General features: G+C 45.0%; 2 long non-coding RNA genes across 2 annotated transcripts; both read right to left on the reverse strand.

Moving 5' to 3' along the window:
- Nucleotides 1-4,549: 4,549 nt before the first annotated feature.
- Nucleotides 4,550-47,642, reverse strand: LOC308581423. The gene is made up of 3 exons (XR_014005076.1): nucleotides 47,588-47,642; nucleotides 5,012-5,055; nucleotides 4,550-4,833 (listed from the first exon to the last, which is right to left on the reverse strand). It is a non-coding gene; the product is annotated as an uncharacterized lncRNA (long non-coding RNA).
- Nucleotides 14,236-16,541, reverse strand: LOC308581366. Its single transcript, XR_014005013.1, has 2 exons — nucleotides 16,146-16,541; nucleotides 14,236-14,403 (listed from the first exon to the last, which is right to left on the reverse strand). It is a non-coding gene; the product is annotated as an uncharacterized lncRNA (long non-coding RNA).
- Nucleotides 47,643-72,089: the final 24,447 nt, after the last annotated feature.

Genomic DNA, 72,089 nt, shown 5'->3' on the forward strand with positions numbered 1-72,089 from the left:
CCACTTTCCAGGGAACTCTGTGCATTGTAGCGTTGTAAACAAAAAATGCCCTTTTCCCTTATCCAAGAGCCCATATAGAGTCCTTACATAGGTTCCCTATTGGTAGGAGAAAATAACAGAGGCCAACCAGAGAATATTGAGAAGCAAAGCAGCTAGTAAGCTTGATCTTTATTGATCTGTTGCAACAGGGTACTCCCCTCACCCGCAGGAGAGGAGGAGGACCCACAAAAATGCCGTGCAAGGCCTTATAAAGACTTTTGAAATTGCCACCCTGTAGATCAAGACCACCCCCAGAAACATCATACATACATCACAGAAGGTGTGTAACCTAAGACAACCCCTCAGATACATCACACCTACATCACAGAAAAGGCGGTCTGAAACAGAAATTTGAATATTGTTTTTCTCCTGTTGTTGTTTATCTCCTGTCTGGCAGGTTACTTGATTGGATTTCCTGGGGAGCCTGGCCATTCTTTTGTAGTGATAAATACTTAGTTCCTGGGCCAGGTCACAGGCTCACACCCTATTCATATCTTAAATGTGTCCTTAAGGCAGGATTTGTGAGGAAAGAGACAATGGGGAGGTTTCCCACTTTGACCTTGCAGATAAAACATTTGGTCAGTTTAGGAATCAAAATGGTTCCCGGTTGGCCTTCCTGTGCTGATCTATGTATGTGCTTCGTTGGTACACTTATAAACATTACCATATATCTAAGACCATAAAAGTCCTATCACAGTAGCTGTGTGAGGAGAATAGCAGGAGTCTCTTCACAACCCTCCCCGCTTTTACCAAACTACAGCTCCCGAGTTCTTTGGGGGAAACCAGAACGGTTTAAAGTGGTATTGTACTGTTTTAAGATGGATGGTGGGAATGTGGCCAAACAGGAACCATTCTTTGCAAGCTAACATGATCCAGGACTTGCTCACACTACTTCTCCTATGTCTTCCACTTGTCTCATGCTTAAACGCTTGGGTCAGAGGAGTTTTTTGTTTCACTTTTCTTGGGGAAACCCATTAAGGTAAAGGTAAAGGGACCCCTGACCATTAGGTCCAGTCGTGACCGACTCTGGGGTTGCGGCACTCATCTCGCTTTATTGGCCAAGCGAGCCGCTTCTGGCGAACCAGAGCATCACACGGAAACGCCGTTTACCTTCCCGCCGGAACGGTACCTATTTATCAACTTGCACTTTGACGTGCTTTCGAACTGCTAGGTTGGCAGGTGAAGGGACCAAGCAACGGGAGCTCACCCCGTCACGGAGATTCAAACCGCCGACCTTCTGATCGGCAAGTCCTAGGCTCTGTGGTTTAACTCACAGCGCCACCCGCGTCTCTTATTTACCGCTGAATCAGAATGAATGGGGTTTGTTGCGATTCACTGTTAAACAGCCAGGTTTTCCCAGGAAAAGCAGCAGGGTAAATGAAAACCCTTCCACGCTGATGCCCAGAAAAGAAAGGTCCATCAGAAGTGTGTAAGAGCCCTTATTTGGAGCTGAAGTTTTGATGGACTAGAGAAGCCCCTTCATCATTTACAGGGACTGCAGGGATATGCAGACAGAGGGTGTATTGAACCTTTGGTCCTCTGGATGTTACTGAATTACAACTCCCATCAGCCCCAGCTAGGGGGCCCAAAAATTCCACCGCACCCAGCGTTAATTTCATTCGTTCATTTTAATAACTTATATACCACTTGTTGTTGTTGTTTATTCGTTTAGTCATGTCCGACTCTTCATGACCCCATGGACCAGAGCATGCCAGGCACTCCTGTCTTCCACTGCCTCCCGCAGTTTGTTCAGACTCATGCTGGTAGCTTCGAGAACACTGTCCCACCATCTCGTCCTCTATCGCCCCTTCTCCTTGTGCCCTCCATCTTTCCCAACATCAGGGTCTTTTCCAGGGGGTCTTCTCTTCTCATGAGGTGGCCAAAGTATTGGAGCCTCAGCTTCACAATCTGTCCTTCCAGTGAGCACTCAGGGCTGATTTCCTTAAGAATGGATAGGCTGGATCTTCTTGCAGTCCATGGGACTCTCAAGAGTCTCCTCCAGCACCATAATTCAAAAGCATCAATTCTTCGGTGATCAGCCTTCTTTATGGTCCAGCTCTCACTTCCATACATCAATACTGGGAAAACCATAGCTTTAACTATACGGACCTTTGTTGGCAAGGTGATGTCTCTGCTTTTTAAAATGCTGTCTAGGTTTGTCATTGTTTTCTCCCAAGAATCAGGCGTCTTTCATTTCGTGACTGCTGTCACCATCTGCAGTGATCATGGAGCCCAAGAAAGTAAAATCTCTCACTGCCTCCATTTCTTCTCCTTCTATTTGCCAGGAGGTGATGGGACCAGTGGCCATGTTGTTAGTTTTTTTGATGTTGAGCTTCAGACCATATTTTGCGCTCTCCTCTTTCACCCTCATTAAAAGGTTCTTTAATTCCTCCTCACTTTCTGCCATCAAGATTGTGTCATCTGCATATCTGAGGTCGTTGATATTTCTTCCAGCAATCTTAATTCCGGCTTGGGATTCATCCAGCCCAGCCTTTCTCATGATGAATTCTGCATATAAGTTAAATAAGCAGGGGGACAATATACAGCCTTGTCGTACTCCTTTCCCAATTTTGAACCAATCAATTGTTCCATATCCAGTTCTAACTTTAGCTTCTTGTCCCACATAGAGATTTCTCAGGAGACAGATGGGGTGATCAGGCACTCTCATTTCTTTAAGAACTTTCCAAAGTTTGCTGTGGTCAACACAGTCAAAGGCATTTGCACAGTCAACGAAGGAGAAGTAGATGTCTTTCTGGAACTCTCTAGTTTTCTCCATAATCCAGCACACTGCCTTGCCGTGGCAAAGGGGCTTGAATGACTCAGAGAAGCTAGGAGCTATGCCGTGCAGGGCCACCCAAGATGGACAGGTCATAGTGGAGAGTTTTGACCAAACGTGATCCACTCGGAGCAGGAACTGGCAAGCCACTCCAGTATCCCTGCCAAGAAAACTCCATGGACAAAGACAACAGGCATATACAGTGGTACCTCGGGTTACATACACTTCAGGTTACATACGCTTCAGGTTAGACTCCGCTAACCCAGAAATAGTACCGTGGGTTAAGAACTTTGCCTCAGGATGAGAACAGAAATCGCACAACGGCGCGGCAGCAGCAGGTGGCCCCATTAGCTAAAGTGGTGCTTCAGGTTAAGAACAGTTTCAGCTTAAAAACGGACCTCCGGAACGAATTAAGTACATAACCAGAGGTACAACAGTTCCACTTGGTACAAGAAAATATTGAAGTGGTTCACACAATGTACAATGATGGCATCACAAACAAAAAGGAACGACAGAGCATCAAAATGCAATTAGAATCCATTAAGCAAAACATTAATACATTCATAGGGAAATAGCGTATTTTTCACTCTATAGGGCGCACCGGACCATAGGGTGCACTTAGGGTTTTTTTTGGCGGGGGGAATAAAAAAAAATGTATTCCCCCCCACAGCCTCAAAGAGCAAAGAAGCGAAAGCCTACATTCACTCCATAGGACGCACACACATTTCCCCTTCATATACAGTAATGCCTATGGTCTATTACAATGCTTCTATAAAAAAGGGCATAGTGCCCATGTTTAAACCCTAAACTGTGGTTAATCTTAACTGCAGCTTGTTTCTTGCAAACAGTATAGGAAAAAATACAACCATATATAGATGGGGGTTATGTTGTAGTGTATGGAGGAAGCCTGTTTAACGTGAGGCCCTTCCTCATAGCGCTCTGGGTGTGGGAATCTTCCTAATATCTTGGGGTGTCTCTGCTACATATCCTGTATTCTCTTACAGAGTTGGGAAACCTGTATCTGTGAACCATGGGGAACCAATGCCACAAGACACCTGACTGGGAAGACCTGGAACTCGTTAATGAAGTGATAGAGGTGAAATAATCAAGAACTAAAGGCCAATGGCCCATCTAGTCCAGGGTCCTGGTCTCCCAGTGGCCAAACAGGGGTACAAGAGCCCTCTCCTCTTCTGTGGTCTCCCCACACTCGTATTAAGAAAAAATTACTACCTCTAAGTGTGGAAGCAGGAGATAGCCATCATGGCTAGTAGTCATTGATAGACTTCTCCTCCATGAATATGTCCAAGAATATTTTCAAGCCATCCAAGTTGGTGGCCATTTAGTTCCCATTTGCTAGTGTGCTGCCAGGGGGTGGGAGTGGGGCCAGGGGTTGAGTTCCCAGTCCCTCTAATGCTTGAGAAGGAGATGTGCAGGCCACAATAGATTAGATAAGGTTGCCTCTTCCATATGGTCTGTCTAGTCTTCAGTCTAGTCTTCAGCAAGGGACTCCACTTGTGATGCCTTCAGGGTCTGGAGGTCCTGGAGAGCGCTGGGGGTGCCAGTCTCAAAATAGCTGCTATGGCGGGTGGAAGGAGCAAGACCCTTTAGGAGGCATTAATGCTGCGAGCCCCTCCATCAGAGGCTCAGGTTGCATAGATGTGTAAATAAACTATTGATCATTAAGATACCACACTCTCAGATGTCCCTCATTTTGAGGAAACCGAACCCTCTGTAAGCTCCTGGAAACCTGGAATACCACACCATTTGGAGATTGGGTGTGTGTGCAATAAATGGGTATACTTTAAATGTGTGGTATGTAAACAAGCACATCCCGGATTTCTCACTTGTGGAATGTGAGTGAAAGATAGAGATGATGGGAGGTTGTTGCTCCAGCTTGAACAATAGGCTCCTATTGAAATTATTCCTTTCTTCTGTTTCTGGTGATATAGGAAGAGAAGGCGGCGGCTGCAAATTTCCTCACTGCAGGACAGGCTCAATCTTCAGTTGAGCAGAGGCAGCTGCAGAATGAAACCCAGGAGGAAGAGGATGATGGGGAGGGCAGGATTTGGGGTAAGTTCAGACTCCCCCTATCCTGCTATATGTGCCAAACCCACCCACCCCTTTGCCCTTCCCCCACACCTGACTAAAGGCCCTCCTTTTATTTCTCACCCCGTTGCATATGCTTCCCCAGCTCACCTGGGCTGGCCAGCTGTTCCACATGCTTCGGTTGGCATGGCCACCTACTGGTCACCACATGAGAATGAAGGAGAACGTTGTGCGATGTTCTCAATGGGGCCTGAGCACAAAGAGATGAACGGGAATGTTATGCAGAGAACTCAGGTGGAAGAGAGACCCTATCAATGCAGCCAATGTGGAAAAAGCTTCAAACACAAGCCGAATGTTTATGCACACCAAAGAGTTCACACAGGAGAGGCCCCCTATATATGTAGGTGGTGTGGGAAAAGCTATAAGACCAGCCAATCCCTTGTTCGGCATGAAAGAAGTCACACGGGAGAGAAGCCCTATAAATGTGAGGAATGTGGAAGAAGCTTCAGTCGTAGGTCAGTCCTTGCCATGCACCAAGTAACCCACACTAAAGAGAAGCCTTATCAATGCTCAGAATGCGGGAAGAGCTTCAGTCACAAGTTCAGCTTGAACGTACACCAGAGAACCCACACAGGGGAGAGGCCATACAAATGCTCAGAATGTGGCAAGAGTTACCTTACTCAATCCAACCTTACGGTGCATCAAAGAATCCACACCGAAGAGAAGCCTTATCAATGCTCAGAATGCGGAGAGAGCTTCAGGTGCAGCACCTCCCTTATGGCACATCAGAGAATTCATAGAGGAGAGGAGCCAGATTTTGGCCTGAGCCATGCTTCTGAACCAAGTCTTGTTGAACATAATGTAACCCGCCCTGAAAAGAAATGTTTTGTATGTTCCATTTGTTCCAGAACATTTGGGTGCAGCGGAAGCCTTGGGTTACATCAACTGACGCATAAATAGGAGACATCGCAGAGCTTCTCAGGCTGAAGCAAGACCCTTTTTAAAATATCTAATTAATAAGCACAAGACAATTCCCACGAAACAACCCACAAATGTGGGGAAAGCTTTTATGATAGCGCACTCATTTCACATCAGTTTAATCGGCACAAGACAGCAATGGAGAGGCAGAGAGATCTTGCAAATGCTTCTCTTTCTCCATTCTTCTACTTCAGCGATTACTCCAATCACTGGTACTTACTTTTTAAATGCATGTTTTACTTGACACTTGCTTCTGTAAGTATTTTAATGTGTTTCCTGTATTCACGAATAAAGTTTGTAGGTTTTTACCCCTTTTGCTTCTCTTTTTATTACTCTGGGCCCCTGTCAAGGTTGCAGTTTTAAACATACTGCTGTGATTATGAAATAATTTGTTTAATAAACAGTTTTCCTCATTGCTCATGGTTGTGGAACCTCTGGCTTGTAATGCAATCTGTCTTCCCCAAGCCAGTCCTTCTTTTCTTTTTTTAAAAAAAGTTCATATGTGGACAATATATAAAAATTAAATTTAAATGTTAAAAAACAACAGGTAAAGGTAAAGGGACCCCTGACCATTAGGTCCAGTTGTGACCGACTCTGGGGATGCGGCGCTCATCTTGCTTTATTGGCCGAGGGAGCAGGCGTACAGCTTCCGGTTCATGTGGCCAGCATGACGAAGCCGCTTCTGGCGAACCAGAGCAGCGCACGGAAACGCTGTTTACCTTCCCGCCGGAGCGGTACCTATTTATCTACTTGCACTTTGACGTGATTTCGAAGTGCTAGGTGGGCGGGAGCTGGGACCGAACAACGGGCGCTCACCCCATTGCGGGGATTCAAACCGCGACCTTCTGATCGGCAAGTCCTAGGCTCAGTGGTTTAGCCCACAGCGCCACCAGTGTCCCTTTAAAAACAAAACATAACAGGAAAGTGCAGGAGGGAAAAGAGGGAATCTTGGACTCTCAGCTGCCTGGTTGTTGGTCTTGGCTCAGTTTTCCTCCCTGTGAACTTCATTTCCCAGCAGCCTTTGCAAAACTTTCTGAAATTACCAGCAGCTGGCCCTATTTACCTGAGCATGTGCACAGCAGGGGGAGAATAAGTCTGGGAAGCAGGAAGCGAGTCATAATGCAGCACCACCTGTGTAAAACTCAAGAGAAAATGTCATGGGATCCTGTAGAACAAGCTTAACATATAGTTCCCATTTCTGCTCTGCTTCCTGGGCGCTGACATCCTAGCTTTTAATCTTCCACCCCCAGAGTGAGTGCTGCATTGGGGCTGGATAGTAGACCCATTTTCCTTTCTGCTTTCCTGGGTGAGTTAAAGGGATTCTTTCATTTCTTCAGAGGAGAATGGAAGCTGAATCTGGGAGGTGCCTAGTGGTGGGAGTGGAATTTGGTGAGGAAAGTGTTGTTGCAACAGGCAACAGAATTAAGTTTATGCCCACAATGTTAAGAAGAAAAGGGTGTTACTGTACAGGTTTCCAAACTTTGCATGTTGGTGACAACACCTTTTAGACATGCATCATTTTTCGATGCAGCAATTCAAGTTTTCTAGCAAACTGCAGGTTAAACTAACCCCTTTCCAGCCCCAGGAGGTGCATGGGAAGAATTCACACAATACACCTACATACTTCAGCCAACACACTATTGTGTGGCAACACACAGTTTAGAAAGCTCTGGGTTAATGTATCTGGGAGTGGGAGGCGGAAGGAGGGGCTTTCCCAAGTTTAGTTTCAGTTTCAGTTTCCCTTCTTTCTTCCTTGATCATCTTCCGTAAAGGAGCTTTGGCATTCAACGTTTCCTTATTTGGAGGTGTTCTTGAAGCAGAAATATTAGGTTTGAATACTGCACTGCTGGGGAGCTGGACCTCAAAGTCCCTGCCAGGAAGCAGCAGCATCCTTAGGAGTAGCTGTACTTTGCCAGTGTAAAAATAAATGACCACATTAATGCCATACTTTTAAAGGTACCTCTTTAAACAGTCCTGGCTTCCTCCAAGCATTCATTTCATTCATTCATTTTACTAACGTATATGCCGCTTGGTACAGCAAAATATTGAAGCAGTTCACACAATGTACAATGATCCCATCACAAGCCAAAAGCAAGTACAGAGTGTCAAAATACAGTAATAAGCAATCAATCAAAACATTAAGACTGGAACAAGGCCTGTGTTCTATTACAATGCTTCTTTAGATAAAGGCATAGGGCCCATATTTAAACCGATATTTGCGGTTGATCTTAACTACTGCTTGTTCCTTTCAAACTGTATAGAAAAGAATACAGTGGAACCTCGGGTTAAGTACTTATTTGGTTCCGGAGGTCCTTTCTTAACCTGAAACTGTTCTTAATCTGAAGCACCACTTTAGCTAATGGGGCCTCCCGCTGCCGCCGAGCCGCCAGAGCACGATTTCTATTCTCATCCTGAGGCATAGTTCTTAACCTGAGGTACTATTTCTGGGTTAGTGGAGTCCGTAACCTGAAGCATATGTAACCCGAGGTACCACTGTACATGCACAAATAGATGAGGGTCACGGTGTACTGTTTGGAGGAAATCTGCTTAACGCAGGCATCCCCAAACTCTGCCCTCCAGATGTTTTTGGGACTACAATTCCCATCATCCCTGACCACTGGTCCTGTTAGCTAGGGATGTTGGGAGTTGTAGTCTCAAAACATTTGGAGGGCCAAGTTTGGGGATGCCTGGCTTAACGCGAGGCCCTTCCTTGTAGCTCTCTGGGTGTGGGAATATCCCTAATATCTTGGGTGTCTCCGTTACATATCCCACATTCTCTTACAGAGTTGAGAGACCTGTATCTGTGACCCATGGAGGACCATGACTCTATGAATCCTCACTGGCAGTGCTTTTTTGCGGGGGACGCAGAGGTACGCAGAACCCTAAACATTTTGTGAATCCAAGTCTGGCCTCATTAAGGGGCAGTATTTCAATAAGAGTAGGGAAATGAGAGTACCCCTAAACATTTTTCAAGGAAAACAGCACTGCTTACTGGTATGAAGAACCGGGAGACGTCGAAGCCATGCTCTCCTTCCAGGTGAAATAATTAAGAAGCAGAGGCCAATGGCCCATCTAGTCCAGTATCCTGTTCTCTCAGTGGCCAAACAGATGCCTGTGGGGAAACATGCAAGCAGAAGAGCTCTCTCCTCTTCTTGGGTCCCCCAAAACTCGTATTCAGACGCATTACCTCCTCTGACTGGGGAGACAGAAAAGAGCCATCATGGCTAGTAGCTGTTGACAGCCTTCACTTCCGTGAAAATAATAATGATAATAATAATAATAATAATAATAATAATAATAATAATAATAATACTACAGTGGTGCCCCACAAGACGAATGCCTCGCAAGACGAAAAACTCGCTAGAGAAAAGCGTTTTCCATTTTTTGTCATTCCGCAAGACAAATTTCCCTATGGGTTTGCTTCGCAAGACGAAACGTCTTGCGAGTTCTTGCGAATTTGTTTCCTTGTCCTTAAAGCCGCTAAGCCGTTAATAGCAGCTAAGCCGCTAAGCCATTAACAGCCACTAAGCCGCTAATAGCCGTGCTTCGCAAGACAAAAAAACCGCAAGACAAAGAGACTCGCGGAACGGATTAATTTTGTCTTGCGAGGCACCACTGTAACAACAACAACAACAACAATAAAAACAACAAAACAACAACTATTATTATTATTATTATTATTATTATTATTATTATTATTTATTTGTACCCCACCCATCTGGTTGGGGTTCTCCAGCCACTCTGGGCGGCTTCCAACAAACATTAAAAATACATTAAAATGTCACACATTAAAAACTTCCCTGAACAGGGCTGCCTTCAGATGTCTTCTAAATGTCAGGTAGTTGTTTATCTCTTTGACATCTGATGGGAGGGCGTTCCACAGGGCGGGTGCCACTACCGAGAAGGCCCTCTGCCTGGTTCTCTGTAACTTGGCTTCTCGCAGTGAGGGAACCGCCAGAAGGCTCTCGGCGCTGGACCTCAGCGTCCGGGCAGAACGCAGGGGGTGGAGACGCTCCTTCAGGTATACTGGGCTGAGGCCAATCATATTTTAAAGGGATCTAAATTGGTGGGCATTTAGTTACCACTGGCTGTTAGAGGGTTGGTTGTGGGGCCAAGGGTTGAGCTCTGCGGCAGACCCACCCCCTTACTACCAATTAATAGTGCAGTGGACTCAACCCGCTAACTTAAGGCTACCAGACATCCCCGTTTCCCGTGGACAGTCCCCGGATTTACAAATCAGTCCCCTGACGAAATCCTATCATTATCCTATCATTCCTATTGAAATTGAAAAGTGTCCCTGGATTCATTGAAAAAAATCTGGCAATTTTACGCTAACTGCCCCCCATTAAATATAGCATACACACTTCACTGTACACCAATTGCACAAATTTCTATAATTAACCACAGTTTGTCCTGTGAGGGAAAACATAGTAGATTTGAGTCTCGGGCAGGACTCGCTCAAACACGTGTGAAAAGTTTTATTAAACTAAAAGAAGTTTGTGAAATAAGGCGGGTCAGGAAATGCATTCTTTCAAGTAAAAGTTAACTTTCATAAAGATGCCACAGGCTTAAACATAATGCTCTAGGCACGGCTCTTCTTAAACTTTGGTTGCTAAAATCAGTTGGTACACTTCAGTTAGATGTTTAGGTTCTAGAAGAGGTGGTAAAAGGCTAGGTTCATTTTCTGCTACTTAGTTATGACAGGTGGTTCAGTTAAATACATTTAATACAGCACAGCTTCCTTTGCAGATTATTACTTTGGTCCGTGAGTGAGGGGCACTTTTCTTCAGTTACATACTCTCTTAGTCATCTCATTCCTGAGGTATTCCAAATGGAATAATAGACCCAGAGGATTCCCTCACCCCTTGTGACTGGTTTAGGAGTCTTCTTTACCTAGGAGAATTCGAGACCCATGGAGTCTGTATTCCCACAGCTTCTCCCTCTCCTGGCTCAGTCTCAGCTCTTCCAGAACATTCCTGTCTGTTTACATTTCCCAAACCCTCAACACTTTCTCCATATATACAGAGCTGTGAGGCCCTGTCCTCTTGCTGACATCCTCAGTGTGGATGTTCAACTCAAATAGGAACCAGTTCCCCATCAAATCCTATCCTGAAGGCTATCCCTCAACCTGAACCCGCTCTAACATCTCCAATCAAATCCTGTCCATCTTCTATAATCCAGCCCTATCTAACTCTCTCCCTCAGAAATGGCTCCTTTTCTTTTCCCTCCAAAAGTGATGCTCCTCCCCCCTCGGAGTCTAGTTGACTCTGTAGCCAATCAGCAAAAGGCTCCAGCCCTCTGGTAGAATTTCTTGGGAACTGCACCACCAGACTCTAGTCTGGCTCTGCTGGCCATCACACGCCCTGACCCTCTAGTGGTTGAGAAGGCCATGTGCAGGCCACAGTAGACTAGATCAGTGTTTCCCAACCTTTTTTGGGCAAAGGCACACTTGTTTCATGAAAAAAATCTCGCGGCACACCACCATTAGAAAATGTTTAAAAAATTAACTCTGTGCCTATATTGACTATATATAAAGTAACTCTCTTTAATAGGAATCAAATAAACACAAAGAAAGTATTTTATAATTACTTTATTATGAAATAGTAAGTTGCAGAATTTATTCAGCACGCAGAAAATGGCCTTTTGGGGGGTGAATGTGGATGAAGCAGGAAGAGAACTTAAAAAAAAGGCATGCATGAAATCTAGCCCCAAACACACACACGCACACTTTCCCCAAAGTGGTTGATGACGCAGGATATTTCCACATGCTTCTAAAATGCACATTAAATAAAACGAGAGAGAGAAGTGCACGCATTCACCTGCCAGCCTTGGAGCTGTGGAATGCAGCGACATGAAGCAATCTGTGTCCTTCCAGGCGCCAGCTCAGACCTGCCGTGCTGTTTCGTTCCCCCGACGTCGCTGCCTTCATCCAGCCGGATGCCTCTCCTGCCCAAGGGACGTGTCAGCAGCCACCCGGCGTGGGGTAGAGGCAGGACGGCCCCACTTCCTGCTGCCCACAAGGCTTTGGGGTGAGAAAAGCGGAGGGGCAGGAGAGTGGAGGTTGCCTTAATTGGAAAAAGCAGGGAGGTAGGCTGGTGTGCCGTGGGAGGGAGGCGGGCGAGTCGGGCGGCGAGCACACGCGGGGCGGCGAGCGAGCTCCCTCCCACATCCCATCGCCGCTCGCTTCGGCCGGCCTACTGGGCTGTCGCAGGCGGAAGGCCTGCGCATGCGCGAGGTTTTCGCGCCTTCCTCCAGTAGGCCGGCCGAAGCGAGCGGCGATGGGATGTGGGAGGGAGCTCACTCGCCGCCCCGCGTGTGCTCGCCGCCGCCGCCCCGCCTCTCGCCGCCCGACTCGCCCGCCTCCCTCCCACAGAGGTAGGCTGGTGTGCCGTGGGAGGGAGGCGGGCGAGTCGGGCGGCGAGCACACGCGGGGCGGCGAGCGAGCTCCCTCCCACATCCCATCACCGCTCGCTTCGGCCGGCCTACTGGGCTGTCGCAGGCGGAAGGCCTGCGCATGCGCGAGGTTTTCGCGCCTTCCTCCAGTAGGCCAGCCGAAGCGAGCGGCGATGGGATGTGGGAGGGAGCTCGCTCGCCGCCCCGCGCGTGCTCGCCGCCGCCGCCCCGCCTCTCGCCGCCCGACTCGCCCGCCTCCCTCCCACGGCATACCAGTCAACATCTCGCAGCACACTAGTGTGCCGCGGAACACTGGTTGGGAAACACTGGACTAGATGATGATGAAGAAGAAGAGTTTGGATTTGATATCCCGCCTTTCACTCCCTTTAAGGAGTCTCAAAGCGGCTAACATTCTCCTTTCCCTTCCTCCCCCAAAACAAACACTCTGTGAGGTGAGTGGGGCTGAGAGACTTCAAAGAAGTGTGACTGGCCCAAGGTCACCCAGCAGCTGCATGTGGAGGAGCGGGGAAGCGAACCCAGATTACAGGACTACTGCTCTTAACTACTACACCACACTGGCCTCTTCCATATTGTTTTATCTAGCCCTCAACAAGGGATTCCACATGTCTTCAGGGTCCTGAAGAGCGCTGGAGGTGCCCACCTCAAAATAACTGCGATGGCGGGTTGGAGAAGCAAGACCCTTTGGGGGGCATTAATGCTGTGAGCCCCTCCATCGGAGCTCAGGTTGCTTAGATGTGTAAATAAACCATTTATTATCAAGATACCACAGTCTCAGCTGTCCCTCATTCTGAGGAAACCGAGCCCTCGGTAAGCGCATGGAACCCCTGGGAATACCGCACCACTTGGAGATTGGGTGTGTGTGCAATAAATGGGCACACCTTAAATTTGTGGTGTGAAGAAACGCAGCCCTAACTTCTCACTTGCAGAGGGTGAGTGAAAAAGATGGTGTGGACTGTTGCTCCAGCTTGAACAAAAGGTTGCTATTGAAAGGATTCCTTTCTGCTGTTTCAGTTGATACCGGAGGAGAAGGAAGAGGAGGCTGCAAATCTCCCTGATGCAGGCCAGGCTCCAGTTTTAGTTGAGCAGAGGCAGCTGCAGAAGGAAAACAAGGAGAACGAGGAGGGCAGGATTGTAGGCAAGTTCCATCTTTCCCTACCCCTTTGTCCTCCCCGCCCACTTGACTAAAGCTCCTCCCTTTTATATCTCACATCCTTGCATACCCCCCCCCCCGGCAGTTCACCTGGGTCAGCCACCTGTTCCTAATGCTGCAGTTGGCATGGCCACCTACTGGTCACCATATGAACTGCAGATAAATAAATTCTTATTTATCTTGGAAGACAAGAAAATCAGGAATTGTGCCAATGCATTAACAATAAGTGATTTTGTTTCATAAGAAAATAAAACCCTGTCCCGGGTTATACAAGCACTTGTATCCTAATTGTTCCGCCAGAGCATGCAAACCAACAAACACATCAAATTTCAGCAGTATACTGTTGTTTAATTCCAGTAAAGGGATGTGGGTGGCACTGTGGGTTAAACCACAGAGCCTATGACTTGCTGATCCGAAGGTTGTTTGGTCCCTGCTCCTGCCAACCTAGCAGTTCGAAAGCACGTCAAAGTGCAAGTAAATAAATAGGTACTGCTGCAGCGGGAAGGTAAACGGCGTTTCTATGTGCTGCTCTGGTTCGCCAGAAGCAGCTTAAGTCATGCTGGCCACATAACCCAGAAGCTGTACGTTGGCTCCCTCGGCCAATAAAGCCAAAGGAGCGCCACAACCCCAGAGTTGGTTAGGACTGGACATAATGGTCAGGGGTCCCTGTACCTTTACCTAATTCCATTAAGCTACCGGTAATTCTTAAACCATTAATATTCCCTTCAATCTCTTAAGCTCCTGCTTTAGAGAAAAGGAAAGATCTGCTGGGCAATGTGTCTTTCAGCAGCATATTCTAACAGACATAGGGGGAAATAAATAAGTTGCACTATGGGAGACAAACAATTTTAATGAATGAAATGACATATTTAGTAGAGAGCCAATGGAAGTTTTCGTTCTCCTCTGGGGTCCCATCAAGACTTTCTCCCCTTTATTTCAGCAGATGATATGCAGGTAACTGAGAATGAAGGAGAACGTTGTGCGATGTTGTCAGCAGAGCCTGAGCACAAAGAGATGAACGAGAATGTTATGCAGAGAACTCAGGTGGAAGAGAGACCCTATCAATGCAGCCGATGTGGAAAAAGCTTCAAACACAAGTGGAACGTTTATGAACACCAAAGATTTCACACAGGAGAGGCCCCCTATTTATGTATGTGGTGTGGGAAAAACTTTAAGTACAAGACGTCCCTTGTTCTGCATGAAAGAAGTCACACGGGAGAGAAGCCCTATAAATGTGAGGAATGTGGAAAAAGCTTCAGTCGTAAGTCAAGCCTTGCCTCACACCAAGTAACCCACACTAAAGAGAAGCCTTATAAATGCTCAGAATGCGGGCAGAGCTTCAGTCACAAGTCCAACTTGAACGTACACCAGAGAACCCACACAGGGGAGAGGCCATACAAATGCTCAGAATGTGGCAAGAGTTACCTTACTCAACCCAAACTTAGGGTGCATCAAAGAATCCACACGAAAGAGAAGCCTTATCAATGCTCAGAATGTGGGCAGAGCTTCAATCAAAAGAGCACCTTGAAAGTACACCAGAGAACCCACACAGGGGAGAGGCCATACAAATGCTCAGAATGTGGCAAGACTTACATTACCCGATCCAACCTTAGGCAGCATCAAAGAATCCACATGAAAGAGAAGCCTTATAAATGCTCAAAATGTGGGCAGAGCTTCGATCGTAGCATAGATCTCAACGCACACCAGAGAACCCATGAAGTGGAGAAAACATACAAATGTTCAAAATGCGACAAGGACTTTACTTCTCCATTTGATCTCATTAAACATAACAGGATCCACATTGACAAAGGACCTCACAAATGCTCAGAATGCGGAGAGAGCTTCAGGTGCAGCACATCCCTTATGGCACATCAGAGAATTCATAGAGGAGAGGAGCCAGATTTTGGCCTGAGCCATGCTTCTGAACCAAGTCTTGTTGAACAAAATGTAACGCGCCCTGAAAAGAAATGTTTTGTATGTTCCATTTGTTCTAGAACATTTGGGTGCAGCGGAAGCCTTGGGTTACATCAACTGAAGCATAAATAGGAGACATCACAGAGCTTCTCAGGCTGAAGCAAAACCCTTTTTAAAATATCTAATTAATAAGCACAAGACAATTCCCACGAAATAACCCACAAGTGTGGGGAAAGCTTTTATGATAGTGCACTCATTTCACGTCAGTTGAAGCGGCACAAGACAGCAATGGAGAGGCAGAGAGATCTTGCAAATGTTTCTGTTTCTCCATTCTTCTACTTCAGTGTTTTACTCCAATCACTGGTACTTCTTTTTAAATGCATGTTTTACTTGGCACTTGCTTCTATAAGTATTTTAATGTGTTTCCTGTATTCACGAATAAAGTTTGTAGGTTTTTACCCCTTTTGCTTCTCATTTTATTACTCTCACTCCCTGTCGAGGTTGCAGTTTTAAACATACTGTAACAACGTTTATTAAACAGCTTTTCTCATTGCACATGGTTGTAGAACCTCTGGCCTGTGGGCTAATCTGTCTTCCCTAAGTCATGCCTTCTTATTTTTAATGTGGAAAATATATATGAAAATAAATCTTGGATTTAAATTTTAAAAGAGAACTGGAAGGCTAGGAATCAAAATGCAAGAGGAGAGAGAGGGAATCTTTCTCAGCTGCCTAGTTGCTGGTCTTGGCTCAGTTTTCCTCCCTGTGAACTTCATTTCCCAGCAGCCTTTGCAAATCCCTCAGAAACAATCAGCAGCTGGCCCCGTTTACCTGAGCATGTGCACAGCTGGGGGAGAAGAAGTCTGGGATGCAAGAGGCGAGTCCTAAATTCAGCACCACCTGTCTAGAGCTCAAGAGAAAACATCATGAGATCCTGTAGGAGAAGCTTAACATAGAGTTCCCATTTCTGCTCTGCTTCCTGGGTGCTGACATCCTAGTTTTTAATCTTCCACCCCCAGAGTGAGTGCTGCATTGGGGCTGGATAGTAGACCCATTTTCCTTTCTACTTTCCTGGGTGAGTTAAAGGGATTCTTTCATTTCTTCAGAGGAGAATGGAAGCTGAATCTGGGAGGTGCCTAGTGGTGGGAGTGGAATTTGGTGAGGAAAGTGTTGTTGCAACAGGCAACAGAATTTAGTTTATGCCCACAATGTTAAGAAGAAAAGGGTGTTACTGTACAGGTTTCCAAACTTTGCATGTTGGTGACAACGCCTTTTAGACATGCATCATTTTTCGATGCAACAATTCAGTTTTTCTAGCAAACTGCAGGTTAAACTAACCCCTTTCCAACCCCACGAGGTGCATGTTAAGAATTCACACAATACACCTACATACTTCAGCCAACACACTATTGTGTGGCAACACACAGTTTAGAAAGCTCTGGTTTATGTATCTGTGAGTGGGAGGCGGAAGGAGGGGCTTTCCCAAGTTTAGTTTCAGTTTCAGTTTCCCTTCTTTCTTGCTTGATCATCTTCCGTAAAGGAGCTTTGGCATTCAACGTTTCCTTTTTTGGAGGTGTCCTTGAAGCAGGAATATTAGGTTTGGAGACTGCACTGCTGGGGAGATGGACCTCAAAGTCCCTGCCAGGAAGCCGCAGCATCCTTAGGAGTAGGTGCACTTTGCCAGTGTAAAAAAATGACCACATTAATGCCATACTTTTAAAGGTTTTAAACAGTCCTGGCTTCCTCCAAGCATTCATTTCATTCATTCATTTTACTAATGTATATACCGCTCGGTACAGCAAAATATTGAAGCAGTTCACACAATGTACAATGATCCCATCACAAGCCAAAAGCAAGTACAGAGTGTCAAAATACAGTAAGAACCAATCAATCAAAACATTAAGACTGGAACAATGCCTGTGTTCTATTACAATGCTTCTTTAGATAAAGGCCTAGGGCCCATATTTAAACCCGTATTTGTGGTTGATCTTAACTACTGCTTGTTCCTTGCAAACTGTATAGAAAAGAATACAGTGGTACCTCGGGTTACCTTTCATTCCGGAGGTCTCTTCTTTTTTTTTTTTTAATTAAATTTTTATTGAAGTTTTAACATATCAACACAACACAATAGCAAACAAAGAAAAAAGAAAAAAGACATAAGAAATACAAAAAATAAAACACATATAACTTCAATTTTTACTTTCTTTTAGCTTACTTTCCCGACTTCCTCATACCTTCCCTTTCTGTATTCTAATTTCTAATTGAATTGTCAGCAAATCCTTCCCTTACTTTTAAATTAATTTTAATATTATTTATTTTCTTTAAATTAACCCTTACCGCTTTTAACTCCTTAATTTTCAATCCCGCGTCCTTCTAACCTTCATTAATTTTACAATATTTCTTTAAATACTCTTTAAATTTTTCCCAATCTTCTTGCGCCGTATCTCTTCCCTGGTCCCGGATTCTGCTCGTCATTTCTGCCAGTCCCATGTAGTCTATCACCTTCATTTGCCATTCTTCCACGGTGGGTAGTTCTTGCATCTTCTAGTACTTTGCGATGAGTATTCTTGCTGCTGTTGTGGCATACATAAAAAAAATTCTATCCTTCTTTAACACCAATTGGCCAACTATGCCCAAGAGGAAGGCCTCTGGTTTCTTAGGGAAAGTGTACCTAAGTACCTTTTTCAGTTCATTATAGATCATTTCCCAGAAAGCCTTGATCTTTGGGCATGTCCACCAAAGGTGAAAGAATGTTCCTTCAATTTCTTTACATTTCCAACATTTATTATCGGGCAGATGATAGATTTTTGCCAGCTTGACTGGGGTCATGTACCACCTGTAAATCATTTTCATAATATTCTCTCTTAAGGCATTACACGCCGTAAATTTCATACCTGTGGTCCACAACCTTTCCCAGTCAGCAAACAAAATATTATGACCAATGTCCTGTGCCCACTTAATCATTGCAGACTTAACCACTTCATCTTGTGTGTTCCATTCCAACAGCAAGCTGTACATTCTTGACAGATTCTTAGTACTGGGTTCTAACAGTTCAGTCTCTAACTTTGATTTTTCCACCTGGAAGCCAATTTTCCTGTCTGTTTTAAACATTTCCATTATTTGGTGATAGTGAAGCCAATCTCTCACTTTCCCTTTTAATTTTTCAAAACTTTGCAATTTCAATCTGTCCCCTTCTTGTTCCAAAATTTCTCCATATCTCGGCCATTTGGCCTCCATGTTAATTTTTTTAATGGCCTTTGCCTCCATTGGTGACAACCACCTTGGAGTTTTACTTTCCAGCAAATCTTTGTATCTAATCCAGACATTATATAATGCTTTCCTGACAATATGATTTTTAAAACCTTTATGAGCTTTAACCTTGTCGTACCATAGGTATGCATGCCACCCAAACATATTGTTGAAACCTTCTAAATCTAAAATGTCAGTGTTCTCTTTCAACCAGCAAAAAGCTACTGATTCATAATAAAGTTTTAAGTCTGGCAGGGCAAATCCGCCCCTTTCTTTTACATCAGTTAATATCTTAAATTTTATTCTCGGCTTCTTGCCCTGCCAGACAAATTTAACAATATCTTTCTGCCACTTCTTGAAACAATCCATCTTGTCCAATATTTGCAATGTTTGGAACAAAAACAACATTCTAGGCAACACATTCATCTTTATAACTGCTATTCGACCCAACAAGGAAAGCTTCATATTTGACCAAACTTCTAAATCTTTTTTGACTTCACTCCAAGATTTCTCATAATTATCTTTAAATAGATTCAGATTTTTTGAAGTCATATTAACACCCAAATATTTCACTTTCTTAACCACAGTTAACCCTGTCTCATTCTGAAACCTTTCTTTTTCAAATGATGTTAAATTTTTTTCCAATACTTTCGTTTTTGATTTATTCAATTTAAATCCTGCTACCTGACCAAATTCTTGAATTAATTCTAAAACTCTTTTTGTACTAGATTCAGGCTCTTGCAATGTTAGTACGAGGTCATCTGCAAATGCCCTCAATTTATACTGTTTCGCTCCGACCTGTACTCCTTTGACCGACTGGTCCTTCCTAATCATATTTAGCAAAACCTCCAGGACCGATATAAAAAGTAATGGAGAGATTGGGCACCCCTGACGTGTCCCTTTTTCTATCTTAAGTTCTTCTGTAACCACATTATTTACAATAAGTTTTGCTTTTTGTTCAGAATATATCGCACCTATACCGTTTTCAAACCCTTGGCCTACCCCCATCCCCCGGAGATTCTTCATCATAAAATCCCAAGAAATGTTGTCAAAGGCTTTCTCGGCATCCACAAATATCAAAACTGCTTTAGTATTAATGTTCACTTCCAGCATTTCCAAAATATCTACTATGTTCCTTACATTATCTGATAAATGTCTTCTCGGTAGAAAGCCTGCCTGATCTCTGTGAATCTCCTCCATCAAAACTATTTTCAACCTTTTTGCTAAAATATCAGCAAAAATTTAGTAATCCACATTTAATAAGGAAATAGGGCGGTAGTTCTTAAGTTGAGCCTTTTCCGTCTCTGTCTTCAGTATAAGTGTGATGTATGCCTCTTTCCACGTGTCGGGTGCCTTTTTTCCCTCCATAATCTCATTGCAAACTTCCTTCAAAGGCTGTATTAACCACTCCTTCAAAACCTTATAATATCTGGAAGTAAGTCCCTCCGGTCCTGGAGATTTGCCCAATGCCATATTTTGGATGGCACCTTCTATTTCTTGTTCTGTTATTCTCTGATTCAGAATTCTTTTACTTTCCTGTGAAATCTTTCTCAGACCATTTTTTTCCAAAAACAGTTCTATATCTGTATCTTTCTGAGGACCTTGTGTATACAGTTGACTAAAATATCTCTGGAAACAATCCCTAATTTCTGTTGGTTTATAAATGTTCTTTCCTTCTACTTCTAAATGTGTAACCGTGTTCAGTTTTTGTCTCTTCTTTATTTGCCAAGCCAGCAATTTCCCACATTTATCTGCCGATTCAAAAGTCTTTTGTCTCATTTGCTTAATTTTCCATTCTATTTCTTGGTTCATCAACTCCATATATTGTGTCTGATACAATTTAATTTCTTTCAAAATGTCCTGTGATTTTGGTTTTGATCTTAATTTCCTTTCTCCATCTTTTTTTTTTTTCCCAAAAAAATTTCTTTCTTCTCATTCTGGCTTTTCTTTTTGATTACATTCTGTTGTATCAAGAATCCTCTCATAACTGCTTTACTTGCGTCTCAGATTATTCTTTTTTCTACATTGGTCCTCATATTGATTTCAAAATAGTCTTTTAAAGTTTTCTGAGCCTTCTTACAAAACTCCTCATCCCTAAACAAGGTGTCATTCATCCTCCATCTGAAGGTACCAGTTGTTGTTAAGTTCATCACCATCTTTACCGCATTATGGTCGGAGCAGGTTTTTGGGCAGATTTCCACTTTTTTTTATCCTTGGCGCCCTGGAGGTCTCTTCTTAACCTGAAACTGTTGTTAATCTGAAGCACCACTTTAGCTAATGGGGCCTCCCGCTGCCGCTGAGCCGCCGGAGCACGATTTCTATTCTCATCCTGAAGCATATGTAACCCGAGGTACTATTTCTGGGTTAGTGGAGTCCGTAACCTGAAGCATATGTAACCCGAGGTACCACTGTACATGCACAAAATAGATGAGGGTCACATTGTAGTGTTTGGAGGAAATCTGCTTAACGTAGGCATCCCGAAACTCGGCCCTCCAGATGTTTTGGAACTACAATTCCCATCATCCCTGACAAGTGGTCTTGTTAGCTAGGGATGGTGGGAGTTGTAGTCCCAAAACATCTGGAGGGCCAAGTTTGGGGATGCCTGGCTTAACGCGAGGCCCTTCCTCATAGCTCTCTGGGTGTGGGAATATCCCTAATATCTTGGGTGTCTCCATTACATATCCCGCATTCTCTTACAGAGTTGAGAGACCTGTATCTGTGACCCATGGAGGACCATGACTCTATGAATGATCACTGGCAGTGCTTTTTTGCAGGGGACGCAGAGGTACCCTTAAACATTTTTCAAGGAAAAAAGCACTGCTTACTGGTATGAAGAACCGGGAGACGTCGAAGTCATGCTCTCCTTCCAGGTGAAATAATTAAGAAGCAGAGGCCAATGGCCCATCTAGTCCAGTATCCTGTTCTCTCAGTGGCCAAACAGATGCCTGTGGGGAAACATGCAAGCAGAAGAGCTCTCTCCTCTTCTGCGGTCTCCCAAAACTCGTATTCAGACGCATTACCTCCTCTGACTGGGGAGACAGAACAGAGCCGCCATGGCTACCGGCTGTTGACAGCCTTCACTTCCATGAAAATAATAATAATAATAATAATAATAATAATAATAATAATAATAATAATAATAATAATAATAATTTATTATTTGTACCCCGCCCATCTGGCTGGGGTTCCCCAGCCACTCTGGGCAGCTTCCAACAAAAATTAAGAATACATTAAAATGTCACACATTAAAAACTTCCCTGAACAAGGCTGCCTTCAGATGTCTTGTAAATGCCACTACCGAGAAGACCCTCTGCCTGGTTCCCTGTAGCTTTGCTTCTCGCAATGAGGGAACTGCCAGAAGGCCCTCGGTGCTGGACCTCGGTGCAGAACAATGGGGGTGGAGACGCTCCTTCAGGTATACTGGGCTGAGGCCAATCATATTTTAAAGGGATCTAAATTGGTGAGCGTTTAGTTACCACTGGCTGTTATGCTGCCAGAGGGTTGGTTGTGGGGCCAAGGGTTGAGGTCTGCGGCAGACCCACCCGCTTACTACCAATTAATAGTGTGGTGGACTCACCCCACTAACCTCAGGCTACCAGACATCCCCGTTTCCCGGGGACAGTCCCCGGATTTACAAATCAGTCCCCTGACGAAATCCTATCATTCCTATTGAAATTGAAAAGTGTCCCCGGATTCATTGAAAAAAATCTGGCAATCTTACGCTAACTGCCCCCCATTAAATATAGCGCACACTCTTCACTGTACTCCAATTGCACAAATTTCTACAATTAACCACAGTTTGTCCTGTGATGGTCTTGTGTGAGGGAAAACGTAGTAGATTAGCGTCCCGGGCAGGACTTGCTCAAACATCCATGAAAAGTTTTATTAAACTAAAAGACTTTTGTGAAATAAAGTGGGTCAGAAAATACATTCTTTCAAGTAAAAGTTAACTTTTATAAAGATGCCACAGGCTTAAACATAATGCTCTGAGCACTGCTCTTCTTAAACTTTGGTTGCTAAAAATCAGTTGGTACACTTCAGTTAGATGTTTATGAAATTTTTATTGGTTTTTCAACATTTATAAAACACATACAATACAATACACAATACAAACAAACAAACAAACACATAAACACACAAGTATAATTTCAAATCTTTTCTTTTCATAAACCTTACTTCACCGACTTCCCCGTACCTCCCATTTCTGCATCCCTATTTCCAAATTCATTTCAGCAAATCCTCTCCCTTACATTAATCTAATTTTCCCTTGTTCTTTTCTTTTACTTGATCTTTTACGGCTGTAATCCCCCCCCCTTTTTTTTATAACCTCAACATTTTAACACTCATTAATTTTACAATATTTCTTGAGATAAATTTAAAATTTCTTCCAATCTTCTTCCGCCATCTCTTTTCCTTGGTCTCGGATTCTGCCAGTCATTTCAGCCAGTCCCATGTAGTCTATCTCCTTCATCTGCCATTCTTCCAGAATGGGTAGATCCTGTGTCTTCCAACACTTTGCGATAAGAATTCTTGCTGCTGTAGTAGCGTACATGAAAAAGTCCTATCTTTCTTTGACACCAATTGGCCGACCATGCCCAAGAGAAAGGCCTCTGGTTTCTTTGGGAAAGTACATTTAAGTACCTTTTTCATTTCATTATATATCATTTCCCAGAACGCCTTAATCTTTGGGCACGTCCACCAAAGGTGGTAAAAAGTACCTTCAGTTTCATTACATTTCCAACATTTATTATCGGGCAAATGATAGATTTTTGCAAGCTTGACTGGAGTCATGTACCACCTGTAAATCATTTTCATAATATTCTCTCAAGTCATTACATGCCGTGAATTTTATACCGGTGGTCCACAACTATTCCCAGTCAACAAACATAATGTTATGACCAATGTCTTGTGCCCACTTAATCATAGCTGATTTAACGGTTTCATCTTGTGTATTCCACTTCAGCAACAAGTTATACATTCTTGACAAATTCTTAGTATTGGGTCACTTCAGTTAGATGTTTAGGTTCTAGAAAAGGTGGTAAAATGCTCGGTTCAGTTTCTGCTACTTAGTTATGACAGGTGGTTCAGTTAAATACATTTAATACAGCACAGCTTCCTTTGCAGATTATTACTTTGGTCTGTGAGTGAGGGACACTTTTCTTCAGTTACATACTCTCTTAACCTTCTCATTCCTGAGGTATTCCAAATGGAATAATAGACCCAGGGGATTCCCTCACCCCTTGTGACTGGTTTAGGAGTCTTTTTTACCTAGAAGAACTCGAGACCCATGGAGTTCCCACAGCTTCTCCCTCCCCTGGCTCAGTCTCAGCCCTTCCAGAACATTCCTGTCTCTCTACCTTTCCCAGACACTCAACAATTTCTCCCTATATGTAAATCTGTGAGGCTCTGTCCTCTTGCTAATATCCTCAGTGTGGATGTTCAACTCAAATATGAACCAGGTCTCCATCAAATCCTATCCTGAACCCTATCCCTCAATCTGAACCCGCTCTAACATCTCCAGTCAAATCCTGTCTATCTTCTCAAATCCAGCCCTATCTAACTCTCTCCCTCAGAAATGGCTCCTTTTATTTTCCCTCCAAAAGTGATGCTCCTCCCCCCTCGGTGTCTAGTTGACTCTGTAGCCAATCAGCGACAGGCTCCAGGCCTCTGGTGGGATTTCTTGAGAACTGCACCACCAAACTCTAGTCTGGCTTCGCTGGCCATCACACGCCCTGTCCCTCTTGTGGTTGAGAAGGCCTTGTGCAGGCCACAGTAGACTAGATAGGGTTGCCTCTTCCGTATTGTTTTATCTAGCCCTCAACAAGGGATTCCACATGTCTTCAGGGTCTGAAGGTCCTGGAGAACACTGGGGGCACCCACCTCAAAATAGCTGCTATGGCGGGTTGGAGAAGCAAGACCCTTTGGGGGGCATCAATGCTGTGAGCCCCTCCATCGGAGGGTCAGGCTGCATAGATGTGTAAATAAACCATTTATTATCAAGATACCACAGTCTCAGCTATCCCTCATTCTGAGGAAACCGAGCCCTCGGTAGGCGCATGGAACCCCTGGGAATACCACACCACTTGGAGATTGAGTGTGTGTGTGCATTAAATGAGTACACCTTAAATGTGTGGTATGAACAAACGCAGCCCTAATTTCTCACTTGCAGAGGGTGAGTGATAAAGATGGTGTGGACTGAACAAAAGGTTGCTATTAAAAGGATTCCTTTCTGCTGTTTCAGTTGATACCGGAGGAGAAGGAAAAGGAGCCTGCAAATCTCCCTGATGCAGGCCAGGCTCCAGTTTTAGTTGAGCAGAGGCAGCTGCAGAAGGAGAACGAGGAGGGCAGGATTGTAGGCAAGTTCTGTCTTCCCCTACCCCTTTGCCCTCCCCCCCTCACTTGACCAAGGCCGCTCCCTTTTATATCTCACCTCCTTGCATATTCCCTCCCCCTGCAGTTCACCTGTATCAGAAAGCTGTTCCTCATGCTGCAGAGGAATGAACTGCAGAGCGTGATAATACCTTACATTCTTATTTATCTAGGAAGGCAAGAAAATCAGGAATTGTGCCAATGCATTCACAATAAGTGATTTTGTTTCATAAGAAAATAAATCCCTGTCCCAGGTTATACAAGCACTTGTATCCTAATTGTTCCGCCAGAGCATGCAAACCAACAAACACATCAAATTTCAGCAGTATACTGTTGTTTAATTCCAGTAAAGGGATGCGGGCAGCGCTGTGGGTTAAACCACGGAGCCTAGGACTTGCTGATCAGAAGGTCGGTGGTTCGAATCTCTGCGACAGGGTGAACTCCCATTGAAAGCACATCAGTTTGAAAGCACATCAAAGTGCAAGTAGATAAATAGGTACTGCTGCAGCAGGAAGGTAAACGGCGTTTCCGTGAACTGCTCTGGTTCGCCAGAAGCAGCTTAAGTCATGCTGGCCACATAACCCGGAAGCTGTACGTTGGCTCCCTCGGCCAATAAAGCGAGATGAGCGCCACAACCCCAGAGTTGGTTAGGACTGGACCTAATGGTCAGGGGTCCCTTTACCTTTACCTAATTCCAGTAAGCTACCGGTAATTCTTAAGCCATTAATATTCCCTTCAATCTCTTAGCTCCTGCTTTAGAGGAAAGGAAAGATCTGCTGGGCAAAGTGTCTTTCAGCAGTATATTCTAACAGACATAGTGGGAAATAAATAACTTGCACTATGAGAGATAGCCAATTTCAATGAATGAAATGACACATTTAGTGGAGAGCCAACAGAAGCTTTCCTTCTCCTCTGGGGTCCCATCAAGACTTTCTCCCCTTTATTTCAGCAGATGATATGCAGGTAACTGAGAATGAGGGAGAACTTTGTGCAATGTTGTCAACAGGGCCTGAGCACAAAGAGATGAACGAGAATGTTATGCAGAGAACTCAGGTGGAAGAGAGACCCTATCAATGTACCCAATGTGGGAAAAGCTTCAAACAGAAGTCAAACCTTTATCAACACCAAAGAGTTCACACAGGAGAGGCCCCCTATTTATGTATGTGGTGTGGGAAAAGCTATAAGTCCAAGACGTCCCTTGTTCTGCATGAAAGAAGTCACACGGGAGAGTAGCCCTATAAATATGAGGAATGTGGAAGAAGCTTCAGTCGTAAGTCAAGCCTTGCCTCACACCAAGTTAGCCACACTAAAGAGAAGCCTTATAAATGCTCAGAATGCGGGCAGAGCTTCAGTCATAAGTCCAACTTGAACGTACACCAGAGAACCCACACAGGGGAGAGGCCATACAAATGCTCAGAATGTGGCAAGAGTTACAGTACCCGATCCAACCTTAGGCAGCATCAAAGAATCCACACGAAAAAGAAGCCTTATAAATGCTCAAAATGTGGGCAGAGCTTCAATCGTAGCACACATCTGAAAAGACACCAGAGAACCCATGAAGTGGAGAAAACATACAAATGCTCAAAATGCGACAAGGACTTTACTTCTCCGTTTGATCTCATTAAACATAACAGGATGCACATTGAAGAAGGACCTCACCAATGCTCAGAATGCGGAGAGAGCTTCAGGTGCAGCACCTCCCTTATGGCACATCAGAGAATTCATAGAGGAGAGGAGCCAGATTTTGGCCTGAGCCATGCTTCTGAACCAAGTCTTGATGAACATAATGTGACCCGCCCTGAAAAGAAATGTTTCGTATGTTCCATTTGTTCCAGAACATTTGGGTGCAGCGGAAGCCTTGGGTTACACCAACTGAAGCATAAATAGGAGACATCGCAGAGTTTCTCAGGCTGAAGCAAGACCCTTTTTTAAATATCCAATTAATCAGCACAAGACAATTCCCACCAAATAGCCCACAAGTGTGGGGAAATCTTTTATGATAGCGCACTCATTTCACGTCAGTTGAATCGGCACAAGACAGCAATGGAGAGGCAGAGAAATGTTGCAAATGCTTCTGTTTCTCCATTCTTCTACTTCAGTGTATTACTCCAATCACTGGTACTTCTTTTTAAATGCATGTTTTACTTGGCACTTGCTTCTATAAGTATTTTAATATGTTTTCTGGATTCACGAATAAATTTTGTAGCTTTTTACCCCTTTTGCTTCCCTTTTTATTACTCTCCCTCCCTGTCAATGTTGCCGTTTTAAACATACTGGTAACAACGTTTATTAAACAGGTTTTCTCATTGCACATGGCTGTAGAACCTCTGGCCTGTGGGGCAATCTGTCTTCCCTATTTCCCTTCTTATTCCCTTCTTATTTTTAATGTTCCTATGTGGAAAATATATATGAAAATAAATTTTGGATTTAAATTTTAAAAGAGACCAGGAAGGCTAGGAATCAAAATGCAGGAGGAGAGAGAGGGAATCTTTCTCTCTCAGCTGCCTGGTTGCTGGTCTTGGCTCTGTTTTCCTCCCTGTGAACTTCATTTCCCAGCAGCCTTTGCAAATCCCTCAGAAACAATCAGCAGCTGTTCTCATTTACCTGAGCATGTGCACAGCTGGGGGAGAAGAAGTCTGGGATGCAAGAGGCGAGTCATAAATTCAGCACCACCTGTCTAGAGCTCAAGAGAAAACGTCATGGGATCTTGTAGGAGAAGCTTAACATAGAGTTCCCATTTCTGCTCTGCTTCCTGGGCGCTGACATCCTAGTTTTTAATCTTCCACCCCCAGAGTGAGTGCTGCATTGGGGCTGGATAGTAGACCCATTTTCCTTTCTACTTTCCTGGGTGAGTTAAAGGGATTCTTTCATTTCTTCAGAGGAGGATGGAAGCTCAACTGGGAGGTTCCTAGTGGTGGGAGTGGAATTTGGTGAGGAAAGTTGTTGCAATAGGCAACAGACTTTGGTTCAAACCCACAATATGAAGAAGAAAAGGGCGTTGCTGTACAGGTTTCCAAACTTTTCATGTTGGTGACAACGCCTTTTAGACATGTATCATTTTTCAACACAGCAATTCAGTTTTTCTAGCAAACTGCAGTTTAAACTAACCCCTTTCCAGCCCCATGAGGAGCATGGGAAGAATTTGCACAATATACCTACATACTTCAGCCAACACACTATTGTGTGGCAACACACAGTTTAGAAAGCTCTCGGTTAATGTATCTGGGAGTGGGAGGCGGAAGGAGGGCCTTTCCCAAGTTTAGTTTCAGTTTCAGTTTCCCTTCTTTCTTCCTTGATCATCTTCCGTAAAGGAGCTTTGGCATTCAATGTTTCCTTATTTGGAGGTGTCCTTGAAGCAGAAATATTAGGTTTGGGGACCACACTGCTGGGGAGCTGGACCTCAAAGTCCCTGCCAGGAAGCAGCAGCATCCTTAGGAGGAGCTGTACTTTGCCGGTGTAAAAAAAAATGACCACATTAATGCCATACTTTCAAAGGTACCTCTTTAAACAGTCATGGCTTCCTCCAAGCATTCATTTCATTCATTCATTTTTACTAACGTATATGCCGCTTAGTACAGCAAAATATTGAAGCAGTTCACACAATGTACAATGATCCCATCTCAAGCCAAAAGCAAGTACAGAGTGTCAAAATACAGTAAGAACCAATCAATCAAAACATTAAGACTGGAATAATGCCTGTAGTCTATTACAATGCTTCTTCAGATAAAGGCATAGGGCCCATATTTAAACCCATATTTGTGGTTGATCCTAACTACTGCTTGTTCCTTGCAAACTGTATAGAAAAGAATACAGTGGTACCTCGGGTTAAGTACTTAATTTGTTCCGGAGGTCTATTCTTAACCTGAAACTGTTCTTAACCTGAAGCACTACTTTAGCTAATGGGGCCTCCCGCTGCCGCCAGAGCACGATTTCTATTCTCATCCTGAAGCAAAGTTCTTAACCCAAGCTACTATTTCTGGGTTAGCGGAGTCTGTAACCTGAAGCATATGTAAACCGAGGTACCACTGTACATGTACAAATAGATGAGGGTCATGGTGTAGTGTTTGGAGGAAATCTGCTTAACACAGGCATCCCCAAACTCAGCCCTCTAGATGTTTTTTGGGACTACAATTCCCATCATCCCTGACCACTGGTTCTGTTAGCTGGGGATGGTAGGAGTTGTAGAGTCCCAAAACATCTGGAGGGCCAAGTTTGGGGATGCCTGGCTTAACGCGAGGCCCTTCGTCATAGCTCTCTGGTTGTGGGAATACCCCTAATATCTTGGCTGTCTCCGTTACATATCCCGCATTCTCTTACAGAGTTGAAAGACCTGTATCTGTGACCCATGGAGGACCATGACTCTATGAATCCTCACTGGCAGTGCTTTTTTGTGGGGGACGCAGAGGTACGCAGAACCCTAAACATTTTGTGAATCCAAGTCTGGCCTTGTTAAGGGGCAGTATTTCAATATGAGTAGGAAAATAAGAGTACCCCTAAACATTTTTCAAGGAAAAAAGCACTGCTTACTGGTATGAAGAACCGGGAGATGTCGAAGCCATGCTCTCCTTCCAGGTGAAATAATTAAGAAGCAGAGGCCAATGACCCATCTAGTCCAGTATCCTGTTCTCTCAGTGGCCAAACAGATGCCTGTGGGGAAACCTGCAAGCAGAAGAGCTCTTTCCTCTTCTGTGGTCTCCCAAAACTCGTATTGAGACGCATTACCTCCTCTGACTGGGGAGACAGAACAGAGCCGCCATGGCTACCGGCTGTTGACAGCCTTCACTTCCATGAAAATAATAATAATAATAATAATAATAATAATAATAATAATAATAATAATAATAATAATAATAATAATAATAATTTATTATTTGTACCCCGCCCATCTGGTTGGGGTTCTCCAGCCACTCTGGGCAGCTTCCAACAAAAATTAAGACTACATTAAAATGTCACACATTAAAAACTTCCCTGAACAAGGCTGCCTTCAGATGTCTTCTAAATGCCACTACCGAGAAGACCCTCTGCCTGGTTCCCTGCAGCTTTGCTTCTCGCAATGAGGGAACTGCCAGAAGGCCCTCGGTGCTGGACCTCAGCGTCCGGGCAGAACGATGGGGGTGGAGACGCTCCTTCAGGTATACTGGGCTGAGGCCAATCATATTTTAAAGGGATCTAAATTGGTGAGCATTTAGTTACCACTGGCTGTTATGCTGCCAGAGGGTTGGTTGTGGGGCCAAGGGTTGAGCTCTGCGGCAGACCCACCCGCTTACTACCAATTAATAGTGCGGTGGACTCACCCCACTAACTTCAGGCTACCAGACATCCCCGTTTCCCGGGGACAGTCCCCGGATTTACAAATCAGTCCCCTGACGAAATCCTATCATTCCTATTGAAATTGAAAAGTATCCCTGGATTCATTGAAAAGAATCTGGCAATCTTACGCTAACTGCCCCCCATTAAATATAGCACACGCTCTTCGATGTATGCCAATTGCACAAATTTCTGCAATTAATCACAGTTTGTCCTGTGAGGGAAAACATAGTAGATTAGAGTCTCGGGCAGGACTTGCTCAAACACGTGTGAAAAGTTTTATTAAACTAAAATAAGTTTGTGAAAAAAAGCAGGTCTGGAAATGCATTCTTTCAAGTAAAAGTTAACTTTTATAAAGATGCCACAGGCTTAAACATAATGCTCTAGACACGGCTCTTCTTAAACTTTGGTTGTTAAAATCAGTTGGTCCACTTCAGTTAGATGTTTAGGTTCTAGAAAAGGTGGTAAAAGGCTCGGTTCAGCTTAGTTAGTTATGACAGGTGGTTCGGTTAAATACATTTAATACAGCACAGCTTCCTTTGCAGATTAATACTTTGGTCCGTGAGTGAGGGGCACTTTTCTTCAGTTACATACTCTCTTAATCATCCCATTCCTGAGGTATTCCAAATGGAATAATAGACCCAGGGGACTGGTTTAGGAGTCTTCTTTACCTAGAAGAACTCGAGACCCATGGAGTCTGTATTACCACAGCTTCTCCCTCTCCTGGCTCAATCTCAGCCCTTCCAGAACATTCCTGTCTGTATATATTTCCCAAACCCTCAACAATTTCTCCTTATATGTAAAGCTATGAGGCTCTGTCCTCTTGCTAACATCCTCAGTGTGGATGTTCAACTCAAATATGAACTAGTTCTCCATCAAATCCTATCCTGAACCCTATCCCTCAACCTGAACCCGCTCTAACATCTCCAATCAAATCCTGTCCGTCTTCTCAAATCCGGCCCTATCTAACTCTCTCCCTCAGAAATGGCTCCATTCATTTTGCCTCCAAAAGTGCTGCTCCTCCCCCCTCGGAGTCTAGTTGACTCTGTAGCCAATCAGCGAAAGGCTCCAGCCCTCTGGTGGAATTTCTTGGGAACTGCACCACCAGACTCTGGTCTGGCTCTGCTGGCCATAACACGCACTGTCCCTCTGGTGGTTGAGAAGGCCATGTGCAGGCCACAGTAGACTAGATAGGGTTGCCTCTTCCATATTGTTTTATCTAGCCCTCAACAAAGGATTCCACATGTCTTCAGTGTCTGAAGGTCCTGGAGAGCGCTGGGGGTGCCCACCTCAAAATAGCTGCTATGGCGGGTTGGAGAAGCAAGACTCTTTGGGGGGCATTAATGCTGTGAGCCCCTCCATCGGAGCTCAGGTGGCTTAGATGTGTAAATAAACCATTTATTATCAAGATACCACAGTCTCAGCTGTCCCTCATTCTGAGGAAACCGAGCCCTCGGTGGGCGCATGGAACCCCTGGGAATACCGCATCACTTGGATATTGGGTGTGTGTGCAATAAATGGGCACACCTTCAATGTGGTGTGTCAACAAACACAGCCCTAACTTCTCACTTGCACAGGGTGACGTGAAAAAGATGGTGTGGGCTGTTGCTCCAGCTTGAACAAAAGGTTGCTATTGAAAGGATTCCTTTCTGCTGTTTCAGTTGATACCGGAGGAGAAGGAAGAGGAGGCTGCAAATCTCCCTGATGCAGCCCAGACTCCAGTTTTAGTTGAGCAGAGGCAGCTGCAGAAGGAAAACGAGGAGAGCGAGGAGGGCAGGATTGTAGGCAAGTTCCATCTTCCCCTACCCCTTTGTCCTCCCCGCCCACTTGACTAAAGCTCCTCCCTTTTATATCTCACATCCTTGCATATCCCCCCCCCCGGCAGTTCACCTGGGTCAGCCACCTGTTCCTAATGCTGCAGTTGGCATGGCCACCTACTGGTCACCATATGAACTGCAGATAAATAAATTCTTATTTATCTTGGAAGACAATAAAATCAGGAATTGTGCCAATGCATTAACAATAAGTGATTTTGTTTCATAAGAAAATAAAGCCCTGTCCCAGGTTATACAAGCACTTGTATCCTAATTGTTCCGCCAGAGCATACAAACCAACAAACACATCAAATTTCAGCAGTATACTGTTGTTTAATTCCAGTAAAGGGATGTGGGTGGCACTGTGGGTTAAACCACAGAGCCTAGGAGTTGCTGATCCGAAGGTTGTTTGGTCCCTGCTCCTGCCAACCTAGCAGTTCGAAAGCACGTCAAAGTGCAAGTAAATAAATAGGTACTGCTGCAGCGGGAAGGTAAACGGCGTTTCTATGTGCTGCTCTGGTTCGCCAGAAGCAGCTTAAGTCATGCTGGCCACATAACCCAGAAGCTGTACGTTGGCTCCCTCGGCCAATAAAGCCAAATGAGCGCCACAACCCCAGAGTTGGTTAGGACTGGACCTAATGGTGAGGGGTCCCTGTACCTTTACCTAATTCCATTAAGCTACGGGTAATTCTTAAACCATTAATATTCCCTTCAATCTCTTAAGCTCCTGCTTTAGAGAAAAGGAAAGATCTGCTGGGCAAGGTGTCTTTCAGCAGCATATTCTAACAGACATAGGGGGAAATAAATAACTTGCACTATGGGAAATAGCCAAGTTCAATGAATGAAACCACACATTTAGTAGAGAGCCAACGGAAGTTTTCCTTCTCCTCTGGGGTCCCATCAAGACTTTCTCCCCTTTATTTCAACAGATGATATGCAGGTAACTGAGAATGAAGGAGAACGTTGTGCGATGTTGTCAACGGAGCCTGAGCACAAAGAGATGAACGAGAATGTTATACAGGGAACTCAGGTGGAAGAGAGACCCTATCAATGTAGCCAATGTGGGAAAAGCTTCAAAAACAAGTCGAACCTTTATCAACACCAAAGAGTTCACACAGGAGAGGCCCCCTATTTATGTAAGCAGTGTGGGAAAAGCTATAAGCACAAGACATCCCTTGTCCTGCATGAAAGAAGTCACACGGGAGAGAAGCCCTATAAATGTGAGGAATGTGGAAGAAGCTTCAGTCGTAAGTCAAACCTTGCCTCGCACCAAGTTAGCCACACTAAAGAGAAGCCTTATAAATGCTCAGAATGCGGGCAGAGCTTCAGTCATAAGTCCAACTTGAACGTACACCAGAGACCCCACACAGGGGAGAGGCCATACAAATGCTCAGAATGTGGCAGGAGTTACCTTACTCAACCCAATCTTACAGTGCATCAAAGAATCCACACGAAAGAGAAGCCTTATCAATGTGAAAAATGTGGAAGTAGCTTCAATCAAAAGAGCACTCTGAATGTACACCAGAGAACCCACACAGGAGAGAGGCCATACAAATGCTCAGAATGCGGGCAGAGCTTCAGTCATAAGTCCAACTTGAACGTACACCAGAGAACCCACACAGGGGAGAGGCCACACAAATGCTCAGAATGTGGCAAGAGTTACCTTACTCAACCCAACCTTAGGGTTCATCAAAGAATCCATATGAAAGAGAAGCCTTATAAATGTGAGAAATGTGGAAGTAGCTTCAATCAAAAGAGCACTCTGAATGTACACCAGAGAACCCACACAGGAGAGAGGCCATACAAATGCTCAGAATGCGGGCAGAGCTTCAGTCATAAGTCCAACTTGAACGTACACCAGAGAACCCACACAGGGGAGAGGCCACACAAATGCTCAGAATGTGGCAAGAGTTACCTTACTCAACCCAACCTTAGGGTTCATCAAAGAATCCATATGAAAGAGAAGCCTTATAAATGTGAGAAATGTGGAAGTAGCTTCAATCAAAAGAGCACTCTGAATGTACACCAGAGAACCCACACAGGAGAGAGGCCATACAAATGCTCAGAATGCGGGCAGAGCTTCAGTCATAAGTCCAACTTGAAAGTACACCAGAGAACTCACACAGGGGAGAGGCCATACAAATGCTCAGAATGTGGCAAGAGTTACATTACCCGATCCAAGCTTAGGCTGCATCAAAGAATCCACATGAAAAAGAAGCCTTAAAAATGCTCAAAATGTGGGCAGAGCTTCGATCATAGCACACATCTCAACACACACCAGAGAACCCATGAAGTGGAGAAAACATACAAATGCTCAAAATGCAACAAGGACTTCTCCGTTTGATCTCATTAAACATAACAGGATGCACGTTGACAAAGGACCTTACAAATGCTCAGAATGCGGAGAGAGCTTCAGGTGCAGCACCTCCCTTATGGCACATCAGAAAATTCATGGAGGAGAGGAGCCAGATTTTGGCCTGAGCCATGCTTCTGAACCAAGTCTTGTTGAACATAATGTAATGCGCCCTGAAAAGAAATGTTTTGTATGTTCCATTTGTTCCAGAACATTTGGGTGCAGCGGAAGCCTTGGGTTACACCAACTGAAGCATAAATAGGAGACATCGCAGAGCTTCTCAGGCTGAAGCAAGACCCTTTTTAAAATATCCAATTAATCAGCACAAGACAATTCCCACGAAATAACCCACAAGTGTGGGAAAAGCTTTTATGATAGCGCACTCATTTCACGTCAGTTGAATCGGCACAAGACAGCAATGGAGAGGCAGAGAAATGTTGCAAATGCTTCTGTTTCTCCATTCTTCTACTTCAGTGTATTACTCCAATCACTGGTACTTCTTTTTAAATGCATGTTTTACTTGGCACTTGCTTCTAGAAGTATTTTAATGTGTTCTCTGGATTCACGAATAAATTTTGTAGGTTTTTACCCCTTTTGCTTCTCATTTTATTACTCTCGCTCCCTGTCAAGGTTGCAGTTTTAAACATACTGTAACAACGTTTATTAAACAGGTTTTCTCATTGCACATGGTTGTAGAATCTCTGCCAATCTGTCTTCCCTATTTCCCTTCTTATTTTTAATGTTCCTATGTGGAAAATATATGAAAATAAATTTTGGATTTCAATTTTAAAAGAGACCAGGAAGGCTAGGAATCAAAATGCAGGAGGAGAGAGAGGGAATCTTTCTCTCTCATCTGCCTTGTTGCTGGCCTTGGCTCAGTTTTCCTCCCTGTGAACTTCATTTCCCAGCAGCCTTTGCAAATCCCTCAGAAACAATCAGCAGCTGTTCTCATTTACCTGAGCATGTGCACAGCTGGGGGAGAAGAAGTCTGGGATGCAAGAGGCAAGTGATAAATTCAACAGCACCTGTCTAGAGCTCAAGAGAAAACGTCATGGGATCTTGTAGGACAAGCTTAACATAGAGTTCCCATTTCTGCTCTGCTTCCTGGGCGCTGACATCCTAGCCTTTAATCGTCCACCCCCCAGAGTGAGTGCTGCATTGGGGCTGGATAGTAGACCCATTTTCCTTTCTACTTTCCTGGGTGAGTTGAAGGGATTCTTTCATTTCTTCAGAGGAGAATGGAAGCTGAATCTGGGAGGTGCCTAGTGGTGGGAGTGGAATTTGGTGAGGAAAGTGTTGTTGCAACAGACTCTGGTTCAAACCCACAATGTTAAGTAGAAAAGGGTGTTACTGTACAGGTTTCCAAACTTTTCATGTTGGTGACAACACCTTTTAGACATGCATCATTTTCCGACGCAGCTATTCAGTTTTTCTAGCAAACTGCAGATTAAACTAACCCCTTTCCAGCCCCAGGAGGAGCATGGGAAGAATTCACACAATATACCTACATACTTCAGCCAACACACTATTGTGTGGCAACACACAGTTTAGAAAGTTCTGGGTTAATGTATCTGGAAGTGGGAGGCAGAAGGAGGGCGTTTCCCAAGTTTAGTTTCAGTTTCAGTTTCCCTTCTTTCTTGCTTGATCATCTTCCGTAAAGGAGCTTTGGCATTCAACGTTTCCTTATTTGGAGGTGTCCTTGAAGCAGAAATATTAGGTTTGAAGACTGCACTGCTGGGGAGCTGGACCTCAAAGTCCCTGCCAGGAAGCAGCAGTATCCTTAGGAGTAGGTGTACTTTGCTGGTGTAAAAAATAAATGACCACATTAATGCCATACTTTTAAAGGTACCTCTTTAAACAGTCATGGCTTCCTCCAAGCATTCATTTCATTCATTCATTTTACTAACATATATACCGCTTGGTACAGCAAAATATTGAAGCAGTTCACACAATGTACAATGATCCCATCACAAGCCAAAAGCAAGTACAGAGTGTCAAGATACAGTAAGAACCAATCAATCAAAACATTAAGACTGGAATAATGCCTGTGGTCTATTACAATGCTTCTTTAGATAAAGGCATGGGGCCCATATTTAAACCCGTATTTGCAGTTGATCTTAACTACTGCTTGTTGCTTGCAAACTCTATAGAAAAGAATACAGTGGAACCTCGGGTTAAGTACTTATTTCGTTCCGGAGGTCTATTCTTAACCTGAAACTGTTCTTAACCTGAAACACCACTTTAGCTAATGGGGCCTCCCGCTGCCGCCAGAGCACGATTTCTATTCTCATCCTGAAGCAAAGTTCTTAACCCAAGCTACTATTTCTGGGTTAGCGGAGTCTGTAACCTGAAGCATATGTAAACCGAGGTACCACTGTACATGTACAAATAGATGAGGGTCATGGTGTAGAGTTTGGAGGAAATCTGCTTAACACAGGCATCCCCAAACTCAGCCCTGTAGATGTTTTTTGGGACTACAATTCCCATCATCCCTGACCACTGGTCCTGTTAGCTGGGGATGGTAGGAGTTGTAGAGTCGCAAAACATCTGGAGGGCCAAGTTTGGGGATGCCTGGCTTAACGCGAGGCCCTTCCTCATAGCTCTCTGGGTGTGGGAATATCCCTAATATCTTGGGTGTCTCCATTACATATCCCGCATTCTCTTACAGAGTTGAGAGACCTGTATCTGTGACCCATGGAGGACCATGACTCTATGAATCCTCACTGGCAGTGCTTTTTTGCGGGGGACGCAGAGGTATGCATACCCCTAAACATTTTGTGAATCCAAGTCTAGCCACATTTCAATAAGAGTAGGAAAATGAGAGTACCCCTAAACATTTTTAAAGGGAAAAAGCACTGCTTTCTGGTATGAAGAACCGGGGGACGTCGAAGTCATGCTCTCCTTCCAGGTGAAATGATTAAGAAGCAGAGGCCAATGGCCCATCTAGTCCAGTATCCTGTTCTCTCAGTGGCCAAACAGATGCCTGTGGGGAAACATGCAAGCAGAAGAGCTCTCTCCTCTTCTGCGGTCTCCCAAAACTCGTATTCAGACGCATTACCTCCTCTGACTGGGGAGACAGAACAGAGCCGTCATGACAAGTAGCTGTTGACAGCCTTCACTTCCATAAATATAATAATAATAATAATAATAATAATAATAATAATAATAATAATAATAATAATAATAATAATAATAAATTAATTAATAATAATTTATTTGTACCCCGCCCATCTGGTTGGGGTTCTCCAGCCACTCTGGGCGGCTTCCAACAAAGATTAAAAATACATTAAAATGTCACACATTAAAAACTTCCCTGAACAGGGCTGCCTTCAGATGTCTTCTAAATGTCAGGTAGTTGTTTATCTCTTTGACATATGGTGGGAGGGCGTTCCACAGGGCAGGTGCCACTACTGAGAAGGCCCTCTGCCTGGTTCTCTGTAACTTGGCTTCTCGCAGTGAGGTGACTGCCAGAAGGCCCTCGGCGCTGGACCTCAGCATCCGGGCAGAACGATGGGGGTGGAGACGGTCCTTCAGGTATACTGGGCTGAGGCCAATCATATTTTAAAGGGATCTAAATTGGTGGGCGTTTAGTTACCACTGACTGTGATCCTGCCAGAGGGTTGGTTGTGGGGCCAAGGGTTGAGCTCTGCGGCAGACCCACCCGCTAACTACCAATTAATAGTGTGGTGGACTCACCCCACTAACTTAAGGCTACCAGACATCCCCGTTTCCCGTGGACAGTCCTCGGATTTACAAATCAGTCCCCTGACGAAATCCTATCATTCCTATTGAAATTGAAAAATGTCCCCGGATTCATTGAAAAAAAATTGGCAATCTTACGCTAACTGGTAAGATTGCCCCCATTGAATATAGCACACACTCTTCACTGTATGCCAATTGCACAAATTTCTGCAATTAACCACAGTTTGTCCTGTGGGGGTCTAGTGTGAGGGAAAACATAGTAGATTAGAGTCTCGGGCAGGACTTGCTCAAACACGCATGAAAAGTTTTATTAAACTGAAAGAAGTTTGTGAAATAAAGTGGGTCAGGAAATCCATTCTTTCAAGTAAAAGTTAACTTTTATAAAGATGCCACAGGCTTAAACATAATGCTCTAGACACGGCTCTTCTTAAACTTTGGTTGCTAAAATCAGTTGGTACACTTCAGTTAGATGTTTAGGTTCTAAAAAAGGTGGTAAAATGCTCGGTTCAGTTTCTGCTACTTAGTTATGACAGGTGGTTCGGTTAAATACATTTAATACAGCACAGCTTCCTTTGCAGATTAATACTTTGGTCTGTGAGTGAGGGGCACTTTTCTTCAGTTACATACTCTCTTAAACATCTCATTCCTGAGGTATTCCAAATGGAATAATAGACCCAGGGGATTCCCTCACCCCTTGTGACTGGTTTAGGAGTCTTCTTTACCTAGAAGAACTCGAGACCCATGGAGTCTGTATTCCCACAGCTTCTCCCTCTCCTGGCTCAATCTCAGCCCTTCCAGAACATTCCTGTCTGTATATATTTCCCAAACCCTCAATAAATTCTCCTTATATGTAAAGCTATGAGGCTCTGTCCTCTTGCTAACATCCTCACTGTGGATGTTCAACTCAAATATGAACCAGTTCTCCCTCAAATCCTATCCTGAACCCTATCCCTCAACCTGAACCCGCTCTAACATCTCCAGTCAAATCCTGTCCGTCTTCTATAATCCAGCCCTATCTAACTCTCTCCCTCAGAAATGGCTCCTTTTGTTTTCCCTCCAAAAGTAATGCTCCTCCCCCCTCGGTGTCTAGTTTACTTTGTAGCCAATCAGCGAAAGGCTCCAGCCCTCTGGTATAACTTCTTGGGAACTGCATCACCAGACTCTAGTCTGGCTCTGCTGGCCATAACACGCCCTGTCCTCCTAGTGGTTGAGAAGGCCATGTGCAGGCCACAGTAGACTAGATGAAGAAGAAGAGTTTGGATTTGATATCCCGCCTTTCACTCTCTTTAAGGAGTCTCAAAGCGGCTAACATTCTCCTTTCCCTTCCTCCCCCACAACAAACACTCTGTGAGGTGAGTGGGGCTGAGAGACTTCAGAGAAGTGTGACTGGCCCAAGGTCACCCAGCAGCTGCATGTGGAGGAGCGGAGACACGAACCCGGTTCACCAGATTATGAGACTACCGCTCTTAACCACTACACCACACCGGCCTCTTCCATATTGTTTTATCTAGCCCTCAACAAGGGATTCCACATGTCTTCAGGGTCCGAAGGTCCTGGAGAGCGCTGGGGTGCCCACATCAAAATAGCTGCTATGGCGGGTTGCAGAAGCAAGACCCTTGGGGGGGCATTGATGCTGTGAGCCCCTCCATCGGAGCTCAGGTTGCTTAGATGTGTAAATAAACCATTTATTATCAAGATACCACAGTCTCAGCTGTCCCTCATTTTGAGGAAACTGAGCCCTTGGTAAGCACATGGAACCCCTGGGAATACCGCACCACTTGGAGATTGGTTGGTGTGCAATAAATGGGCACACCTTAAATGTGTGGTGTGAACAAACACAGCCCTAATTTCACACTTGCAGAGGGTGAGTGAAAAAGATGGTGTGGACTGTTGCTATTGAAAGGATTCCTTTCTGCTGTTTCAGTTGATACCGGAGGAGAAGGAAGAGGAGGCTGCAAATCTCCCTGATGCAGGCCAGACTCCAGTTTTAGTTGAGCAGAGGCAGCTGCACAAGGAAAACAAGGAGAACGAGGAGGGCAGGATTGTAGGCAAGTTCCATCTTCCCCTACCCCTTTGCCCTCCCCCCACTTGACTAAAGCCCCACCGTTTATATCTCACCTCCTTGCATATCCGCTCCCCCTGCAGTTCACCTGGGTCAGCCACCCGTTCCTCATGCTGCAGTTGGCATGGCCACCTACCGGTCACCACATGAACTGAAGAGCGTGATAATACCTTACATTCTTATGTATCTAGGGAGGCAAGATAATCAGGAATTCTGCCAATGCATTCACAATACCTGATTATCTTTCATAAGAAAATAAAACCCTGTCTTGGGTTAGACAAGGACGTGGATCCTAATTGTTCCACCAGAGCACGCAAACCAACAAACACATCAAACTTCAGCAGTATAAAAAAGGTAAAGGGACCCCAGACCATTAGATCCAGTCGTGACCGGCTCTGGGGTTGCGGCGCTCATCTCGCTTTATTGGCTGAGGGAGCCGGCGTACAGCTGCTTAGTCATGTGGCCAGCATGGCTAGGCCGCTTCTGGCAAACCAGAGCAGCGCACAGAAACACTGTTTACCTTCCCGCCAGAGCAGTACCTATTTATCTACTTGCACTTTGACGTGCTTTCAAACTACTAGGTTGGCAGGAGTAGGGAGCGAGCAATGGGAGCACACCCATCTTGTGGATTCGAACTGCCGACCTTCTGATCGGCAAGTCCTAGGCTCTGTGGTTTAACCCACAGTGCCACCCGCATATACTGTTGTTTAATTCCAGTAAACTACCGGTCATTCTTAAACCATTAATATTCCCTTCAATCTCTTAGCTCCTGCTTTAGAGGAAAGGAAAGATCTGCTGGGTAAGGTGTCTTTCAGCAGCATATTGTAACATAGGGGAAATAAATAACTCTCACTATGGGAGATAGCCAATTTCAATGAATGAAATGACACATTTAGTGGAGAGCCAACGGAAGCTTTCCTTCTCCTTTGGGGTCCCATCAAGACTTTCTCCCCTTGATTTCAGCAGATGATATGCAGGTAACTGAGAATGAAGGAGAACGTTGTGCGATGTTGTCAACGGGGCCTGAGCACAAAGAGATGAACGAGAATGTTATACAGAGAACTCAGGTGGAAGAGAGACCCTATCAATGTAGCCGATGTGGAAAAAGCTTCAAACACAGGTCAAACGTTTATGAACACCAAAGAGTTCACAAAGGAGAGGCCCCCTATATATGTAAGCAGTGTGGGAAAAGCTATAAGAACAAGACGTCCCTAGTTCTTCATGAAAGAAGTCACACGGGAGAGAAGCCCTATAAATGTGAGGAATGTGGAAGAAGCTTCAGTCGTAAGTCAAGCCTTGCCTCGCACCAAGTTAGCCACACTAAAGAGAAGCCTTATAAATGCTCAGAATGTGGGCAGAGCTTCAGTCATAAGTCCAACTTGAACGTACACCAGAGAACCCACACAGGGGAGAGGCCACACAAATGCTCAGAATGTGGCAAGAGTTACCTAACTCAACCCAACCTTAGGGTGCATCAAAGAATCCATTTGAAAGAGAAGCCTTATAAATGTGAGAAATGTGGAAGTAGCTTCAATCAAAAGAGCACTTTGAACGTACACCAGAGAACCCACACAGGGGAGAGGCCATACAAATGCTCAGAATGTGGCAAGAGTTACAGTACCCGATCCAACCTTAGGCAGCATCAAAGAATCCACACTAAAGAGAAGCCTTATAAATGCTCAAAATGTGGGCAGAGCTTCAATCGTAGCACACATCTGAAAAGACACCAGAGAACCCATGAAGTGGAGAAAACATACAAATGCTCAAAATGCGACAAGGACTTTACTTCTCCGTTTGATCTCATTAAACATAACAGGATGCACGTTGACAAAGGACCTTACAAATGCTCAGAATGCGGAGAGAGCTTCAGGTGCAGCACATCCCTTATGGCACATCAGAAAATTCATAGAGGAGAGGAGCCAGATTTTGGCCTGAACCATGCTTCTGAACCAAGTCTTGATGAACATAATGTGACCCGCCCTGAAAAGAAATGTTTTGTATGTTCCATTTGTTCCAGAACATTTGGGTGCAGCGGAAGCCTTGGGTTACACCAACTGAAGCATAAATAGGAGACATCGCAGAGCTTCTCAGGCTGAAGCAAGACACTTTTTTAAATATCCAATTAATCAGCACAAGACAATTCCCACGAAATAACCCACAAGTGTGGGAAAATCTTTTATGATATTGCACTCATTTCACGTCAGTTGAATCGGCACAAAACAGCAATGGAGAGGCAGAGAAATGTTGCAAATGCTACTGTTTCTCCATTCTTCTACTTCAGTGTATTACTCCAATCACTGGTACTTCTTTTTAAATGCATGTTTTACTTGGCACTTGCTTCTAGAAGTATTTTAATGTGTTTGCTGTATTCACGAATAAATTTTGTAGGTTTTTACCCCTTTTGCTTCTCTCTTTATTACTCTCCCTCCCTGTCAAGGTTGCAGTTTTAAGCATACTGTAACAACGTTTATTAAACAGGTTTTCTCATTGCACATGGCTGTAGAACCTCTGGCTTGTGGGCTAGTCTGTCTTCCCCAAGCCATGCCTTCTTATTTTTAATGTTCCTATGTGGAAAATATATGAAAATAAATTTTGGATTTAAATTTTAAAAGAGAACAGGAAGGCTATAAATCAAAGTGCAAGAGGGGAAAGAGGGAATCTTTCTCTCTCAGCTGCCTGGTTGCTGGTCTTGGCTCAGTTTTCCTCCCTGTGAACTTCATTTCCCAGCAGCCTTTGCAAATCCCTCAGAAACAATCAGCAGCTGGCCCCATTTACCTGAGCATGTGCACAGCTGGGGGAGAAGAAGTCTGGGATGCAAGAGGCAAGTGATAAATTCAACAGCACCTGTCTAGAGCTCAAGAGAAAACGTCATGGGATCTTGTAGGAGAAGCTTAACATAGAGTTCCCATTTCTGCTCTGCTTCCTGGGCGCTGACATCCTAGCTTTTAATCTTCCAGCCCCAGATTGAATGCTGCATTGGGGCTGGATAGTAGACCCATTTTCCTTTCTACTTTCCTGGGTGAGTTAAAGGGATTCTTTCATTTCTTCAGAGGAGAATGGAAGCTCAACTGGGAGGTGCCTAGTAGTGGGAGTGGAATTTGGTGAGGAAAGTGTTGTTGCAACAGGTAACAGACTTTGGTTGAAACGCACAAGATTAGGAAGAAAAGGGCATTGCTGTACAGGTTTCCAAACTTTTCATGTTGGTGACAACGCCTTTTAGACATGCATCATTTTTCGATGCAGCAATTCAGTTTTTCCAGCAAACTGCAGTTTAAACTAACCCCTTGCCAGCCCCAGGATGAGCATGGGAAGAATTTGCAAAATATACCTACATACTTCAGCCAACACACTATTGTGTGGCAACACACAGTTTAGAAAGCTCTGGGTTAATGTATCTGGAAGTGGGAGGCAGGAGGGGCTTTCCAAAGTTTAGTTTCAGTTTCAGTTTCCCTTCTTTCTTGATTGATCATCTTCCGTAAAGGAGCTTTTGCATTCAATGTTTCCTTATTTGGAGGTGTCCTTGAAGCAGAAATATTAGGTTTGGAGACTGCACTGCTGGGGAGCTGGACTTCAAAGTCCCTGCCAAAAAGCAGCAGCATCCTTAGGAGTAGGTGTACTTTGCCGGTGTAAAAAGAAATAATGACCACATTAATGCCATACTTTTAAAGGTACTTCTTTAAACAGACATGGCTTCCTCCAAGCATTCATTTCATTCATTCATTTTACTGACGTATATACCGCTTGGTGCAGCAAAATATTGAAGCAGTTCACACAATGTACAATGATCCCATAACAAGCCAAAAGCAAGTACAGATTGTCAAAATATAGTAAGCGCCGATCAATCAAAACATTAAGACTGGAATAATGCCTGTGTTCTATTACAATGCTTCTTTAGATAAAGGCATAGGACCCATATTTGCAGTTGATCTTAACTACTGCTTGTTCCTTGCAAACTGTATAGAAAAGAATACAGTGGAACCTCGGGTTAAGTACTTATTTCGTTCCGGAGGTCCTTAACCTGAAAGTGTTCTTAATCTGAAGCACCACTTAAGCTAATGGGGCCTCCCGCTGCCACCGGAGCACGATTTCTATTCTCATCCTGAAGCATAGTTCTTAACCCGAGGTACTATTTCTGGGTTAGTGGAGTCCGTAACCTGAAGCATATGTAACCCGAGGTACCACTGTACATGCACAAATAGATGAGGGTCACGGTGTAGTGTTTGGAGGAAATCTGTTTAACGCAGGCATCCCCAAACTCGGCCCTCCAGATGTTTTGGAACTACAATTCCCATCACCCCTGACAACTGGTCCTGTTAGGGATGGTGGGAGTTTTAGTCCCAAAACATCTGGAGGGCCAAGTTTGGGGATGTCTGGCTTAACACGAGGCCCTTCCTCATAGCTCTCTGGGTGTGGGAATACCCCTAATATCTTGGGTGTCTCCGTTACATATCCCACCTTCTCTTACAGAGTTGAGAGACCTTTATCTGTGACCCATGGAGGACCATGACTCTATGAATCCTCACTGGCAGTGCTTTTTTGCGGGGGACGCAGAGGTACGCAGAACCCTAAACATTTTGTGAATCCAAGTCTGGCCTCATTAAGGGGCAGTATTTCAATAAGAATAGGGAAATGAGGGTATCCCTAAACATTTTTCAAGGAAAAAAGCACTGCTTACTGGTATGAAGAACCGGGAGAGGTTGAAGTCATGCTCTCCTTCCAGGTGAAATGATTAAGAAGCAGAGGCCAATGGCCCATATAGTCCATCATTCTGTTCTCTCAGTGGCCAAACAGATGCCTGTGGGGAAACATGCAAGGACAAGAGCTCTCTCCTCTTCTGTGGTCCCCCCAAACTTGTATTCAGACGCATTACCTCCTCTGACTGGGGAGACAGAACAGAGCCGTCATGACTACTAGCTGTTGACAAGCCTTCACTTCCATGAAAATAATAATAATAATAATAATTTATTTGTACCCCGCCCATCTGATTTGAGTTCCCTAGCCATTCTGAGCAGCTTCAAACAAAGATTAAAAATACATTAAAATGCCACACATTAAAAACTTCCCTAAACAGGGCTGCCTTCAGATGTCTTCTAAATGTCAGGTACTTGTTTATCTCTTTGACATCTGGTGGGAGGGCGTTCCACAGGGCAGGTGCCACTACTGAGAAGGCCCTCTGCCTGCTTCCCTGTAGCTTTGCTTCTCACAGGGTGCGAACCGCCAGAAGGCCCTCAGCGCTGGACCTCAGCGTCCGGGCAGAACGATTGGGGTGGAGACGCTCCTTCAGGTATACTGGGCTGAGGCCAATCATATTTTAAAGGGATCTAAATTGGTGGGCATTTAGTTACCACTGGCTGTTATGCTGCCAGAGGGTTGGTGGTGGGGCCAAGGGTTGAGCTCTGCGGCAGACCCACTTAATAGTGCGGTCGACTCACCCCACTAACTTAAGGCTACCAGACATCCCCGTTTCCCGTGGACAGTCCCCAGATTTACAAATCAGTCCCCTGACAAAATCCTATCATTCCTATTGAAATTGAAAAGTATCCCTGGATTCATTGAAAAAAATCTGGCAATCTTATGCTAACTGCCCCCCATTAAATATAGCACACACACTTCACTGTACGCCAATTGCACAAATTTCTGCAATTAACCACAGTTTGTCCTGTGGGGGTCTAGTGTGAGGGAAAACGTAGTAGATTAGAGTCTCGGGCAGGACTTGCTCAAACACGCATGAAAAGTTTTATTAAACTGAAAGAAGTTTGTGAAATAAAGTGGGTCAGGAAATCCATTCTTTCAAGTAAAAGTTAACTTTTATAAAGATGCCACAGGCTTAAACATAATGCTCTAGACACGGCTCTTCTTAAACTTTGGTTGCTAAAATCAGTTGGTACACTTCAGTTAGATGTTTAGGTTCTAAAAAAGGTGGTAAAATGCTCGGTTCAGTTTCTGCTACTTAGTTATGACAGGTGGTTCAGTTAAATACATTTAATACAGCACAGCTTCCTTTGCAGATTAATACTTTGGTCTGTGAGTGAGGGGCACTTTTCTTCAGTTACATACTCTCTTAATCATTTCATTCCTGAGGTATTCCAAATGGAATAATAGACCCAGGGGATTCCCTCACCCCTTGTGACTGGTTTAGGAGTCTTCTTTACCTAGAAGAACTCGAGACCCATGGAGTCTGTATTACCACAGCTTCTCCCTCTCCTGGCTCAATCTCAGCCCTTCCAGAACATTCCTGTCTGTATATATTTCCCAAACCCTCAACAATTTCTCCTTATATGTAAAGCTATGAGGCTCTGTCCTCTTGCTAACATCCTCAGTGTGGATGTTCAACTCAAATATGAACTAGTTCTCCATCAAATCCTATCCTGAACCCTATCCCTCAACCTGAACCCGCTCTAACATCTCCAATCAAATCCTGTCCGTCTTCTCAAATCCAACCCTATCTAACTCTCTCCCTCTGAAATGGCTCCATTCATTTTCCCTCCAAAAGTGCTGCTCCTCCCCCCCCCCTCATTGTCTAGTTGACTCTGTAGCCAATCAGCGAAAGGCTCCGGGCCTCTGGTCAAATTTCTTGGGAACTGCACCGCCAGATTCTACTCTGGCTCTGCTGGCCATCACACACCCTGTCCTCCTTGTGGTTGAGAAGGCCATGTGCAGGCCACAGTAGACTAGACAGGGCTGCCTCTTCCATATTGTTTTATCTAGCCCTCAACAAGGGATTCCACATATCTTCAGGGTCTGAAGGTCCTGGAGAGCGCTGGGGGCACCCGCCTCAAAATAGCTGCTATGGCAGGTTGGAGAAGGAAGACCCTTGGGGGGGGCATTAATGCTGTGAGCCCCTCCAACAGAGCTCAGGTGGCTTAGATGTGTAAATAAACCATTTATTATCAAGATACCACAGTCTCAGCTGTCCCTCATTCTGAGGAAACTGAGCCCTCGGTAAGTACATGGAACCCCTGGGAATACCGCACCACTTGGAGATTGGGTGTGTGTGCAATAAATGGGCACACCTTAAATGTGTGGTGTGAACAAACACAGCCCTCATTTCTCACTTGCAGAGGGTGAGTGAAAAAGATGGTGTGGACTGTTGCTCCAGCTTGAACAAAAGGTTGCTATTGAAAGGATTCCTTTCTGCTGTTTCAGTTGATACCGGAGGAGAAGGAAGAGGAGGCTGCAAATCTCCCTGATGCAGGCCAGGCTCCAGTTTTAGTTGAGCAGAGGCAGCTGCAGAAGGAAAACGAGGAGAACGAGGAGGGCAGGATTGTAGGCAAGTTCCGTCTTCCCCTACCCCTTTGCCCTCTCCCCCTCACTTGACCAAAGCCGCTCCCTTTTATATCTCACCTCCTTGCTAATCCCCCCCAACAGTTTTCCTGTGTCAGAAAGCTGTTCCTCATGCTGCAGTTGGCATGGCCACTTACTGGTCACCACATGAACTGCAGAGCGTGATAATACCTTACATTCTTATTTATCTAGGAAGGCAAGAAAATCAGGATTTGTGCCAATGCATTCACAATAAGTGATTTTGTTTCATAAGAAAATAAATCCCTATTCAAAGATTTATTGCTTTATTGCCCAGCCACGCTTCCCTACGAACCTCTGCTGATAGCATCTGCAGCTTCTGTTTTTCCAGCGTAGCTTCGGGAGAAAGCAATTAAGCAGAAAGCACAGCGTCTGTGCGAGTAAGGGCAGTAAATCAGTCCAGACGTTGCTTCTATGCTAGAAGCTCTTTATTGTCGCAAAACAGCATATTTACAATCCAAGAAAACCATAAGTGTCTAGCTGCATTTTCTCTCACTCCTTTCTCTCTCAGTGCAGCGACCGATCTGAAATCGAAAGCACTCTGTTGACGTAACGTCCTGGCTTACTTCCCTTGTAAGCCCTTCCCCCCTCAAGCACGAGACACCCAACACCCCCTCTTGTCTCGCGCCTGAGGAGGGATTGACCCTTAGTCATCCCAAACCCAGACCTTCGCAAAACTCCACATATCTTTGGAAGGAGAGTGGCTTTGTGAACCCATCAGCGAGGTGCTTGGTGGAGGGACAGTACTTCAGCGCAACTAACCCCTCCTGAACACTCGGACACACATTCTGAAAGCGAATGTCTAGGTGTTTGGTCCTGGCCTTGAATTGACCCGTCTCGGCCAAACGAAGGCATGGTTGATTGTCTTCAAAGACACATATCAGCAGACAATCTACTCCGCAGAGTTCCCGGACCAAACAAGCATAGAACTCTACTTCTCTGCACACCTCTGAAAGAGCACTGAACTCAGCCTCAGTGGATGAGAGTGCTATGAGACTCTGCTTCTTGGACCTCCACCCAACTGCTGAGTTCCTAAACTTCACCACTAGGCCAGACACGGACTTGCGGTCCTCAGTATTAGCCCAGTCCGAGTCCACAAAACAAATCAGTTTGACTTCACCTTGCGCTGGCAACCTAAGACAAAAGTCTTTGGTTTCCTGCAAATACCTCAGAACTCTCTTGATGCCATTCCAGGCTTGCACACTAGGGTTTGAAGCTTCCCTGCTGAGCAGATTGACAGCAAACGCTATATCTGGTCTGCTCCACTGGGACAAGTACAGCAAACTCCCTAGGGCTGACTGAAACACTTCAGCGTTTTCAAACACAGTGTGTTCTACTTGCTGACTATCCTTTACAAAACTAGTCTCCATAGGACTTCTCACTCCTGCACAGTCGCTCATCCTGAATTTCTGAAGCAGTTGCTCAATTTTGCCTCTCTGGCTGAGCAAGAAGCTTCCATCCTGTGCTCTGACAATATCTATGCCTAGATAGGTTTTGACAGCACCAAACTGTTTAAGCTTGAACCGTTTACCTAGCTCCCTAGCAAACCTTTCTACCTGTTTATCTGTCTCTGAAAAGAATAGCAAATCATCGACAAAAATCTGAACAAATTCATGTGTTGCACCTGATCCTTTCAAATAGAGCAGTGTTTCCCAACCATTTTTGGGCAAAGGCACACTTGTTTCATGAAAAAAAATCTCGAGGCACACCACCATTAGAAAATGTTTAAAAAATTAACTCTGCGCCTATATTGACTATATATAAAGTAATTCTCTTTAATAGGAATCAAATAAACACAAAGAAAGTAAATCCTATGAGAAAATCCTATGAGAGAAGAGAGCAAATGTTATTAGAAGCTGGGGAAATATCCATGTAAACGTAACGGATTCAAATACTTAAAAGGAGGTGCTGAGCCCTTGACATATGCCTGTAAAAAGGTTGTTGTTGGCGTTGTTAATTGAATTAGTATTCTGCCTTTCAACCCAAACATCTCCAGGGCAGTAATGTAGCTGGCATGAGTCTGATTTAAATTGTGCTTATACTGTGAATCTAAATTCAATTTCATTTATAATGAATTGATTTATTATTTATTAAAGTATTTAGGCTGCCTTTCGGGATAAAGAAATCCCCACAGAGTGGTTTGCAATGCAATGCATTGCAATAAATAAAATAATAAAATAAAATAAAATAAAATAAAATAAAATCTATTTAAAGCTCCACAAAGGTTATGTGGGACACTGTTCAAACTCTTTGTGATTAGGATTTCAATAATTTCCTGATAGTCCAGTTCTCTGTATTTCCCAGGTGATCCTTTTTTCACCTGGCCTTGGCTTTCCTTGTGCTGACTATCCATTTTCTTTCATAGTATGGGAAGAGACTGTCCGCCCAAACAAGCCCAACTGCTGCCTGCTTTACAGAACCTCCTGGATGACTATGGATTTGTGTCCCTGCCCATTTCCATGAAAGATTTATTCATGCATTTTGCACAATGCCACAATCCCACATGCAACTTTAAAAAAGGATAATAAAGGATGATCTGCATGACTGCCTTGGCAAGCGCAATACCTGCCAGGCTCAACGGCCGGTCTCGCGCTGCCGCTTCCCGCGCTCTCAAGGCCCCGGGAGGAGGAAGGCGTGAAGGGAATCCCGAAGGCACGAAAACCTCGCTCATGCGCAGGCCTTCCGCCTGCGACAGCCCAGTAGGCCGGCCGAAGCGAGCGGCGATGGGATGTGGGAGGGAGCTCGCTCGCCACCCCGCGTGTGCCTATGTGGGGCACGTTACAGCCCCGTGACATCAGCGCCACGCAGGCAGCCAGGCAGGCAGACGGCGAGAGCCCCGCGCTGGGCGGCCTCTCCTCGCCGCCGCCGCCCCGCCTCTCACCGCCCGACTCACCGGCCTCCCTCCCACGGAACACCAGGCAACGTCTCGCGGCACACTAGTGTGCCGCGGAACACCGGTTGGGAAACACTGAAATAGAGGCAACTATCCGCAACACTTCTTTTGAAACCTAGCTCTTCTAAGGCTTCATTCAGGCACATGTTCCAGTTTCTGGCTGATTGATGTAATCCATAGATGGATTTTTGCAATCTCCACACAACACCTTGTCTCAAGATCTCAAACCCCTAAGGAGGAAGCATGTACAGCTCCTCCTGGAGATCTGAGTTCAGGTAGGCAACATCCACATCAAAGTGGTTTACCTTCCAACCTCTCTGTGCAGCAAAAGCTAAAAGCGTTCTCAGAGTCTCTGCTCGTGAGGTTGGCGAATACACCTCAGTGAAGTGTATTCCCTTTCTCTGAGTGAATCCTCGAGCAACTAATCTGGCTTTATACTGTGGCTCTCCAGTGTCAGTGGGTTTCAAGCGGTAAACCCACCTGCAACTCACAGCCTGTTTGCCCGGTGGCAACTCTGTGAGTAAGAACACACCTAGGTCTTTCATGGACTTCATCTCTTTGTCCATTGCCCTGTGCCACTTACCTGCTTCTTCCTGAGGTAAACTCTGAATATCCTCGAAGGATTCAGATTCGCATCTGGCTGCACCTACCCAGACGCCTGAAGCGTCATACCGATCAGGAGGCCTCCTTGTCCTCGCTGATCTCCTCAGTGTGAACCCTGTGTCCCTGCTGACTCACTGGGTCCAGCTAAATCATCCTCAACCTCAGTATCTTCCCCCTCTGACCTGCTGCGCCTCTTGGGCCTTACAACTGCTCCAGCAGGTGAGGAAGGCTCACTCTTTGGCTCAGACTTGACACTTGACTGAGGAGGTGTTCTAGGTTCCCCCCTCTGAGGGATCCTGATCTGTCCCTGCTTTGGACCACGGTCCCCAGCAACAAATTCCTCTTCCTCCTCAATCTCAAAGAGCCAGTGTGGTGTAGTGGTTAAGAGTGGTAGTCTCATAATCTGGGGAACCGGGTTCGCGTCTCCGCTCCTCCACATGCAGCTGCTGGGTGACCTTGGGCCAGTCACACTTCTCTGAAGTCTCTCAGCCCCACTCACCTCACAGAGTGTTTGTTGTGGGGGAGGAAGGGAAAGGAGATTATTAGCCGCTTTGAGACTCCTGAAGGGGAGTGAAAGGAGGGATATCAAATCCAAACTCTTCTTCTTCTTCTTCTTCTTCATAAAACGGCTGCGGAATCACGTCTGGATTAGCGTGCAAACATTTCCAACCAGCTTGTTCACAGAACTCAGCACTATTGCTAATCACCAACCTTGACTGGTTTCCACTTGGGTACACAAACCGCCAGGCCTTGGAGCCAGGCTCATACCCCACAAAGATAATCCTTTTGGATCTTGGCTCACCTTTCTTGCGTAGAGCCTTTAGAATAAGAACCCAGGCCTCACAACCAAACACACGAAGGTAGTGCACCTTAGGTTTCTTTCCACGCAACAAGAAATAAGGTGTATTTCCTACACTTGAGTTGTACACTCTGTTCTGCGTATGAACCACAAAGCGCCAGGCTTCAGACCAGAACCTCTGGGGTAGCCCTGCATCCCACAGAACAGACGCCACCGCTTCCTGTATGGTCCTGTTCCTTCTCTCCGCGATCCCATTCTGCTGCAGAGAGTAAGGAGCGGTCAATCGGTGGCTAATCCCCTTCTCCCTAAAGAAATCCTGTAAAGCAGAACAGGTGATCTCAGCACCTCTGTCACTTTGAAAGCCACGCACTCTGGTGGAGAAGGTTACCTCAACTGCGGTGATCCAATCCCTGATCAGCTTAGCCGCCTCCCTTTTAGAGTGTAGAGCAAAGGTCCAAGCAGACCTTGAGAAATCATCAACCAGCAGCAGAGAGTACTTTGATCCCCCCAGTGACTCAACTGACATGGGGCCACACAAATCTGCATGAATTAACTCAAAGGGTTGAGTGGTCTGTCTCTCTGACTTTGGATAGGAGCATGTCACAACCTTGGCTTGCTTACAAGCATTACAATCTAAGAATTTGTCACAAGCCTTAAATTTGCACCCCTGTGTTAGCTCAGGTGCCTTCTGGACAAACCCCCAATTCAGATGTGCAAAACGTCTGTGCCAGATATGTGGACAACCATCGTGGGGCGCTACATTCACACATTGCCCCTTTGCATCTTCGGTGTCATCCTCTTCTGTAGAAACAGGCAACTCTACAACAAACAAATTGCCTTTGGACTGCACTGTGTACAAGTGCTTCCAATTCTTGGAAAACTCACATTGGGTACCTGCAAAAGACACACAAAAACCATCAGCAAGTAAATCATGCACACTTAACAAACAATTGGCTAAGCCGGGCACCGCATAAGCTTTGACCTCATGTTTAAGAAAGGAACAGTAAAAAAGTCCTGACTGCGTCAGCCGTCTTTTACTTCCATCCGCAAGCGTGACGTATTTATCAGTTTTTACTGTCCTGCAGTTCCTTAAAAGACCAGCAGATGGCATGAGAGTGTTTGGCGCTCCTGAGTTGATGATGACAGTTAGAGTGTCTGGTTGTTGACATTCCTGGATCGCCATGGCAACACTCCCCTTCTCACTGCCCCCCCCAACAGGGGCCTGTGCAGGCGTCCTTCACGTTTGCCATTGACGATGCCAGGTGGAAATATGATGCCTTGTCTTTGTTGTCTCCACGTCCGGTGCCTTTGGAAGCTTTCCCACGCCTCTGCTGCTGAGAAGCGGAGCTTATCTGCTTTCCGGGCAGCTGCTGCATTCCTCTCTGACTGTCCTTGGGCTCCTGTGCTTCCATTGGACAGTTACGGATAAGATGTGTGTGACTGCCACAGCAAAAACATATCTTGCTAAAGGCAAAAGCTTTCACAGTATGCTCACTGTGGCCTGCTGCCCCCCCCACTCCTCCTAGGGGTACAGCCTGTCGGCTCTCTAGCAGTCCCTTTTCTCCTTATCTCTTCATCAATCAAGCGCCCAGAGATATAATCCAAAGTCAAATCCTGAATCGGCATAGTCTCCATCGTTAGAACCAAGTTCTCATAGCTCTTATCCAAAGAGCTCAGCAAGGCATAAGCCTTCAACTCCTCAGGATAAGGGACGTTGAGCAAACACAACTTGCTGAAGATAGACAGCACCTGTGCAATGTGCTCACGTATCAGTTCCCCTGGGGCCAGCCTTTTCTCAAACAAGGCACGCAACACATGCACCTTAGCCCCTGCTGTTGTGCGTTGGTGTATTCTTTGCAACGCAGTCCAAATCTGATGACAGGTCCGCAAACCGTCAATATGAGGCAACTGATTAGCCTCAAGTGCTATGACAACGTGGGACATGGCCTTCTGGACTTTCTTGGCTGCTGCAGCCGCACGCTCTTGATCAGCAGCCCCTGCCCCAGCGGCAGCCACAAAGGGGTCCTGCTGCGTGCACTCCCAATGCTGCTTCCCTCCCAGCCAAAAGTACATTCTTTTCTGCCCATCTTCCCAATTACTCCCATTGAGTCTTTCAAAGGGGATATTGAAGCTCTCAAAGACTTGTCCCTGGGGCTGAGCCATTGCCTCCCTTCCCTTCTGTTGGCCTTTTGCAAGAGTAGCTAATAATACTCACTCCGCAGCCAAACCGAGCGCTCCGGACGATGTGGCTCCAAGCTCCCTCTCCGTCAGCCTCCTCCGATCTGCCCTTTGAAGCCTTGGCAGTCGATCAAGCTGACGTTCAGTCTTTTAAAGCCTTTCAAGCCCTTTCACACTCTTGGCATTGACCCATAACCTATTCAAAGATTTGTTGCTTTATTGCCCAGCCACGCTTCCCTGCGAACCTCTGCTGATAGCGTCTGCAGCTTCTGTTTTTCCAGCGTAGCTTTGGGAGAAAGCAATTAAGCAGAAAGCACAGCGTCTGTGCGAGTAAGGGTAGTAAATCAGTCCAGACGTTGCTTCTATGCTAGAAGCTCTTTATTGTCGCAAAACAGCATATTTACAATCCAAGAAAACCATCAGCGTCTAGCTGCATTTTCTCTGACTCCTTTCTCTCTCAGTGCAGCAACCGATCTGAAATCGAAAGCACTCTGTTGATGTAACGTCCTGGCTTGCTTCGCTTGTAAGCCCTTCCCCCCTCAAGCATGAGTCACAGAAGGTTAACCCTTCTCCTGCCAACCTAGAGGTTCCAAAGCACGTCAAAGTGCAAGTAGATAAATAGGTACCGCTCTGGCGGGAAGGTAAATGGTGTTTCCGTGCACTGCTCTGGTTCGCCAGAAGCAGTTTAAGTCATGCTGGCCACATAACCCGGAAGCTGTATGTTGGCTCCCTTGGCCAATAAAGCGAGATGAGCGGCGCAACCCCAGAGTTGCTTACGACTGGACCTAATGGTTAGGGGTCCTTTACCTAATTCCAGTAAGCTACCGGTAATTCTTAAGCCATTAATATTCCCTTCAATCTCTTAACCTCCTGCTTTAGAGGAAAGGAAAGATCTGCTGGGCAATGTGTATTTCAGCAGTATATTCTAACAGACATAGGGGGGAAATAATAAGTTGCAGTATGGGAGACATACAATTTTAATGAATGAAATGACACATTTAGTAGAGAGCCAACGGAAGCTTTCCTTCTCCTTTGAGGTTCCAACGAGACTTTCTCCCCTTGATTTCAGCAGATGATACGCAGGTAACTGAGAATGAAGGAGAACCTTGTGCAATGTTGTCAACGGAGCCTGAGCACAAAGAGATGAACGAGAATGTTATACAGGGAACTCAGGTGGAAGAGAGACCCTATCAATGTAGCCAATGTGGGAAAAGCTTCAAACACAAGTCAAACCTTTATCACCACCAAAGAGTTCACACAGGAGAGGCCCCCTATTTATGTAAGCAGTGTGGGAAAAGCTATAAGCACAAGACATCCCTAGTTCTTCATGAAAGAAGTCACACGGGAGAGAAGCCCTATAAATGTGAGGAATGTGGAAAAAGCTTCAGTCGTAAGTCAAACCTTGCCTCGCACCAAGTTAGCCACACTAAAGAGAAGCCTTATAAATGCTCAGAATGTGGGCAGAGCTTCAGTCATAAGTCCAACTTGAACGTACACCAGAGAACCCACACAGAGGAGAGGCCACACAAATGCTCAGAATGTGGCAAGAGTTACCTAACTCAACCCAACCTTAGGGTGCATCAAAGAATCCATATGAAAGAGAAGAACTGAAGCATAAATAGGAGACATCGCAGAGTTTCTCAGGCTGAAGCAAGACCCTTTTTTAAATCTCCAATTAATCAGCACAAGACAATTCCCACCAAATAGCCCACAAGTGTGGGGAAATCTTTTATGATAGCGCACTCATTTCACGTCAGTTGAATCGGCACAAGACAGCAATGGAGAGGCAGAGAAATGTTGCAAATGCTTCTGTTTCTCCATTCTTCTACTTCAGTGTATTACTCCCATCACTGGTACTTCTTTTTAAATGCATGTTTTACTTGGCACTTGCTTCTATAAGTATTTTAATGTGTTTTCTGGATTCACGAATAAATTTTGTAGCTTTTTACCCCTTTTGCTTCTCTTTTTATTACTCTGGGCCCCTGTCAAGGTTGCAGTTTTAAACATACTGTAACAACGTTTATTAAACAGGTTTTCTCATTGCACATGGCTGTAGAATCTCTGGCTTGTGGGCCAGTCTGTCTTCCCTATTTCCCTTCTTATTCCCTTCTTATTTTTAATGTTCCTATGTGGAAAATATATGAAAATAAATTTAGGATTTCAATTTTAAAAGAGACCAGGAAGGCTATAAATCAAAGTGCAAGAGGGGAAAGAGGGAATCTTTCTCTCTCAGCTGCCTGGTTGCTGGTCTTGGCTCAGTTTTCCTCCCTGTGAACTTCATTTCCCAGCAGCCTTTGCAAATCCCTCAGAAACAATCAGCAGCTGTTCTCATTTACCTGAGCATGTGCACAGCTGGGGGAGAAGAAGTCTGGGATGCAAGAGGCAAGTGATAAATTCAACAGCACCTGTCTAGAACTCAAGAGAAAACGTCATGGGATCTTGTAGGAGAAGCTTAACATAGAGTTCCCATTTCTGCTCTGCTTCCTGGGCGCTGACATCCTAGCTTTTAATCTTCCAGCCCCAGATTGAATGCTGCATTGGGGCTGGATAGTAGGCCCATTTTCCTTTCTACTTTCCTGGGTGAGTTGAAGGGATTCTTTCATTTCTTCAAAGGAGAATGGAAGCTGAATCTGGGAGGTGCCTAGTGGTGGCAGTGGAATTTGGTGAGGAAAGTGTTGTTGCAACAGGCAACAGACTTTGGTTGAAACGCACAAGATTAGGAAGAAAAGAGCATTGCTGTACAGGTTTCCAAACTTTTCATGTTGGTGGCAACGCCTTTTAGACATGCATCATTTTTCGACGCAGCAATTCAGTTTTTCCAGCAAACTGAAGGTTAAACTAACCCCTTTCCAGCCCCAGGATGAGCATGGGAAGAATTCGCAAAATATACCTACATACTTCAGCCAACACACTATTGTGTGGCAACACACAGTTTAGAAAGCTCTGGGTTAATGTATCTGGGAGTGGGAGGCGGAAGGAGGGCCTTTCCCAAGTTTAGTTTCAGTTTCAGTTTCCCTTCTTTCTTCCTTGATCATCTTCCATGAAGGAGCTTTGGCATTCAATGTTTCCTTATTTGGAGGTGTCCTTGAAGCAGAAATGTTAGGTTTGAAGACTGCACTGCTGGGGAGCTGGACCTCAAAGTCCCTGCCATGAAGCAGCAGTATCCTTAGGAGTAGCTGTACTTTGCTGGTGTAAAAAATAAATGACCACATTAATGCCATACTTTTAAAGGTACCTCTTTAAACAGTCATGGCTTCCTCCAAGTATTCATTTCATTCATTCATTTTACTAACATATATACCGCTTGGTACAGCAAAATATTGAAGCAGTTGACACAATGTACAATGATCCCATCTCAAGCCAAAAGCAAGTACACAGTGTCAAGATACAGTAAGAACCAATCAATCAAAACATTAAGACTTGAATAATGCCTGTGGTCTCTTACAATGCTTCTTTAGATAAAGGCATGGGGCCCATATTTAAACCCGTATTTGCAGTTGATCTTAACTACTGCTTGTTCCTTGCAAACTGTATAGAAAAGAATACAGTGGTACCTCGGGTTAAGTACTTATTTCGTTCCGGAGGTCTATTCTTAACCTGAAACTGTTCTTAACCTGAAACACCACTTTAGCTAATGGGGCCTCCCGCTGCCGCCAGAGCACGATTTCTATTCTCATCCTGAAGCAAAGTTCTTAACCCAAGCTACTATTTCTGGGTTAGCGGAGTCTGTAACCTGAAGCATATGTAAACCGAGGTACCACTGTACATGTACAAATAGATGAGGGTCATGGTGTAGTGTTTGGAGGAAATCTGCTTAACACAGGCATCCCCAAACTCAGCCCTGTAGATGTTTTTTGGGACTAAAATTCCCATCATCCCTGACCACTGTTGCTGTTAGCTGGGGATGGTAGGAGTTGCAGAGTCCCAAAACATCTGGAGGGCCAAGTTTGGGGATGCCTGGCTTAACGCGAAGCCCTTCCTCATAGCTCTCTGGGTGTGGGAATATCCCTAATATCTTGGGTGTCTCCGTTACATATCCCGCATTCTCTTACAGAGTTGAGAGACCTGTATCTGTGACCCATGGAGGACCATGACTCTATGAATCCTCACTGGGAGTGCTTTTTTACGGGGGACGCAGAGGTACGCAGACCCCTAAACATTTTGTGAATCCAAGTCTGGCCTCATTAAGGGGCAGTATTTCAATATGAGTAGGAAAATGAGAGTACCCTTAAACATTTTTCAAGGAAAAAAGCACTGCTTACTGGTATGAAGAACCGGGAGACGTCAAAGCCATGCTCTCCTTCCAGGTGAAATAATTAAGAAGCAGAGGCCAATGGCCCATCTAGTCCAGTATCCTGTTCTCTCAGTGGCCAAACAGATGCCTGTGGGGAAACATGCAAGCAGAAGAGCTCTCTCCTCTTCTGCGGTCTCCCAAAACTCGTATTGAGACACATTACCTCCTCTGACTGGGGAGACAGAACAGAGCCGCCATGGCTACCGGCTGTTGACAGCCTTCACTTCCATGAATATAATAATAATAAATAATAATAATAATAATAATAATAATAATAATAATAATAATAATAATAATAATTTATCATTGCACCCCGCCCATCTGGCTGGGGTTTCCCCAGCCACTCTGGACAGCTTCCAACAAGAATTAAGAATACATTAAAATGTCACACATTAAAAACTCCCCTAAACAGGGCTGCCTTCAGATGTCTTCTAAATGCCACTACCGAGAAGACCCTCTGCCTGCTTCCCTGTAGCTTTGCTTCTCGCAGGGAGGGAACCTCCAGAAGGCCCTCAGAGCTGGACCGCAGTGTCCGGGCAGAACGCAGGGGGTGGAGATGCTCCTTCAGGTATACTGGGCTGAGGCCAGTCATATTTTAAAGGGATCTAAATTGGTGGGCGTTTAGTTACCACTGGCTGTGATGCTGCCAGAGGGTTGGTTGTGGGGCCAAGGGTTGAGCTCTGCGGCAGACCCACCCGCTTACTACCAATTAATAGTGTGGTGGACTCACCCCACTAACTTAAGGCTACCAGACATCCCCGTTTCCCGGGGACAGTCCCCGGATTTACAAATCAGTCCCCTGACAAAATCCTATCATTCCTATTGAAATTGAAAAGTGTCCCCGGATTCATTGAAAAAAATCTGGCAATCTTACGCTAACTGCCCCCCATTAAATATAGCACACACTCTTCACTGTACGCCAATTGCACAAATTTCTACAATTAATCACAGTTTGTCCTGTGAGGGAAAACATAGTAGATTAGAGTCTCGGGCAGGACTCGCTCAAACACGCATGAAAAGTTTTATTAAACTAAAATAAGTTTGTGAAATAAAGCAGGTCAGGAAATGCATTCTTTCAAGTAAAAGTTAACTTTTATAAAGATGCCACAGGCTTAAACATAATGCTCTAGGCACGGCTCTTCTGAAACTTTGGTTGCTAAAATCAGTTGGTACACTTCAGTTAGATGTTTAGGTTCTAGAAAAGGTGGTAAAATGCTCGGTTCATTTTCTGCTACTTAGTTATGACAGGTGGTTCAGTTAAATACATTTAATACAGCACAGCTTCCTTTGCAGATTATTACTTTGGTCCGTGAGTGAGGGGCACTTTTCTTCAGTTACATACTCTCTTAGTCATCTCATTCCCGAGGTATTCCAAATGGAATAATAGACCCAGAGGATTCCCTCACCCCTTGTGACTGGTTTAGGAGTCTTCTTTACCTAGGAGAACTCAAGATCCATGGAGTCTGTATTCCCACAGCTTCTCCCTCTCCTGTCTCAGTCTCAGCTCTTCCAGAACATTCCTGTCTGTTTACATTTCCCAGACCCTCAACACTTTCTCCCTATATGTAAAGCTGTGAGGCCCTGTCCTCTTGCTAACATCCTCACTGTGGATATTTAACTCAAATATGAACTAGTTCTCCATCAAATCCTATCCTGAACCCTATCCCTCAACCTGAACCCACTCTAACATCTCCAATCAAATCCTGTCCATCTTCTCAAATCCGGCCCTATCTAACTCTCTCCCTCAGAAATGGCTCCTTTTCTTTTCCCTCCAAAAGTGATGCTCCTCCCCCCTCGGTGTCTAGTTGACTCTGTAGCCAATCAGCGACAGGCTCCAGCCCTCTGGTGGAATTTCTTGGGAACTGCACCACCAGACTCTAGTCTGGCTCTGCTGGCCATCACACGCCCTGACCCTCTAGTGGTTGAGAAGGCCATGTGCAGGCCACAGTAGACTAGATGATGAAGAAGAAGAGTTTGGATTTGATATCCCGCCTTTCACTCTCTTTAAGGAGTCTCAAAGCGGCTAACATTCTCCTTTCCCTTCCTCCCCCACAACAAACACTCTGTGAGGTGAGTGGGGCTGAGAGACTTCAAAGAAGTGTGACTGGCCCAAGGTCACCCAGCAGCTGCATGTGGAGGAGCGGAGACTCGAACCCGGTTCCCCAGATTAGGAGACTACCGCTCTTAACCACTACACCACACTGGCCTCTTCCATATTGTTTTATCTAGCCCTCAACAAGGGATTCCCCATGTCTTCAGGGTCCGAAGGTCCTGGAAAGCGCTGGGGGCGCCCGCATCAAAATAGCTGCTATAGCGGGTTGGAGAAGCAAGACTCTTGGGGGGGCATTAATGCTGTGAGACCCTCCATCGGAGCTCAGGTTCCTTAGATGTGTAAATAAACCATTTATTATCAAGATACCACTGTCTCAGCTATCCCTCATTCTGAGGAAAGTGAGCCCTCGGTAAGCGCATGGAACCCCTGGGAATACCGCACCACTTGGAGATTGGGTGTGTGTGCAATAAATGGGCACACCTTAAATGTGTGGTGTGAACAAATGCAGCCCTAATTTCTCACTTGCAGAGGGTGAGTGAAAAAGATGGCGTGGACTGTTGCTATTGAAATGATTCCTTTCTGCTGTTTCAGTTGATACCAAAGGAGAAGGAAGAGGAGCCTGCAAATCTCCCTGATGCAGGCCAGGCTCCAGTTTTAGTTGAGCAGAGGCAGCTGCAGAAGGAAAGCAAGGAGAATGAGGAGGGCAGGATTGTAGGCAAGTTCCATCTTCCCCAACCCCTTTGCCCTCCCCCACTTGACTAAAGCCCCACCGTTTATATCTCACCTCCTTGCATATCCGCTCCCCCTGCAGTTCACCTGGGTCAGCCACCTGTTCCTCATGCTGCAGTTGGCATGGCCACCACCTGGTCACCACATCAACTGCAGAGCGTGATAATACCTTACATTCTTATGTATCTAGGGAGGCAAGATAATCAGGAATTCTGCCAATGCATTCACAATACCTGATTATCTTTCATAAGAAAATAAAACCCTGTCTTGGGTTAGACAAGGACGTGGATCCTAAGTGTTCCACCAGAGCACGCAAACCAACAAACACATCAAACTTCAGCAGTATAAAAAAGGTAAAGGGACCCCAGACCATTAGATCCAGTCGTGACCGGCTCTGGGGTTGCGGCGCTCATCTCGCTTTATTGGCTGAGGGAGCCGGCGTACAGCTGCTTAGTCATGTGGCCAGCATGGCTAGGCCGCTTCTGGCAAACCAGAGCAGCGCACAGAAACACTGTTTACCTTCCTGCCAGAGCAGTACCTATTTATCTACTTGCACTTTGACGTGCTTTCAAACTACTAGGTTGGCAGGAGTAGGGAGCGAGCAATGGGAGCTCACCCATCTTGTGGATTCGAACTGCCGACCTTCTGATCAACAAGTCCTAGGCTCTGTGGTTTAACCCACAGTGCCACCCACATATACTGTTGTTTAATTACAGTAAACTACCGGTCATTCTTAAACCATTAATATTCCCTTCAATCTCTTAGCTCCTGCTTTAGAGGAAAGGAAAGATCTGCTGGGTAAGGTGTCTTTCAGCAGCATATTGTAACATAGGGGAAATAAATAACTCTCACTATGGGAGATAGCCAATTTCAATGAATGAAATGACACATTTAGTGGAGAGCCAACGGAAGCTTTCCTTCTCCTTTGGGGTCCCATCAAGACTTTCTCCCCTTGATTTCAGCAGATGATATGCAGGTAACTGAGAATGAAGGAGAACGTTGTGCGATGTTGTCAACGGGGCCTGAGCACAAAGAGATGAACGAGAATGTTATACAGAGAACTCAGGTGGAAGAGAGACCCTATCAATGTAGCCAATGTGGGAAAAGCTTCAAAAACAAGTCGAACCTTTATCAACACCAAAGAGTTCACACAGGAGAGGCCCCCTATTTATGTAAGCAGTGTGGGAAAAGCTATAAGCACAAGACATCCCTTGTCCTGCATGAAAGAAGTCACACGGGAGAGAAGCCCTATAAATGTGAGGAATGTGGAAGAAGCTTCAGTCGTAAGTCACACCTTGCCTCGCACCAAGTTAGCCACACTAAAGAGAAGCCTTATAAATGCTCAGAATGCGGGCAGAGCTTCAGTCATAAGTCCAACTTGAACGTACACCAGAGAACCCACACAGGGGAGAGGCCATACAAATGCTCAGAATGTGGCAAGAGTTACCTTACTCAACCCAATCTTACAGTGCATCAAAGAATCCACACGAAAGAGAAGCCTTATCAATGTGAAAAATGTGGGAAGATCTTCAATCAAAAGAGCACTCTGAACGTACACCAGAGAACCCACACAGGAGAGAGGCCATACAAATGCTCAGAATGCGGGCAGAGCTTCAGTCATAAGTCCAACTTGAAAGTACACCAGAGAACTCACACAGGGGAGAGGCCATACAAATGCTCAGAATGTGGCAAGAGTTACATTACCCGATCCAAACTTAGGCTGCATCAAAGAATCCACGCGAAAAAGAAGCCTTAAAAATGCTCAAAATGTGGGCAGAGCTTCGATCATAGCACACATCTCAACACACACCAGAGAACCCATGAAGTGGAGAAAACATACAAATGCTCAAAATGCAACAAGGACTTCTCCGTTTGATCTCATTAAACATAACAGGATGCACTTTGAAGAAGGACCTCACAAATGCTCAGAATGCGGAGAGAGCTTCAGGTGCAGCACATCCCTTATGGCACATCAGAGAATTCATAGAGGAGAGGAGCCAGATTTTGGCCTGAGCTATGCTTCTGAACCAAGTATTGTTGAACATAATGTAACCCGCCCTGAAAAGAAATGTTTCGTATGTTCCATTTGTTCCAGAACATTTGGGTGCAGCGGAAGCCTTGGGTTACACCAACTGAAGCATAAATAGGAGACATCGCAGAGCTTCTCAGGCTGAAGCAAGACCCTTTTTTAAATCTCCAATTAATCAGCACAAGACAATTCTCACTAAGTAACCCACAAGTGTGGGGAAAGCTTTTATGATAGTGCACTCATTTCACGTCAGTTTAATCGGCACAAGACAGCAATGGAGAGGCAGAGAGATCTTGCAAGTGCTTCTGTTTCTCCATTCTTCTACTTCAGTGATTACTCCAATCACTGGTACTTACTTTTTAAATGCATATTTTACTTTGCACTTGCTTCTATAAGTATTTTAATGTGTTTGCTGTATTCACGAATAAATTTTGTAGGTTTTTACCCCTTTTGCTTCTCTTTTTGTTACTCTGGGCCCCTGTCAAGGTTGCAGTTTTAAGCATACTGTAACAACATTTATTAAACGTGTTTTCTCATTGCACATGGCTGTAGAATCTCTGACCTGTGGGCCAGCCTGTCTTCCCCAAGCCATGCCTTCTTATTTTTAATGTTCCTATGTGGAAAATATATGAAAATAAATTTTGGATTTCAATTTTAAAAGAGACCAGGAACACTAGGAATCAAAATGCAGGAGGAGAGAGGGGGAATCTTTGACTCTCAACTGCCTGGTTGCTGGTCTTGGCTCAGTTTTCCTCCCTGTGAACTTCATTTCCCAGCAGCCTTTGCAAATCCCTCAGAAACAATCAGCAGCTGTTCTCATTTACCTGAGCATGTGCACAGCTGGGGGAGAAGAAGTCTGGGATGCAAGAGGCAAGTCATAAACTCAACAGCACCTGTCTAGAGCTCAAGAGAAAACGTCATGGGATCTTGTAGGAGAAGCTTAACATAGAGTTCCGATTTCTGCTCTGCTTCCTGGGCGCTGACATCCTAGCTTTTAATCTTCCTGCCCCAGATTGAATGCTGCATTGGGGCTGGATAGTAGACCCATTTTCCTTTCTACTTTCCTGGGTGAGTTAAAGGGATTCTTTCATTTCTTCAGAGGAGAATGGAAGCTGAATCTGGGAGGTGCCTAGTGGTGGGAGTGGAATTTGGTGAGGAAAGTGTTGTTGCAACAGGCAACAGACTTTGGTTGAAACGCACAAGATTAGGAAGAAAAGGGCGTTACTGTACAGGTTTCCAAACTTTTCATGTTGGTGACAACGCCTTTTAGACATGCATCATTTTTCGACGCAGCAGTTCAGTTTTTCCAGCAAACTGAAGGTTAAACTAAGCCCTTTCCAGCCCCAGAAGGAGCATGGGAAGAATTTGCAAAATATACCTACATACTTCAGCCAACACACTATTGTGTGGCAACACACAGTTTAGAAAGCTCTGGGTTAATGTATCTGGGAGTGGGAGGCGGAAGGAGGGCCTTTCCCAAGTTTAGTTTCAGTTTCAGTTTCCCTTCTTTCTTGCTTGATCATCTTCCGTAAAGGAGCTTTGGCATTCAATGTTTCCTTATTTGGAGGTGTCCTTGAAGCAGAAATATTAGGTTTGGGGACCACACTGCTGGGGAGCTGGACCTCAAAGTCCCTGCCAGGAAGCAGCAGCATCCTTAGGAGTAGCTGTACTTTGCCAGTGTAAAAAAAAATGACCACATTAATGCCATACTTTTAAAGGTACCTCTTTAAACAGTCATGGCTTCCTCCAAGCATTCATTTCATTCATTCATTTTTACTAACGTATATGCCGCTTAGTACAGCAAAATATTGAAGCAGTTGACACAATGTACAATGATCCCATCTCAAGCCAAAAGCAAGTACACAGTGTCAAGATACAGTAAGAACCAATCAATCAAAACATTAAGACTTGAATAATGCCTGTGGTCTCTTACAATGCTTCTTTAGATTAAGGCATGGGGCCCATATTTAAACCCGTATTTGCAGTTGATCTTAACTACTGCTTGTTCCTTGCAAACTGTATAGAAAAGAATACAGTGGTACCTCGGGTTAAGTACTTATTTCGTTCCGGAGGTCTATTCTTAACCTGAAACTCTTCTTAACCTGAAACACCACTTTAGCTAATGGGGCCTCCCGCTGCCGCCAGAGCACGATTTCTATTCTCATCCTGAAGCAAAGTTCTTAACCCAAGCTACTATTTCTGGGTTAGCGGAGTATGTAACCTGAAGAATATGTAAACCGAGGTACCACTGTACATGTACAAATAGATGAGGGTCATGGTGTAGTGTTTGGAGGAAATCTGTTTAATGCAGGCATCCCCAAACTCAGCCCTGTAGATGTTTTTGGGACTACAATTCCCATCATCCCTGACCACTGGTCCTGTTAGCTGGTGATGGTAGGAGTTGTAGAGTCCCAAAACATCTGGAGGGCCACGTTTGGGGATGCCTGGCTTAAAGCGAGGCCCTTCCTCATAGGTCTCTGGGTGTGGGAATATCCCTAATATCTTGGGTGTCTCCGTTACATATCCCGCATTCTCTTACAGAGTTTAGAGATACCTGTATCTGTGACCCATGGAGGACCATGACTCTATGAATCCTCACTGGCAGTCCTTTTTTACGGGGGACGCAGAGGTATGCAGACCCCTAAACATTTTGTGAATCCAAGTCTGGCCTCATTAAGGGGCAGTATTTCAATATGAGTAGGAAAATGAGAGTACCCTTAAACATTTTTCAAGGAAAAAAGCACTGCTTACTGGTATGAAGAACCGGGAGACGTCAAAGCCATGCTCTCCTTCCAGGTGAAATAATTAAGAAGCAGAGGCCAATGGCCCATCTAGTCCAGTATCCTGTTCTCTCAGTGGCCAAACAGATGCCTGTGGGGAAACATGCAAGCAGAAGAGCTCTCTCCTCTTCTGCGGTCTCCCAAAACTCGTATTGAGACACATTACCTCCTCTGACTGGGGAGACAGAACAGAGCCGCCATGGCTACCGGCTGTTGACAGCCTTCACTTCCATGAATATAATAATAATAATAATAATAATAATAATAATAATAATAATAATAATTTATTATTGTACCCCCCCATCTGGCTGGGGTTTCCCCAGCCACTCTAGGCTGCTTCCAACAAGAATTAAGAATACATTAAAATGTCACACATTAAAAACTTCCCTAAACAGGGCTGCCTTCAGATGTCTTCAAAATGCCACTACCGAGAAGACCCTCTGCCTGGTTTCCTGTACCTTTGCTTCTCGCAATGAGGGAACCGCCAGAAGGCCCTCAGCGCTGGACCTCAGCGTCTGGGCAGAATGATGGGGGTGGAGACACTCCTTCAGGTATACTGGGCTGAGGCCAATCATATTTTAAAGGGATCTAAATTGGTGGGCGTTTAGTTACCACTGGCTGTGATGCTGCCAGAGGGTTGGTTGTGGGGCCAAGGGTTGAGCTCTGCGGCAGACCCACCCGCTTACTACCAATTAATAGTGTGGTGGACTCACCCCACTAACTTAAGGCTACCAGACATCCCCGTTTCCCGGGGACAGTCCCCGGATTTACAAATCAGTCCCCTGACGAAATCCTATCACTCCTATGGAAATTGAAAAGTGTCCCCGGATTCATTGAAAAAAATCTGGCAATCTTACGCTAACTAAACCCCCTTAAATATAGCACACACTCTTCACTGTACGCCAATTGCACAAATTTCTACAATTAATCACAGTTTGTCCTGTGAGGGAAAACATAGTAGATTAGAGTCTCGGGCAGGACTCGCTCAAACACGCATGAAAAGTTTTATTAAACTAAAATAAGTTTGTGAAATAAAGCAGGTCAGGAAATGCATTCTTTCAAGTAAAAGTTAACTTTTATAAAGATTCTAGTCTGGCTCTGCTGGTCATCACACACCCTGTCCCTCTTGTGGTTGAGAAGGCCATGTGCAGGCCACAGTAGACTAGACAGGGCTGCCTCTTCCATATTGCTTTATCTAGCCCTCAACAAGGGATTCCACATATCTTTGGGGTCTGAAGGTCCTGGAGAGCGCTGGGGGCACCCGCCTCAAAATAGCTGCTATGGCGGGTTGGAGAAGCAAGACCCTTGGGGGGCATTAATGCTGTGAGCCCCTCCATCGGAGCTCAGGTGGCTTAGATGTGTAAATAAACCATTTATTATCAACATACCACAGTCTCAGCTGTCCCTCATTCTGAGGAAACTGAGCCCTCGGTAAGCGCGTGCAACCCCTGGGAATACCGCACCACTTGGAGATTGGGTGTGTGTGCAATAAATGGGCACACCTTAAATGTGTGGTGTGAACAAACACAGCCCTCATTTCTCACTTGCAGAGGGTGAGTGAAAAAGATGGTGTGGACTGTTGCTCCAGCTTGAACAAAAGGTTGCTATTGAAAGGATTCCTTTCTGCTGTTTCAGTTGATACCGGAGGAGAAGGAAGAGGAGCCTGCAAATCTCCCTGATGCAGGCCAGGCTCCAGTTTTAGTTGAGCAGAGGCAGCTGCAGAAGGAAAACGAGGAGAACGAGGAGGGCAGGATTGTAGGCAAGTTCGTCTTCCCCTACCCCTTTGCCCTCCCCCCCTCACTTGACCAAGGCCGCTCCCTTTTATATCTCACCTCCTTGCTAATCCCCCACACAGTTTTCCTGTGTCAGAAAGCTGTTCCTCATGCTGCAGTTGGCATGGCCACCTACTGGTCACCACATGAACTGCACAGAGTGATAATACCTTACATTCTTATTTATCTAGGAAGGCAAGAAAATCAGGATTTGTGCCAATGCAATCACAATAAGTGATTTTGTTTCATAAGAAAATAAATCCCTATTCAAAGATTTATTTAAGCATAGTTCTTAACCCGAGGTACTATTTCTGGGTTAGTGGAGTCCGTAACCTGAAGCATATGTAACCCGAGGTACCACTGTACATGCACAAATAGTCAAAATAAAAAAATTCCTTCCTGTAGCACCTTAAAGACCAACTAAGTTAGTTCTTGGTATAAGCTTTCGTGTGCATGCACACTTCTTCAGATACACTGAAACAGAAGTTGCCAGATCCTTCTATATAGTGAGAAGGTGGGGAGGGGTATTACTCAGAAGGGTGGTGGGAATGGGAGATTGGCAGATAGCTGAGATGAGCCTGTTGACGACTCTTAACGACTGTAATAGGTCTAGCAGGAAAAGGCAAGGGGTGAGAAGTTGAGAAATGGCTTAGTCATGTATAATGAGATAAGAATCCAATGTCTCTGTTCAGACCAGGTCTATCCATTGTTTTAAGTTTGGTAATGAGTTGTAATTCAGCAGCTTCTCTTTCCAGTCTATTTCTGAAATTCCTTTGTAGTAAAACAGCTACTTTGAGATCTTGTATAGAATGTCCTGGGAGATTGAAGTGTTCTCCTACTGGTTTCTCTGTTTTGTGATTCTTGATGTCAGATTTATGTCCGTTTATTCTTTGGCGTAAGGTTTGGCCTGTTTGTCCAATATAGAGAGCTGAAGGACACTGTTGGCATTTGATGGCATACACAATGTTAGACGATGAGCAATTAAATAGTCCCGAGATGGTATGTGTGATGTTGTTGGGGCCAGTAATGGTGTTGTCCGGGTGTATGTGGCAGCAAAGTTGGCATCTGGGTTTATTGCAGGCTCTGGTGCCAGTGTCCGTGTTAAGTCTGGTTGTAGTATTCTTGTGGGTTAGGAGTTGTTTAAGATTGGGTGGCTGTCTGTAGGCAATGAAAGGTCTTCCTCCCAGAGCTTGAGAAAGAGAACTGTCATTGTCCAGGAGAGGTTGTAGATCTCTGATGATGCATTGAACTCTTTTAACTTGGGAGCTGTATGTGATGACTAGTGGTGTTCTGTTATTTTCTTTTTGGGGTCTGTCTTGCAGCAAGTTCTCTCTGGGTATCAGTCTGGCTCTGTTGATCTGTTGTCTAACTTCATCTGCTGGGTATTTTAGTTCTGAAAAGGTTTGCTGTAGATCTCTTAGGTGAGAGTCTCTGTCTGTAGAATTGGAAAAGATGCGGCTGTAACGTAGTGCCTGGCTATATACAATGGACTGTTTGGTATGTTTGGGATGGTAGCTAGAGGCATGTAGATATGTTTGTCGGTCAGTTGGTATACGGTATAAGGTGGTGTCTATGCGCCCATCCTGTATTTTTATAGTAGTGTCCAAAAAATGTATTTCCTACATAGATTGATTCATTGTAAGGTTGATTGTGGGGTGAAAATCATTGAATTTCTGGTGAAAGGTGTCCAGGGTCTGTTGACCATGTGTCCAGATGATAAAAATATCGTCAATGTATCGCAGGTACAAGAGAGGTTTGAGTGGGTAGGAGTTTAGGAAACGTTGTTCTAAATCTGCCATGAAGATGTTGGCATACTGTGGGGCCATGCGGGTGCCCATTGCTGTGCCGCTGATCTGAAGGAACAGGTCATCACCGAATTTGAAGTTGTTGTGGGTAAGGACAAATTGGCAATCGCCATCATCCCTGACAACTGGTCTTGTTAGCTAGGGATGGTGGGAGTTGTAGTCCCAAAACATCTGGAGGGCCAAGTTTGGGGATGCCTGGCTTAACGCGAGGCCCTTCCTCATAGCTCTCTGGGTGTGGGAATACCCCTAATATCTTGGGTGTCTCCGTTACATATCCCACCTTCTCTTACAGAGTTGAGAGACCTGTATCTGGGACCCATGGAGGACCATGATTCTATGAATCCTCACTGGCAGTGCTTTTTTGCGGGGGACGCAGAGGTACGCGTACCCCTAAACATTTTGTGAATCCAAGTCTGGCCTCATTACGGGGCAGTATTTCAATAAGAGTAGGGAAATGAGGGTATCCCTAAACATTTTTCAGGGAAAAAAGCACTGCTTACTGGTATGAAGAACCGGGAGACGTTGAAGTCATGCTCTCCTTCCAGGTGAAATGATTAAGAAGCAGAGGCCAATGGCCCATCTAGTCCAGCATTCAGTTCTCCCAGTGGCCAAACAGATGCCTGTGGGGAAACATGCAAGCAGAAGAGCTCTCTCCTCTTCTGCGGTCTCCCAAAACTCGTATTCAGACGCATTACCTCCTCTGACTGGGGAGACAGAAAAGAGCTGTCATGACTAGTAGCTGTTGACAGCCTTCACTTCCATGAATATAATAATAATAATAATAATAATAATAATAATAATAATAATAATAATAATAATAATTTATTTGTACCCCGCTCATCTGAGTGCCCTAGCCATTCTGAGCAGCTTCAAACAAAGATTTAAAATACATTAAAATGCCACACATTAAAAACTTCCCTAAACAGGGCTGCCTTCAAATGTCTTCTAAATGTCAGGTACTTGTTTATCTCTTTGACATCTGGTGGGAGGGCGTTCCACAGGGCAGGTGCCACTACTGAGAAGGCCCTCTGCCTGCTTCCCAGTAGCTTTGCTTCTCACAGGGAGGGAACCGCCAGAAGGCCCTCAGCGCTGGACCTCAGCGTCCGGGCAGAACGATTGGGGTGGAGACGCTACTTCAGGTATACTGGGCTGAGGCCAATCATATTTTAAAGGGTTCTAAATTGGTGGGCATTTAGTTACCACTGGCTGTTATGCTGCCAGAGGGTTGGTGGTGGGGCCAAGGGTTGAGCTCTGCGGCAGACCCACTTAATAGTGCGGTGGACTCACCCCACTAACTTAAGGCTACCAGACATCCCCGTTTCCCGTGGACAGTCCCCAGATTTACAAATCATTCCCCTGACAAAATCCTATCATTCCTATTGAAATTGAAAAGTGTCCCCGGATTCATTGAAAAAAATCTGTCAATCTTATGCTAACTGCCCCCCATTAAATATAGCATACACTCTTCACTGTATGCCAATTGCACAAATTTCTGCAATTAACCACAGTTTGTCCTGTGGGGGTCTAGTGTGAGGGAAAACGTAGTAGATTAGAGTCTCGGGCAGGACTCGCTCAAACACGCATGAAAAGTTTTATTAAACTGAAAGAAGTTTGTGAAATAAAGTGGGTCAGGAAATCCATTCTTTCAAGTAAAAGTTAACTTTTATAAAGATGCCACAGGCTTAAACATAATGCTCTAGACACGGCTCTTCTTAAACTTTGGTTGCTAAAATCAGTTGGTACACTTCAGTTAGATGTTTAGGTTCTAGAAAAGGTGGTAAAATGCTCGCTTCAGCTTAGTTAGTTATGACAAGTGGTTCAGTTAAATACATTTAATACAGCACAGCTTCCTTTGCAGATTAATACTTTGGTCTGTGAGTGAGGGGCACTTTTCTTCAGTTACATACTCTCTTAATCATCTCATTCCTGAGGTATTCCAAATGGAATAATAGACCCAGGGGACTGGTTTAGGAGTCTTCTTTACCTAGAAGAACTCGAGACCCATGGAGTCTGTATTCCCACAGCTTCTCCCTCTCCTGTCTCAGTCTCAGCCCTTCCAGAACATTCCTGTCTGTATATATTTCCCAAACCCTCAACAATTTCTCCTTATATGTAAAGCTATGAGGCTCTGTCCTCTTGCTAACATCCTCAGTGTGGATGTTTAACTCAGATATGAACTAGTTCTCCATCAAATCCTATCCTGAACCCTATCCCTCAACCTGAACCCGCTCTAACATCTCCAATCAAATCCTGTCCATCTTCTCAAATCCGGCCCTATCTAACTCTCTCCCTCAGAAATGGCTCCTTTTCTTTTCCCTCCAAAAGTGCTGCTCCTCCCCCCCCCTCAGTGTCTAGTTGACTCTGTAGCCAATCAGCAAAAGGCTCCAGCCCTCTGGTGGAATTTCTTGGGAACTGCACCACCAGACTCTAGTCTGGCTCTGCTGGCCATCACACGCCCTGACCCTCTAGTGGTTGAGAAGGCCATGTGCAGGCCACAGTAGACTAGACAGGGCTGCCTCTTCCATATTGTTTTATCTAGCCCTCAACAAGGGATTCCACATATCTTCGGGGTCTGAAGGTCCTGGAGAGCGCTGGGGGCACCCGCCTCAAAATAGCTGCTATGGCAGGTTGGAGAAGCAAGACCCTTGGGGGGGCATTAATGCTGTGAGCCCCTCCATCAGA

Source organism: Podarcis bocagei (genome assembly GCF_964188305.1).
Source record: "Podarcis bocagei genome assembly, chromosome: 2".
Classification (NCBI taxonomy): Eukaryota; Metazoa; Chordata; class Lepidosauria; order Squamata; family Lacertidae; genus Podarcis; species Podarcis bocagei.